Below are 72089 nucleotides of genomic sequence, written 5' to 3'. Positions count from 1 at the left end.
ATGTGTGTGTATGTGTATATATGTTTACAGGTCTGAAACTACGTTTGTTATTTATCATTTTCATTTAAAAACGTTAAACTGATATTGATTTTTGAGTTTCTATATAGAGTGAGCATTAATTTGTGTGGCCGGGTGTTCTCTATTATTGTATATATGCCTGTTCATTATTATGTACGTAAACACAAGTCACTATAATAAAAGATTATCTTATCTTATCTTATCTTATCTTATCTTATCTTATCTTATCTTTCTTTCATCAAAATAATGTTAAATTTACATGAAATTCAAATTGTTTAGATAGCTTAAACCATTGTATATATTCACATTCAGTTGTGATTATAGAGAAAAAACTTTGAAATATCTTTCTTAATAAAAAATGCTATACCACCGGACTTTTTGGATGTTATTTGAGAACGAATTTTAAGAAAGCAATCATAATTGTCAATGGTAATTAGATCAAAATCATCACAATGGGTTTCAAAACAAGAAAAGATATCAACAGACTTTACATGACTGACAAATTCAGTCACAAACATTGTGGCAAGAGTATGAAAGTCCACCACGCCACCCCCCCCCCCCCCCCCCCCCCCCCACCACCACCTATAGGTGCGTGGGGTCGGTCGCATTTCCGGTGCCTGGTGACCGGTCGTATCCTTGGGGTTCAGCTCTACCGCCGGAAGGCTCAGATGGGGTCCACCGCTGTTGGGGTCGCCGATCGCCTCCGCGTCCGCCGCCTCTGCTTACGGCCGACGGTCCACGTGGCATTCTCTGCTCCTGGGAGATATCTACCAATCGATAATTGGATCAATTAAAATAACCATCAGCGGATACTTAAAAAATTTCCATAGATGTGCTTTCTTTAATAATTGATCAAAAGAACTTTGTTCGTGGTGATTTTTTGGAGCCACTTTAGTCAAAGTTTGAGCCAGTGGCTCCAAATGCGATAGGCAGCGGACGCCCTGATTATATAGAGGTCACTACATTCATGTCCTTTCATCTTTTCATATTGTATCAATTAAAAGAGTTGCATAAAGCATACAGCGAGGCTGTGCCGAGCATTTTATCATTTTTAATCAACGGGTTTAAGAATTAAATGCGGAAAGATACGAGTGTTGTATTCTTTTTATCACATGTTATCTTTACCTGTGGAAAAATTTCTTCTTTGTAAACAAAATCAATTCGACCAACGTCTCCTATATCTAAAATGACGTAAACGTCTAAGTTTTATTTCACTAGTATAATACCAAAAATATGTAATGGCTTTATTCCACTCTGACGAAGTCAAACATGTGAAAAATACACATAACGTTTCTAAAACCTTTTTACTTAAAGCTAGAATCACACTGCCCCGGTTGGGCTTGCGGATGAGTTCCGGATAGCACCCGTAACGCATCCGTTGAACTCCTAACTCATTCGTAAGTCATCCGGTGTATCCGTTCAGAAATCGGGGGCATCCGAGGACAAGAGTTCAAAGTTTTGAACATGCTCAAAATTTTGCCACGGATAATATATCCGTAAGGACTTCGAAAAGATCGTAACAGATCTTAAAAGATCGTAACAGTCCGAAAGACAATCGCTGTGGGCAAAAGTACGAGCAGTTACGGTTTTATTCCGGTTCTGATAAGGTTAATTTAGGTTCTGTTACGATTGCATTGGAGATTTATAACGTAACAAATTCGCAAAATCCATTTTTTTCTTACATATCCGGAGCAATCCGGGGATGGGAATTCGGGACTCATCCGCAAGCCCATCCGGGGCAGTGTGATTCTAGCTTAAGATAGATACTTTATGGTGGTACAATTCTGATAACAAAACTAAGCCAAGCATACAAATTTACAAATACGTTTACAGTTCGTTACATGAAAACAGTGGGATTGAAAATTGACGTTTTGTACAGGACTAATCCAGCTACTGAACGTTGGGACTAATGGGAGACTTTGGTCAGTTACCTCCCTTTCGTACTGGTCCTTTCATGCTTTCGTACTGGTCCTTTGGATTACTCTGTTGTTATCGCTATGGTATTTGTAACAATATGATGTAAATGATGCTAAGAGATATTGATCATCATGACTATTGATTTAATAATGCCTTCAACTACATACATGTATTCTATAAACACTCAAGTGTCTAATCTTGACGTTCCAGACATTTAATTTAACAAATATGCAAGACATCTCATACCTTAGAACTGAGATATCTCAAACAAAACTATGGAACAATATTAAGGCAAAAATTGTATGTTGCTTTCGTACTCATGTAAGCCATTATTTTACACAGTGGCATCAACATTTTGACATTTGAAAATGCATCTTGCATTCTTATATGCCCATATCTCTATATCATACTAGTATAGTTACATGTGACCTTCTGCATAAGTCTGCAATATTTATCTTGTTTTTGGACATGCTGCAGTGTGACATGCAACATTCGATGCATTGACTAGAGATGGTACCTAAAAAATTCAAATTCATCTTTATAGGTTTTTTTCAGAGTGAAATGATAGCTAAGTGCACCAATTTTCTAAATATATTTATGGTTTTCCTCTTCTCCATGTCAAAAATAGAAATATTTGATATCTAAAAATTGACTTTCTCAAAATATCTGAAGCAAAATGGACAACTCTTGTATTGACCGTTTTTCAAAGATTTTAGAACTTCCCCAGTTATAGTCTATATGAAAAGCTCCCACAGCTAAATAAATTCAATAGCGTATAAGGTAAGTTTACTCTACTTTCAACATTTTGAAAGAGCCGATACTGAACTTCCTTTTGTCTTTTAATAAAGTCAAATTCCAAGACTAGCCAAGAGTCTAAAACGCTTGAAAAAATTCTGAGTGAAAGAGAATGACATGCTCTTTATTATAAGCTTACCAAAACCATACCAAAAATGTACCTTAAAGAAGTTATTAAAGATTTTATATTGTAAACAAACCCCTACACCATTTTACTATCAATATTTTCCACTCATGAATGCACTCAATTCAGGTGATAATTGTTGATATATTTGTAAATGAGAGGCCCCAACAAAAACCATTTTTTCAAGTTGTGTAAACAGTATAAGTTTTAAATTAATGTTGATATCTGAAATTATCCGATTACTTTGTTTTCAAAAATAAATAAAACACCTTTTAGTTTGTTTAGGGTAGTTGACCGGTAACGAAAATCATCAAATAGAGTAATCTCCATATGCTTTTTCAGCATTTATTCGTTTTTCAAGGAAAGCAAAGGATCGTGCTAGTTGCCTCCAGAGAATGTTTAAATTGAGAATTGCTTAAAATACATTACCTGTCAGCTACGTTAACATGTAGTAATTACAATCACTACCTTAAAACATTGTAATTATATTTGACGACAATGAATTTTTGTGTTACCAATTTAACTTTTTTTGTTATTTCTCATTGTTGGATATATACATTTTACATTTTGATATATAAATGTTGTGTAAACCAATGTATCACCATTGAAAACAATAAATAAACAACTTTGGTTAAAAGATCAAAACTTAATAACGTTTCTTAATGTCGTTAATTTTCTTCAAAGGAATGTATGCATTATTCTATATAATCTTCATGCATTACAAAACTTTCTATCAGGGCCTCACTACAACTTACAAAATAACTGTCTGTGTAAGTCATGAGAAAAGCGTGCATATTGTATATTGAATACAAAGGGATTTAAACAAATGTAGGTCATATTTTGTCTGCCTGATAAGTTGTTTGAAAAAGGACCTATCTGATTTTTCTTTCACTTTTGATCAATGTTTAATGTTGGCTTCAGTTTATTGATCAATTCAGAGTTGCCCCCCTTTGATTTATTTGGGTAAGTACCATCTCTACATTGACAGGTGGTAAACTTACATCGTACATTATACATGCATTTATGTTGTATATTTGCAAACGATAAGAAATAAATTGGTTCCTGCATTGTGTGGATGAAACATTTTAACTTTGGCGAACGCGCTTACGTATTGCGATTTTTTCTACCTTTGCACTTCACATGTCGCTAAGCCGAATACAACATTATGAACATAGCATAACGCAGCATGCAATGTAGCATGCCACGTTCTCGCACCAGAGGGCGTTTCGTGTTCGGGAGCTTCCGCTAAACCACGGAAAAATACGACACTGCGTATCGTGGCTACGTGTCCGGTAACCGGACCTTTAAACCTGTTTGATTTGTCGAGGCGTCCATTAATCAAGTTTGAAAAGTTCGGTGTATCATCAAGCCTGTACACATGTTATTTTATTGCATAAAATAAAGATTCTTGTATGCTATAAGTCTTATACCGTTCTCTAAAAGAAGAATTAAAAGCTATAACAGATCCATCAACTTTTTTTTCATCATTGAAAGCCGCCCTTTAAATTGTAAATCATTTTATATATCTGTATTTCGCGATCTATAAATAGATTTAAAATCATAGTGTAGTGGATGCAATGCCCGTCTTGTAATCTGTATAGTGTGAGTTCGAACCGAGCTGACGACTCGCTTTTTTTTTTAGTTTTTTTTCCGGTTTCTTTTTAGTTCTAAAAAAAGATAAACATGATGGAAAATGAACATAAGGATTAAACATCTGGTAATGAACTACTGAAGGCTTGTCGGCGTTTGTCACATCTAAAAAGAGCAAAGATTTAGTTATTTGGTTCACATTACAGGTATACGTTAACATTAACTTAGGTTTGTAAATGATTAATTAATATTAAATAGGAAACCGTCATTAAAATGTACATGTATAGTCTATTGTCTCAAAAATTGAAAGGTCTTGATGATAAATGGGCTATATATGGAATGGAAATGCTTGTGTCTACATACATTTCTCTCTATACATAAATCAATGGCCTCATAACATTGTATGTTCGAGACCCGCTAGGATCGTCATATGAGGTAGCCGTCCAGATTACCTAGGACTTGTAAGCGACCGCCCGTGCTCGAGATATTGCCTGGCGGGGCACCTGCAGTGTGGTATTCCCCACCACTAGAAAGAAGTTGTCATATGGCATTAAAATAAAAGTTTAGTGATTTTACGGGACAGGGGGAGGGGAGTAATCATTTTGAAACTATTCAAGCTAGGGTCTTTAACTCTGTAAATTTTTCTTTTTACTATTTATCAGTGTGTAAGGAGTCTTGTTATTATTTATTCAACAAATAAAAAATTATGTAAAAGTACAGCGACGGGATATGATTCAAGAATGTTATGGCTTCAGCGGAGTGTTAAAACGTATTTTTCACATTAGTTGAAAAATAACTAGAGTACAATAAGGGAGATACTTCAAAACTAATAAGAGATTAGTTCTTACGCTTTGTACTTCACTTACTTTCTTGAATGCCCTTCAGATGTCGAAAGTTTTAAAAACGGGAAACAAGGACAAAATTCACACATTATTCAAGAGAGTTCTGCTTCTCGTGGTTAGACTTTCTCTCATTACATGTACTTTCTTTAAATTCCCTATATTTGTTGCAAATTAATCGTTCAGACAAAACAGCTAATATGTATGAAGTTTCTAAAACTATTTAAGACGAATTTACGGTTTTTGAGGTAAAATTATCTGACGGGCTGGAATTCGATATCTCCTTCCCGCTTTTCATTGAAGCAGTCTGAAAGACAGTTATATCCCCCACCGCTGCTATGGGTAGTGAAAAGGTTGATAGTATTGAATATCAAGTATATTTTATAACCTTGACCTTGAACATGAATGGTTGACCCATGGGCTTTGCGAATTATCTCAATAAGGTGAACACTTGGCTAAATTGCAAGAAAATCCTTCATGTGGCTTAGCAGAAAAGGAAGGGACAGTTAATTGAACATTTTAGTTGTGACCTTGACCTTGAGCTGGCACTGTTGAATTTTGAATTCTGCACATCGTATTGATAAGGTGAATATTACAGCCAAGTCATATTAAAATCCTTCAAGTTGTTAAGTAGATACAGAGCGAACACAAAACGGAAGGATCAAAACTTGATCTTAGAGTTGCGACCTTGATCTTGAGCTGACAGTGCTGACTCTGAGTTCTGCAGATCGTCTTGAAGACGTGATCAAATTTCATGAAAATCCTTCAAAGGGTTTAAGTAATAATGAGCGGACACGATTGTTACGGACGGACTGACGGACGGAGACCATTCCTATAGCCCGCACAGTCCCCAAACCCCCGGCACCACTCATGGTGGGGGGATTAAAAATGTCAACTAGCAATGGCTGCGTAGCTCTAGTGAGCCGTTTTGGAACCTACAAACAAAATAACTTAAAAGACATCGTGAAGGCGTTATTGCACAAAGCTTCATTCACTTGATAATGTTTCCACTTTTGCACATGTATCTGGGAACTTTAAGTAGACATTTAAGATTAAAGAATCTGGGGTTTCAATTGTCTTTTCCTTGTAATTCATCTTTTCAGAAGGTAAAGTTTGTTCTTGCCAGATTCTAGATTTGATGAAACAAAAAGTTAAGGAAATACGTCATCTTTATATTTTTATATTCATAATTGTTTATTATGCCAACACAAACAGATAGGTAACAAATAAAAGGAAACACATATAAATTCTCTTTGAAAATGACATAGCATAAATCTATTATTATACAGTATGATATAAATGAATAACTTCTTAAAATCTATCTTTTATTTGCAGACTGTTAAAGATATGCATGCTCATTTAAGCAACATTGCAGAACCTTTTTCGCGTACCATATAAAGGTCCATCACATAAAGTTAGATCTCGACGGAAATGTGTGTTGAATTGTCTTTTATAAAATTGAAAGCACTGTCCTCCAAAAATACTTTTCTTTACCGCGAGTAAAGCGTAACAAACGCTTTTCGGTTTTCATCGTAAAATTAGTAAAAACAACTATTTCTCACGTGTTTTCATGATAGTCTGTCAGAATTAAGTTTCAAAGCATTCTTCAGAAACATAGCATTAATTTCCAGATATCTAGCAAAAACAAGAGGGCCATGGCCCTATATATCGCTCAAAAGAGTTTATCTGGCCTACTGACCTAGTTTTTGACCCCACATGACAAGAGTTGAACTTGACCTAAAGATTGTCACAAACATATTGATTAAATTTCATTAAGATTTGGTTATAACTGTGGCCTCTAGAGATTTCACAAGCTTTTCCTTTGATTTGACCGGGTGACCTAGTTTTTGACCCCACATGACCCAGATTCGACCTTGACCTAGAAATGATTAAGACAAACATTCGACCCAGTTTCATAAAGATTGAGTTACAACTGTGGCCTACCGCCTCGGTATCCTAGTGGTAGAGCGTCCGCTTTGAGTGCGGGAGGTCGTGGGTTCAATCCCCGGCCGCGTCATACCAAAGACGTAAAAATGGTACTAGAAGCTTCTTTGCTTGACGTTCAGCATTAAGAGGATAGTGATGGGACTGGTCAGCCCGGTGTCAGTATAATGTGACTGGGTGGGGTAAGGCAGCACTTTAAAGTTAGGCATTGTGCTCCCTACTGCAAGTAGACCCTGTCGTTTATAGTTTTTGACCCCACATGACCTAGATTCAAATTTGACCTAGAAATCATCAAGTCAAACTTTCTGACTATGTTTCATAAATATTGGTACACAACTGTGGCCTTTAGAGTGTTTACAAACTTTTCATTTGATTTGACCAGGTGACCTAGTTTATGATCAAACATGACACAGTTTCGAAACTGACCTAGAGATCATCAAGACTAACATTCTAACAAAGTTTCATAAAGACTGGGTCATAAATGTGGTCTCTAGAGTGTTCACAAGGTTTTCCATTGATCTGACGTACTGACCTATTTTTTGATCTAACATGACCCAGATTCAATCTTGACCTAAAGATAATCAAGGCTAACATTCTGACCAAGTTTCAAAAACATTGGTACACAAATGTTGCTTTTCCTTTGATCTGACCTGGTGATCTAGTTTTTGATCCCACATGATCCAGTTTCAAACTTGACCTAGAGATCATCAAGACTAACATTCTGACCAAGTTTTATAAAGATTGGGTTAAAAATGTGGTCTCTAAAGTGTTAACAAGCGTTTTATTTGATCTTACCTACTGACCTAGGTTTTAACTCCTCATGACCCAATTTCAAACTTGACATAGAGATTATCAAGACTAACATTCTGACAAATTTTCATAAAGATTTGGTCAAAAATGTGGTCTCTAGAGTGTTCACAGGCATTTTCTTTGATCTAGCCTACTGACAGAGTTTTTGACCCCACATAACCCACTTTCAAACTTGACCTAGAGATCATCATGACTAACATTCTGACCAAGTTTCATAAAGATTGGGGCATAAATGTGGCCTCTAGAGTGTTCACAAGGCAAATGTTTACGCAAGACGCACGCCGACGGACGCCGGTCACTCACAATAGCTCACCTTAAGCAGTTTGTGCTATGGTGAGCTAAAAAAAAATTTTTTTTTCGTTGTTGTCGAACGGTCTGGAGCCCAGGGCCATGATTCAATATAATTTCACGTTGTTTTTATTTCATTTGTTTTTCATAGCTTTTTTGTTGTTTCTTGTACTCCTCAACATCTTTAGATTTGGGTAATCTCCAGTTCTGTTGCCGTCTGCTCTGAAGAAGAAAATAACAGGAAGGAGAGTTAATCAGAAAGCGACAACACAAAGTTTAAAAAAATTAACATGTCTTCATACTGAAAAAGGACAAACTTAAAGTCTCCCTCACATTGGCAATAACTCCAGAATAAATAACCGGACATAGAAGTGTCGATAATATGCAAATGTCCACTTCATGCTGATGGTGTATATGAAGATTCATTTCATTGGAGGAATAAAAAAAAATAAATGGGGCATGGTAATACGGAACATAAAGAAACATGTTTTGACGAACTGATTTCTTTATACCTGATATAATTATAAGTGACTTCGGTGTGTTCGTATCACATATAGTCATTAAGCCTCTACCTTTAATTCAGTTATGTTAGGAGCGAAGAACATTAAGTACCGGTACAGAACCCAGAAACACTGTTGAGTGAATAAATTTAATACAGACCCCTAGCTTTATTCTATTTTTTCGAAAGTTAGAAAATGCATGCGGGCTCTTCTAATGCAGTTCATGTTAAGAAACGAAGAACATCAAGAACCGGTACAGAAGCAAGAAACAGTGATTTCAGTTACATGCCTCCAGCTTTATTTCATTTTTTCGAAAGTTAGAAAAAGATTTCATTAAAAAACACTTCCACAGTGACGCCGTTCATATTTCAGAAGATTTTGTTTCACAAAACACTCTTTTGTGAATATAGAAACTTGTGGCGCTAGAACCGAAATGTGATAAAAATAGAAGAAATTAAGCTGTACATTTTTTTTTTCATTAACATTAAGATGTTTCAATGGTTAATCATTTTTATTTTCTCAATACTAGTTAAACATGAGAGCCAAACTGTCACAATATACACCCGTCACAAAAGATTACTTTTGACTTTTTGAGTACTAGTCCTATTCAGCAGACTATTTGTCAGTTTTCTAAATGTTGACGGATTCCAGAGCCACGAGGACTATTCTGTTTGTTATTGAACTTGGCCAATATAACATTATGACTAAGTTTGATTAAGATTGGATATGATAAACGAGGGACACTGCCAATATTGCGATTTTCTTGTTAAAGGGCTATTGTTCCAGAGTGCCTTAGAGTATTATTAGGTTATCGAATTTGTCTGAGATTTTATGCTCATTAACATTGGGGCAAGGTTGGTGAACATTGGATAAAAAGTACCTAAGTAACAGTTTACACTCAGTCTGTCAGATTTTTTTTAGTTTAGTTTAAGTAAACCATCGGCCGTGATACAACAGACACTGGGATAATCCAGCTGACTGTCAAACTTTACCGAGTTATGATACCAAGATACACTGTAACGTTGGATAAAGCGGACAACTTTAGTGATCACATAATACGTCCCGTTTCGAAGCGGGGGTATAAAATGATATTTTGATGTTATTCATCATTCAGTAAGGCCATTTTTAGTGGGGTTTTTTTTTCACCATAATAAAACTAAATGTTTTTAAAAATATTCATTTATAAAGCAATACTTAACAAACACATACTTAACAAATGCAAAATGCTTAGAACGTTCGTTTTTTTTAAGAATTATCTAAAGGCTTTAACATATTTATATAAAACATACACACCTTGTAGATATCAAAACACCAGCACTTTGTGATGAACATTCAGGTACAGTATCCAAATGTCTCCACAGTTCACGTGAGACAAATGCTGACCACAGTGCTCTGAAGAAAAAAAAAATCCTTCAAAATACATATCAGGTACTGCAAAACACCAAAATTCAAAGACACAAAGAAAGTTTGACAGATATTCATGGCAGGTTTCAGATAAGAAAATGTCCTACGGTAGCGAAATGTTAATCAAAATGTGCACACTGAATTTCTACATGTAGTTGTGTATGTTATATATTTTTATTAACACTAAAAAGACAGTGAAAATGTCCTTGTAATGCTAATCTGAAAATGCTGACTATTTTCTCTGAGACACTTTAGTAACATCCTTTGTCCTCACCAAGTTTCTTTCAAATCAAGCAGTTTCTCCCCAAAACTCACTCATTTAGTTCAATACACTCAACAAAATTCCTAATCGGCCATTTTATTTTTGTATTACTATTTTGTCAATAATGCAGGTATTTGCACGAAATTTTACATGCTGGCATTTTAATAGGTACTGCAGCTAATTACTAATTTATGTTTGGTGACTCATGGCCAAAGTAACCGCATTAGGCATTATTGGATATTTTGCACGTGCAGTGCATGCCGTGCAGTGCATGTGCACCAACATGCACGTGTTCGTTTACAATTTTGGCATTACTGACGAAAGTCCAACTAGAAAAACACATATTATGGTGAAACTGACACAAGAGCAATGGGATCGAGCTGTCAGAATGTTGCTAGCTGGGACATATTTACGGCAAGAGTGTTATTGTTTTTACAATTTCATAGAATTATGATGTTATTTGTTTGTAACTGTTACTTTGATGGTTATTTCCATTTGTAATCTTATTTCGTTTTACAAGAACCTTCACTCGTTGGTTATCTACCATCCGCGCTCTTTTTTCGAAATTTAACCAAAGTACAATTCATTGAAATGACCGATTTAAGATTTTGTTGTATAATTCCGACAGCCCGGGCGCGTTGCTCTTGTGTCAATTTAACGATGATATGTGTTTTTCTAGTAGGACTTTCGTCAGTAATGCCAAAAGTGCTCATTAACAGTGCATATTGGTGCACATGCTAAATTGGCCAAAACGCCTAAAGCAGTTACTTTGGCGGTGAGTCGTTAAAAAAAATAATTAGCTGCAGTACCTATTTAAATGTCATGTGAACTTTCATGTAAATACTTGCATTATTAACAAAATAGCAATGCAATAAAAACTGACCGATTAGGAATTTTGTTTAGTGTAGTAGGGATCATAGCACAAATCTAGGCTACTGATTTTGGGTTTTTGAGTCCGATCCCCAGGCGGGGCGTATGTTCTCCGTGACGATTTGATAAATGAACTGTCTGATATCATTCGTCCCCCATTTCTGATTCATGTGGGGAGGTTGGCAGTTACTTTTGGAGAACAGGTTTGTACTGGTACAGAATCCAGGAACTGGTTAGGTTAACTGTCCGCTGTTACTTAACTGAAATACTGCTGAAAAATGGCGTTGCAAACGAACATACACTTAAATATTTTGCACAAATCTATTTCGGAATTTCCTCTGAAACTCTGCAGCCAAGTGGAGGAAGGAGATGGGAGAGGGAAGGAGGTAGGACACGGGTTATCTAGCACTGGATCGGGCTTGCCACTCCGCCCCCCCCCCCCCCCCCCCCCTCCAAACCTCCCCTACTTAAACTCTCCAGAAAATGTAATGAATATTTGTGTTTAATCAGCCCCATATGCCCCATATGACAATAGGTTGTGTGAGGTCAAACGTTTGTTTACATTTGAAATTAACTGAATTATAATAGCTATTTTAAAAATGTACTCACATTTCTCAAAATCTTAGGTATCATGTCTCCTTTGAATAAGCAACTGTAGTCCAACTAATTTGACGCGATCCCAGGAAATATTGTGATTTTTTTTCATATGGGCAATATCCCCATTTAGATTGCCCGTCAGCGTCACAAATATAAAACAATACATGTATGAACGTGTAATTATTTCCACTAGTACTCAGGTGATGACATAATTCTGATCTGTAGGTTATTTATAGCGCGCTATTTATATACCCGATTAAAGGTAGAGTCTCGAAAAATATAGGCCTACTCATTTTACTTGGATTCAAATAGGAATATATGGTGTTTAGTGCGGTTACCGGACGTGTAGTCTTAACACTCTCGCTACAGTTCGTGTGTTTCCGTACAAAGGGTTATCTCCACCTGAACAAGAATTTAGGAATGCACTGAAATTATTTCATAACCCAGCTCCTTGCAATCACATAGTTAAGAAACTTCTAACACTAAGAAGTATACACCATTGACGCTCCAAGAAGGCACGATGTAAGTAACCACAAGTTGGGTATGATGAAGTAGTATGTCAGATTACAGCATGTCCGATAGCTAGATGTTATCTTCGTCAATAAGTATACACCATTGACGGTCCGAGAAGGCAAGATGTACGGAACTACTAGTCAGTATGATGAAGTAGTATATCAGATTACAGCATGTCCGAAAGCGAGACGAATATATGAAGCAGGCAAAATCAAATCAAACTGAATATCAAATAAAGGCATGTACATGTAAGAATGCAAGATGGGATTCCGAATGTCAAAATCAAACAGTCAACTTGTCAAATAGAGACACGTGTACACAAGAAGGCAATATGCAATTTTTGCCTTAATATTGTTCCATACAAAACAGCGATAAAGTCAGAGGATTCCAAGTGATGGGACCAACTTACAATTTTATTATCTTGGACATAATCCAATAAGGGAGACAATTTGAAACACACTAAAGTCCCTCATTCCTTCTTGTAGGATAAAGAACGGTTCAATTGGTGTAAATGATATACTCCATGACATCGCGACTGACGTCATTTAATTATGACTGCCCTAAATTAGGAAAACTATTTGTTTTATCTTATTTATTTATTACTTTTTTATACTGTATGAGATAAAGACAAAGTTTGTCACTGGGGGTAGATGCGGAAGAAAATATTCAGCTCTAGGATATCTGTTTTATGGTAACTATACAGAACCTTGTTTTTATTTACGCTTTTACTCTCTAGTTGGAAATTTGAAGCGCACATACAATTGAAATTGTTTATATGATATAGAAATGCTTATTTTACCTTCATCTATTGTAGACCTCAACTCTGTGTTTAGACACAGAATCCCCGTTTGCATAAATATGGTTTTATTTTTGGATATATACTTTGTTTTACATGGACCGGCCATTTTTCAATTATCAAGAAAGCTACGTCCAAAAATATCATCACATTGACAGTATCTTGAGTCCATATTCTCTAATGAGAAATCATTTTTTCTATTTATTTGAAAAATAACTTATACGTGGTCATTTATTGGGATTAATGGATTGAATTATTTGTTTACACAGAAGTATAAACTTAAAATACAGGCTAAGTTGATTCGGTTTGGATCCAATAATTTTTTAATAGCTTGACTCTTCAAAGAAAAAGTAGAGCTATTGCACTCACCCCGGTGTCGGTGTCGGAGTCGCCGTTGGTTAAATTTTGCTATTGCTTTAAAACTTGCAACACTTGTTCACCATCATAAGCTGACCCTGTACAGCAAGAAACATAGCTCCATCCTGCTTTTTGCAAGATTTACGGCCCCTTTTGGACTTGGAAAATATCAGATTTCTTGGTTAAGTTTTATGTTTAGGTCAACTTTCTTTCTTAAACTATCAAAGCTATTGCTTTGAAACTTGCAACACATGTCCACCATCATAAGCTGACCCAGTACAGCAAGCAACATAACTCCATCCTGCTTTTTGCAAGAATTACTGCCCCTTTTGGACTTAGAAAATCATTTTCTTGGTTGAGATTAAAACTTGCAACAGTTTTTCCCCGTCATAAGCGGACGCTGTACATCAAGAAACATAACTCCAGCCTGCTTTTTGCAAGAATTATTGCCCCTTTTGGACTTAGAAAATCAGTTTTCTTGGTTAAGTTTTATGTTTACATAACTTTATCCTGCTTTTTGCAAGAATGATGGCCCTTCTTAGACTTAGAACAATATTTCTATTATACAAAAAAATCAGATGAGCATCAGCACCCGCAAGGCGGTGCTATTGTTTAACTTAGAATTTTGTGTTAAATTTTTTTATAAAAGTCTAATATCTCTGTTACTATTAAAGCTTTTGACTTGGAACTTAAAATATAGTTATTTACTATCAAAGTCTACACCAGGAGAAACTATCCCCATTACTCTTATTTGAATTTTGACAGCGTTATGTCCCTTTTTAACTTGGAATTTTTTTTTACTGGCAAAGCTCTAATTCTGAGTCAAGCACTGAGAAAAGTTGAGTGTGCTGTCTTACGGACAGCTCTTGTTTAACAAGTTATTATGCCACCCCTTTTCGACTTAAATTTGACCAAAAATGCCTCGTCATCTACTGTGACATTTCTTGTTATATCCCAGGTACAGGTATTAATAATCAAGACAGCTTTTCCACTTTCTTGAAAAATTGTTTCTAAATGTTAGTAACGCTATGTTTGTAAACATGATTTGGTGTCAGCATTAATGTGTTTATATAATTATATCACTGAAAGGCTCTCAGTGAGTCAAGCACTGTTACCATTGAAAACTTAGACTACCTTGTGCAAAATAATGTTTTGCCTAAATGTGAGGGCTAGTCCCGATTGTCTTTGGATAATTGCTAATTGGCAAACACTGGTTGAAAAAAGCATTAAAAATCCAGACGGTCACTTTTTAGCTCATCTGTCGTGTCATTACGGTGAGCTTTTGTGATCACCCTTCGTCTGTCAGTCTGTCCGTCCACAATTTCTTGTGAACATGATAGAGACCACATTTTGCTAACAACTTTGATCAAACTGTACAAAACTTGTATTGGCATGATATCTCGGTTCTTGAAAACTGGCCAGATCCCATCTTGGGTTCTAGAGTTCTTGCCCCATAAAGGGCCAGAATTTGCTATTGTGCCTGCATCAACAATTTCTTGTCTGTACGATAGTGGATTCTTTTATCATTTTATTTTAACCAAATTTGCACACAACTTGTATCACCATAAGATCTTGGTTCGTTTCTTGAACTGGTCAGATCCCATTATGGGTTTCAGAGTTACGGCGCCTGAAAGGGCCAAAATAAGCTATTTTGACCTTGTCTGCACAATAGCAGCATTTTTTATGATTTGATTTTTATCAGACTTGCACACAATTTGTATCAACATAAGATCTTGGTTCCTTTCTTGAACTGGCCAGATTCCTTCAGGGTTTTTTTTCGACCGTTTTTATAGCCGTTATTGGGCTATATTCCCAATGCCAAAAAGTATGTTTTTTTCTCAAAATGAATGCAAAAATTCCCAATCTACATTCTGAGAACAAAAATCATCAAAATTGCACAAACATTGACCAAATTATGGACAATTTTGTAATGGCATTATGTTAAAGAGATTGTACAATGTGAAACAAGACTTTTTGAAGTGTATAATAAAGTGCCTAAACACATCCTTACTATATCCTACGGGACTAAATATTTCCCAGTCTGGAACATTTATGCATCAAAATTCCCAAGGTTGGGGGTATAGGCTATGTTCCCAAAACAGCAAGAAAAAACCCTGTCCAGAGTTATGACCCCTGATAGGGCCAGAATTAGCTATTTTGACCTTGTCTACACAATAGCAGCTTCATTTATGATTTGAATTTAATCAGACTTGCACAAAACTTGTGTCACCATAATATTTTGGTTCCTTTGTTGAACCGGCCTGATGCCATAATGGGTTCCAGAGTTATGGCCCCAGAAAGGTCAAAATTATCTGTTTTGACCTTGTCTGCACAATAGCAGCTTCATTTATGATTTTGTTTAACCAGACTTGCACACAACTTGTATCACCATAAGATCTCGATTCCTTTTTATACGCCCGAAGGGACCTATTATGTTATTGCCTCGGTGTCCGTCTGTCTGTCTGTCTGTTGGTTAGCAATTTCCTTTCCGCTCTGTAACTCTTGAACCTCTTGAAGGATTTCAAAGAAACCTGACACAAATGTTCACCTCATCGAAACGACGTGCAGAGCGCATGTTTCGGATGTCTCACTTCAAGGTCAAGGTAACACTTAGGGGTCCAAGGTCATATGACTTTGTTTTGTGTGTATATTGCTCTGCATTTGCTTTGCTTTGCAGTGCTCTTGTTTTTTTTTGGAAGATCCTTCTTTTGTTCACTAACAATAATTAGTTTTCAACTGTCCGTTCGTTCGTCACAACGTTAACTTTTTGCATGAAGGCACTTACTCGCGAACCACTGCACTCAGGACCTTCAGACTTAAAATGCTGATAGTACTTATTGATTACACGAACCCTACTGGCTTTGCGGTCACCAGGTCAAAGGTCAAGCCGCTGCGGGGGCATTTGTCACCATTAGTGACAGCTCTTGTTTAATTACTTCCCTTTTATTTTACTATAAATAGCTTATTTAGTAACTTTTTAGCTCACCTGTCACATAGTGACAGGGTGAGCTTTTGTGATCACCCTTTGTTCGTCGTCCGTCGTCAGTCCGTGCGTGCGTCAACAATTTCTTGTCTGCATGATAGTGGTTTCATTTATGATTTTATTTTAACCAAACTTGCACACAACTTGTATCACCATAAGATCTTGGTTCCTTTCTTGAACTGGCCAGATTCCATTATTGGTTCCAGAGTTATGGCCCCTGAAAGGGCCAAAATTAGCTATTTTTACCTTGTCTGTACAATAGCAGCTTCATTTATGATTTTATTTTAACCAAACTTGCACACAACTTGTATCACAATAAGATCTTGGTTCCTTTCTTGAACTGGCGAGATTCCTTTGTGGGTTCCAGAGTTATGGCCCCTGAAAGGGCCAGAATTAGCTATTTTGACCTTGTCTGCACAATAGCAGCTTCATTTATGATTTGAATTTAATCAAACTTGAACAAAACTTGTGTCACCATAAGATCTTGGTTCTTTTGTCGAACCGGCCAGATCCCTTAATGGGTTCCAGAGTTATGGCCCCTGAAAGGGCCAAAATTGGCTATTTTGACCTTGTCTGCACAATAGCAGCTTCATTTATGATTTGATTTTATCCAAACTTGCACACAACTTGTATCACCACAAGATCTTGTTTGCTTTCTTGAACTGGCCAGATTCCGTCATGGGTTCCAGAGTTATGGCCCCTTAAAGGTCCAAAATTGGCTATTTTAGTTTTTGCAGCCATATAGAGACTTCATTTATGGTTTTATTTGATACAAACTTCCAAAATATCTTCAACAACAATAAATCTTGGATTCCATGACAATCAGATCCAATCGTAGGTTCCAGAGTTATTTTATATCTGATTACCTCCCCTGATTGTAATCAAAATGGATTTATATCAGTTAGTACTTATAGGACTTATTTGAAATTTCATTATTGTCATTAGTTGGACTGAGCCAATCAGGGTAGATAACTATGGACTGATTTTATGTCAAATTACCTCTCTTTATTTCAAATTAAAATGGATATATATCTCCGTAACTAATGAAGATACTGATCTGAAATTTCATTTATGTCAACAGATTTATTTGGCAGATCCTTCTTTTGTTCACTTACAATAATGTTTTTTTTTTAATTACTTCCCTTTTACGTTACTATAAATAGCTTATTTTTAGTAACTTTTTTATTATTGGCCATAGGGAAAAACGGAGACGACTTTTCTGTGGTACAATATGGATGGTACCTCCAATTTTTAGGTGTATTTTGACATATCTGTACCTTGTAAGAATTTGTTTTTCTTTTTTGTTAAATTTCTTCCCTTTGTCCTTTGGACTTAGATATTTTTTCTGAGGACCTTCTTGTCCTCAAGTGCAATGATAACAGGTGAGCGATATAGGGCCATCATGGCCCTCTTGTTTTATTATTGTCTGTATAGTTAAACCGAGAAGACTTTTCTGTGGTACAACATGGATGGTACCTCCAATTTTAGGTGTATTTTGACATGTGTACCTTGTAAGATTTCTTTTTTCTTTTTGGTTAAATTTCTTCTCTTTGTTGTGCCTGTCCTTTGGACTTACGGCTATATAGAAAACTGATTTCAAAACAATTTTACACAAGACTAGTGTTCCTTGGGTGACCCTCTACTGTATTCCTTCAAATAATTTTGATTCAGCGAAAAACATGGCCCCCAAGAGGTTTTGCTTATTTCCCTATATGCCTCTATAGAACTTTGAAAATTTTTGGTCAGAAAGTGCTGGTCCATTTTCAAAATAATTTTACACAAATGTTTCTTGGGTGACCCTCTACCAAATTCCTTCAAATAATTTTGATTCATTGAAAAAGTGGCGGCCTGGGGGAGGGGCACATTTTCCCATATGGCTCTACAGAAAAATTCTTGTATGAAACTACTGGCCTGATTTGAAAATAATTTTATTTGAAGTAACTTTGAGAAAATTTTAACTATATTTTCACGTAATTCTTTTGATTGATATTGATTATGATTTTTTGACCTTCTTGTCCTTAAGTGCAACAATAACAGGTGAGCGATAAAGGGCCATTATGGTGCTCTTGTTTATAGTTTATGAAATGATGTTTGTTTGACAAAAAAAAAAGACCCATTTTCTTTTCACTTTTCACACTGGGACAAAGTAACTTAAGTTGATAGGTGAAGTGTAAGATACTTTAATTCTTTGTCTGCATGTTTGTGTGGAAAAAAGGACAAACAATGCGATATGTAATAAAAAACGACAGTGCACAAGAATAGTAACTCTGTTATCACTATTTTTGGAGTTATTGCCCTTTGGTATTGTACACTGTTTTTTTTTGTCCAGAGCAATACATGTACATAATAATACATGACATTCTTTTTTTAGGCAATATGTCAGTATGTTGTAACATATCTTTAAGCACAATTTAAATGCACTGTCTTTTGTTCCATGCAGATGTGGATTGGGAACAAGAGGGGGAAGGAGAAGAGGAAAGGGGAGAGCAGTGTGACCAAAAAGAAAAAGTCATACCGGTATACGAGTGGACCAAATGCGTTCAGCTTATTTTTAAGCAAGATGAAAAGAGGTATGTACTAACATGCAACACTTTATACTATACAATATTTTACTTTTGATTTCGGTGAACAGGAGATTTGATTGACCGGGTCAGTGAAGTCTCTGATTCACTGAACTGTAAACTTGGAGAGCGTATGAATCTTTCTTTGAGTTAATTTTCCCTGACATACCAGTAGCCAAAATTGACTTAATGTCCAGTGAAAGGTCAAACACTTAGCAAATTTTTCTATTTTGGACATAATTGCCTATAAATCATTTGTTTCATGATGAATCTCTACGTAACTCATACACATTACTCCCTGCAACAAGTCCTTTACATTGAATTATTGATATTTGACCTTGACCTTCAGGGTGACTTTTTTCAAATTTCCCAATTTTGGACATAACTTTTTCTTTTATTTTATAAATTTCTTCAATATTCATGCATACAATTCATTTGCCACAGGCCCTTCACATTGATGTATAAGCCAGTGTGACCTTTTTCAAGGTAAAGCACTTGGCAAATTTTTTATTTATTTTTTTGCCACCAAGGACATTGTGTTTTAAAAACACATCTTGTTATCTTTTGGATAGTGATATTGTTCATCTCTGTATCTATTTGAATTTCAGTTGGAATCAAATTAAATTCCTAAGTAAATGTTTTCAAATGAAGTCTTATTAGGCTAGAATATGTCCATTTAAAATGCTGAACAATTATTGCCATAGACGGTCACTATGGAAGGCATGTTTAACACATGGCAATATAGGGTCATGATGATCCTTTTTGTTCACTACCCTGAAGGTCAGGTTTTATTTAATAATAAAGATGAGATGATTATATCTTTCACTTCCATTTGCAGGAACAGAAGATAAAGCAGCATTTTTTACAAAGGCAGCAGCCAAATGGCGATTGATGCCTGAGAATGAAAAGCAACCGATTCAGGAGGAGGCAGCCAAGTTACGACAGGATCCGATGAAGGGCATGTCAAGGGAGAAATCAATTCATACGGAGCTGGCGATCATGTCAAAATGTGTAAGTCTTAGTTTTTGTTAAACTTGACTCCATAGCTTGATTAGTAGTGCTCTCCCTTTTCTAATCTGGGGTTATGGGTTCCATCCATGACAGAAGCTCAAGTCTCAGACAAACAGACTTCTGCAAGTACCAAACCTGTCAAACCCTGTATTGTATAATTGAGCCCTACTAAGTTTGTTCTGGCAATGACTCCTGGAGTCAAATTGGCCCTGCCCTGTGGTCAAATGTTTCTACATAGACTAAACTTTAAAAATCATTTACTTTGGAATCACAAGCACAGATTATTACTGTTTCAAGACTTAGTTGGTTTTCTGTGATTAAATCAAAATGAATAGTGAGTGACTTTATCGCCATCATGTCTCTTTTATTATCCCCTGCCAAAGGATTTCAGCGACGGGGATACAGTAATGGTAGGCGCCTTTCTGTGTGTCTGTGCATGCGTCCGTCACACTTTTCTTGTGGAACTACTACATTTCCCATGCGATTTTCATCAAACTTTCACAGAACTGTTATTATCAAGTGCCGCACCACATGTTGCCACACTTTCGTGATTCAGTCATTTTTGGCAGAGTTATTGCCCTTTGTTTAATTTAACTTATTAATGCTTCTGTGAGCAAATTTTCCTACATTTCTTATGCGATTTTTACCGAGCTTTCACAGAACTATTGTTATACTAAGTGCCGCAGTGCATTTTGTCAGGCATTCGCGATTAAGTCATTTTTGGCAGAGTTATTGCCCTTTGTTTAATTTTACTTATTAACACTTATATACATATATGACAGTTGAGACTAAAGATTGTGATGTTCTCAACGACTTTGTTTGGTAAAATACGAAGCGTTGTAACCTTGTTGCATTAACAATATCCTCAGTTTATACAATAATTAGGTAATACATTTTTTAAGCGATTTTCACAATTTTCACTGAACTATTGTTATCATAGCTGTCTGTGACTGCTTCTTGTTATAAATTGAATTGGTTAATTTGTTGTTTTTTCAGTGTGACAGGCTGAGCAGTTTTGGTTTTCATTTCGGTGGAATTGGTGTGGACACGGCTGAGAAGTGTCCACCAGTGGTTGTTGGCTCCCACCTTGGTGTTCAGTTCATGATCAAACCAGAACTGCAAGCACAATACACACGGCACTTCAGTAAGTGTTTTATTTCTTAACCTAGTTCAAATGTCAATTGAAACTCTATCCTGCTTCTAATGGTGTAATTTCTTGGTAAAAGTTTAAAGCTCATAGAGATGTCAATGCAAAATAAATTATCTTTAATTGGTCTCAAATTGATATATTTTAGAAATAATAATCGATATATATATTAAGTTTCCAAAACATATTTTATCAGTTGTTGCTTTATTTTTGTCAAGCCTGCTTGCCAAAGCGGAGATATAGTTGTCCAAATGGCTGTTCAGTGTATGTGCGTGCGTGCGTCCGTCCAGATTTGTTTGTCCAGACCATAATTTTGACATGCATGGAGCAATCTTGTTTATATTTGGCATGAATGTTAACCTGAGTGTCATGCGCAAACTGCAGGTTCCTATCTTAAAGGTCAAGATCACACTTGGAGGTCAAAGGTTAAATTCAATAATGATTGTCCGGAGCATTTCTTCTTCATGCATGGATGGATTTTGATCAAACATTTGTGCCAAGTTGATGTAACTTGGCTAAAATGTTCACAACCGTATGACAGAGTGTCATGTGCAAGAACCAGGACCCTAGGTCTAAGGTCAAGGTCACACTAGAGGTCAAAGGTCAGATACAAGAATGACTGTCCGGAGCATTTCTTTTTCATGCATGGAGGGATTTTGATGTAACTTGGCACAGTTGTTCACCATCATGAGACGGAGTGTCATGTGCAAGAACCTAGAATTACTTCCCCTTGTTGTTACTATAAATAGCTTATATTGTAACTTTTTTATTACTGGTCGTAGGAAAAAATCAAGACCACTTTTTTGTAGTACAATATGCATGTTACATCCAATTTTGAGGTGTATTTTGACCTATCTCTTTTGGTAAGGATTTTTGTGTGGACTTATATTTTTTAAAGATTTACTTCCCTTTGTTGTTACTATAAATAACTTATATTGTAACTTTTTGCAATCATTTTTTATTTGGCATAAATGTTTGGCTCAGTGAGACAGGGTGTTATGTGCAACTCCTAGTCCTTTTGACAGCTGATGGGCTCGACATGTTGCCCGTGGGCATCTAGTTGAATTTATACGCTTCAAAAAGTAAACTGCTTGTAATGCTTTACTAATTGTGGTATTAAACATATAGCAGTCAAAGGTAATTATGGCTGGCTTTTTTCAATGATCTGACATACATGTATTAAAGATCTTGCCACAAACATATTTAAGAAAACTGTACTGGTTGACGTCCTAGAATTTGGACAACCCCAAAAATAACCAAAATACTTCATTCAAAATGTCAATGTATTCTTTCAAAAATTTAAAGACATGTTTTACCACAAAAACCTGTGTGTTTATTTACCACATTGGAAGCAATTTCAAATTAGGATCACAGTTGATTGTTACCTGTCTTCAACTTAAATTTCAACTTGTACTTATTCTACTGTTGTGCTCATCACGTTGCCCCAGGTTAGAAATTAAAAAGCAATACCCTTGTGAACACATGAGTGGTTGAAACCAGTCATACTCAGGTCAGCTCATCCATACATTTCCTTTTTATATATTACTGTATCATAATTCTTTTATTTTTGTTTTATTTTCTAGTCTTCATGTTTGAAATTGGCTTACCATTTCGCAAGTGACATAAGTCGTTTCTGTGACAAAGTCTTTGAATAGTGGAGTACGCTGTCTTACGGACAGCTCTTGTTCTGTATCTTTTGGCACCTCCTTTTGGCACCTCTATTCTTAGTTGTCTTCATCTCCAAAGTACATGTTAACCAAATACTCTTCAGAAGTGTCCAGAACAGAAGTTGTAACAGTTAAAATTTTAAAGTGATCTGATAATTATTACCCAAGATACAGTCATAACCTCAAACTCATCCAAAACTAGGTCCTGCACCAGTACTGGCATTGAAGTTGAACATATTTGTGTCATAAAGAATTACATGTACAATACATGATATCCACTCTGCACCGACAGAATTTGACAATATTTCTGACAAGTACTAAAGTAGTTTCATGCCAACACTTGAGGTCATAAATTTTTTTTAAATGTAATTACAGATTTAGACCATATTGCTCCCAAAGCAATACAAACTCCTCAAGAAAAGAGAGAAGAGATGCGACAGAAAGTGCGCAGGAAGTTCCGAGATTGCTGGGGTTAGTATATAACATTTATTTGCTCATATCATGTTTTTATGCAGGGAGACATATAGTAAATAGGCAATCAGACACCTACAGACAGGCCAATCAGGCTATCCCTGGTGACCCTCTGCAGGCAAAGATCCAATGAAAGCAGAGAACCCCAAAGTTACAGCAAAGCTCCAGACTGGGTTTTATTCATGAATTCATTTATAAACATTTTTGCACCTGCCTCTCCCAAATTTCACACACACATAGAGGGCTATAATTATGTAGTCTTCTTTTTCTCTTGCTTCAATGTCAAGGTCACAAAGGTCAAAGGACAAAACAGGGGTCTTGATTTTTGTTCCTGCGATTTCTTGAAAACAATTACAGCTAGCTCTTTCAAATTTTTCACACACCTAGAGCGGCAATATTCAGTTTAAGTCTTGAGTTCTTCTGTATCCTTGCTAGAATATAAAGATCACACTTACAGTTCAAAGGTCAAAAATAGAAGTGAAAATATTTTTTGTTATTTCTTGAAGACTTTTACAGATAGCTCTCAAATTTAACTAAATTAGTCCATTAGTTTGTTTTTAGATATTAAAAATAGTTTCTTTATGACAAATAACTTAGACAATCACCAGTTACCTACCTGAGGATACTTTGCCGAATGTTGATGATTTCTGTGTCAGGTTTTAGATAGATCCGCTTCGATGGCAGTCATACCTCTTTTATTTTATGTTTATAGAGGAGGCAACTGGATCGAAGAAGGCGGTGCCTTATGGGAAAATAAAAGCTGGAGAGATTTCAGTGGAGTTGAGTGGCATGCAGAGTGGTGTCCCCTTTAAAGACCCAAGTACCTATCCTTTTGGTGTACTGGAGGAAATCTTAAGATGTCCAGTGAAACTGACAGTACAGTATGTACATATAAAGTTCTTAACATAATCTTTCACTGATTTGACTTTTTAGCCACCATTATGACTGATGATTAGCTTATAAAATCACTTCATGTACATGGTGTGTCTGTCATCCGACACACAAACTAAAGTTTCACATTTGCTGTATTTTCCTGCAAAATTTTAACATACAGCAATACATAGCAGTGGCACGACTAAGTTGTCACAATGGCGGTTCGGTGTATGTACCGGTACGTGTATCAGTTCATCCTTGCGAGTGGTCAGGGCCATAACTTCTTCGTGCCTTCAAAATAACTTGGCATAACTGTTCAAAATGATGAGTAGGTGTATAGGTCAAAGGTCACACTTAGCAATTAAAGGTCAAAATAAGGCTTGCCTGGGCCATAACTTCCTTCTGCCTTGGAACATTTCCAAATAAGTTGGCACAAATGTTCACAATGATAAGTAGGCATGCATGTCGCCCGCAAGACCCAGGTTTGTAGGTCAAAGGTCAAGGTCACACTTAGGGGTTAAAAGTAAAAAATTAGGATTGTAGACCTTGTCCGGGCTATAATTTCTTTGTGCCCGGGAACATTTCCAAATAACTTGGCACAGATGTTTACAAGGTTAAGTAGGCGTATTGGTCAAGGTCAGACTTAGACGTTGAATGTCAAAAATGGGGTGGCTGAACATATTGCCATTAGAGCTCTAGTATATTATAATGAATTATTCTATGTTTTGTAAAACACTGCTTTCAAAAATCCTCGTAAGTTTTTTAATAACACACTGAGTTACAGCCTTTGTATAGACTACATCTCACTTTTGCTTACATAGGAACTTCGACCCAAGTGAGAGAAAGAACTGTTACAGATACCAGTACACAACAACTAGTTGAAGAGGACCAACCTCCAGAATTGTCTAGTGAGAAAGGTTAGATTTCATGACTTTACTAAGCATATGCTCCTTAATTTTTATAACATTACTATAAAACTCATTATATTCTATCTTTGATGTCACTTGGTTTAGTTTATACTAGTTTATTTTAGCTAGATTGTAACGAAAGTTGGTAGCTTATAGAGTCACTCTTTTGTCGGCTCCCTGAAAAAACCAGTACTGGTGTCTTATGATGAGTTACGGTTGTGACCCCAGTGGGTCTCGAACCCACATCTCCCAGGTGAGAGGCCGACGCCTTAGCCCCTACACCACCGCTTTTCTTGATGTCACTTTGCCATATAGGTGGGGGTTTTGAGTCACTACCTCAGATAAAAATCTTTGTATGTAGATCCAAAAAATACGATAAGGCACATTTGTGCTTGATACATCTCATGTCTTATTTAAGTGTGCAACATGCTCTATTTTCTACGAAGTTCACCTGATGCTTTAATTAAGAAATAATAAATACTTTACCATGCTTAGTAGTGGATTAGAGCATGGTTAGGAGTTCAGATGCATAGTAATTAGATCACGAGTCCGTTTTTTGCCCTATTTACAGTGTGGTTCTACATTTTAATGAGCATATCTGTTGCAAGGAGTCACAAGATGTAAACAGGTTGGCTTGTAGAATGGCTTCCCTCGGGGAAAAATGGGATTTTCAAAAATACTTCCTTAATATGCAGAATTAAAGATCCCATTTGTTGTCAATAACAGTGAAGATTTCTTCAGTAGAAATAGTGAAAGTTTCTGATAACAATTTATTGCACATATTAAAATAACAACCAGGAAAACACATGTACCTGGTCTAAACATTGGGGAAGTTGTAACAGCCAAAAACTAGTCATCTGTCTTGCGTGATCTAACATAGGAATTGGGCAAGCTAAATTTCTTCTTAGTCTTTATGGGGCAAAAATACGGTTTGTGTTAGAATAATGCATACATATTTCTTATACACACTAAGGCATTTTTTAACCTTCAAGATTGCTATACCCATGGAGCTTCCGGGGGCCTTCGTCCCCCTGGACCCCTGACCAAAGCTTCACCCTGGACCTGACCAGGGGCCTTGCAGCCCCTATGCCCTCAGCTTTTTTTTTCAGGATTTTTTTAAATTTCAAACTTTTAGCCATCTTTCTATTGCATAAAGCACGTAAATACAATGCCTTTAGCAAACATAATTTAATTTGGAGCACTGATATCTATATATCTATAATGAAAATCACAGAGGGGATTATGATACCCCCTGCAAAAGTATGAAGGGGATTTTGTAACACCCAGTCATTTTTCAGTGGAGGGGATTTTGATCAAGGGGATTTTGATATACACTCCTTTATTCATGTTATGTTATTTAATTTAAGCTGCCATTGTACAAGGGGTGTTGGACATTATTGACACAAAAGAAAGCATGGAAGATGCACAGAATGAAACCACACTTGGTAAGTTGCTACTTTAAGTTCACCTACAGGCTTTCAGCTCGACTTGTTGAAGAAAAAGTAGAGCTATTGCACTTGCCCCAGTGTCTGCGTCGGGGCCGCCCTTGGTTAAAGTTTTTGATAAAGTCAAATATCTCTGTTGCTATCAAAGCTATTGACTTGAAACTTAAAATAGTTATTTATAGCTACTACACCAGGAGAAACAATCCCCATAACTCTGATTTAAATTTTGACAGAATTATGCCCCTTTTTAACATAGAATTTTTGGTTAAAGTTGTTGATAAAGTCAAATATCTCTGTTACTATCAAAGCTATTGACTTGAATCTTAAAATACTTATTTACCATAAAGGTCTACACCAGGAGAAACAATCCTCATAAATCTGATTTGAATTTTGACAGAATTATGCCCCTTTTTTAAATTACAATGTTTTGTTAAATTTTTTGATAAAGTCAAATATCTCAGTTACTATCAAAGCTTTTGACTTGAAAATTAAACTACTTATTTACCATCAAAGTCTGCAACAGGAGAAACAATCCCCATAACTCTGATTTTAATTTTGACAGAATTATGCCCCTTTTTAACTTAGAATTCTTTGGTTATTATAGTTACTATTAAAGTTTTTGACTTGAAACTTAAAATAGTTATTTACTATCAGAGTCTACAACCCAGGAGACACAATTCTTAGAACTCTGTTTTATTTTGACAGAATTATGCCCCTTTTTAACTTAGAATTCTTTGGTTATTATAGTTACTATTAAAGTTTTTGACTTGAAACTTAAAATAGTTATTTACTATCAGAGTCTACACCAGGAGACACAATTCTTAGAACTCTGTTCGTATTTTGACAGAGTTATGTCCCTTTTTAACTTGAAAGTTTTTTTTACTGGCAAAGCTCTAATTCTGAGTCAAGCACTGAGAAAGGTCGAGCGTGCTGTGTTACGGACAGCTCTTGCTAAGACAGGTAATAACTTATTTCTTTGGAACACAGAAATACAAATGTTAATTTATTAATGCAAACTTTGTCTTACAAATTTTAAAAAGTAAAGAATACAAAATATGAATACTGTTTTTAGCTTATTATTTCCCATACATTTTTGTCTGAAAATAATTCTATTATCATTTCCACATATAGATTTATGTCTTAGGACCGATATGTCTGCTGTTTTACGTGATCCTTCACATCCCTGACATGAAAAGCCTGAGGAGAACTATGTCTGTGAATGAATGCATGGACTCTGTAGTAAATTACTCCGCTACTACAAGCAAATAGTGTGGCATAAATTACAAATAGGATGCAATAGAAAAGGGTTATTATATATAGATATGCAAGAAAAAATATATACCCTGAGTTTTTAGTATGGCAGGTATTATTAGTAAATCATAGTCCTTTTACCATACAGCTGTTAAATATTTGCAGAACCTGAGAATAGAGTAACAGAAGTGATGGTGGAAGCACTCCAAAGACAAAAAAACAGTAAGTAAAAACAAGTTTTATCATCATGACCATTCAACCAGTGTTTGGTGATTTAATTAATTATATACATGTGTGAAATATACATGAGTGAATTAAAGTGTTTGGAAATCATCACTTATAAAGCATGATATTTCAGGGCTGCCCTGGGCCCCAGAAAGTTGAAGCAACTATTTGAGAGAAACTGTCATATTGAAGCTGAATTGCTAAAATTTGGCCTCATTTTAATCAGATTCCTTTAGCCACTTTCAAATATCTCTAGCCACTTTGAATTTGTAACATTGAACATCTGCCAGCAATATGGTCTTTTTTGGACTTAAAAAATACATAAGTTTTCTTACTGGTCAACTTATTGTATTTCAACTACTTGTAAAAACACAAAGACCATGTGTCTCACGCAAGGTCACAGAGGTCAGAGGTAAATAAAATGAATGAAATAAATATCTTATCTGGGCAATTAGTCAGTTACTTTCCTTGCACAATTAGATTCAGAAATAACCTAGCACAAATGTTCATCATCATGAAATGATGTGTCACGCACAAAATCCCCCTGTGTTCAGACATTGATTTTATGGGGGAGACGTGTAATTTTAGCTCCTCTGATATTTAGGGGGGAAAATGAGTTATTGTCATCACATGGTTGGCATCTGTGTGGGCGTTGGCGTTGCCTGGTTAAGTTTTATGTTTAGGTCAGCCTTTTTCTAAACTATCAAAGCTATTGCTTTAAAACTTTAAAAATTTATGTTTGGTACACAGGTAAAAATTAATAAAGTGCAGGTCAATTTTTAATTTTCACGGTCCAATAATTTTTGACAAAGTTATGGCCCTTTTTATTTTTCGTACACAGGTATATAACCGTAAAATGCCTGTCAAATGAAGTTCAATTTCGAGTTTTGTCAAATAATTTTGACGGACTTATAGCCCCTTTTCAACTAAAAATTTTAAAATTTGACAAAAATTTCACTCAATAACTTATTTGGGGGGTATTTGTCATCTACTGTGACATCAGGTTATTGTGAACTCATAACAGCAGTGTGAAGTGTCTGTGTGGCGGCAGTAAAAAGTGGCTTTAGCATTTAGTTTTGAAAATTGAGTTCCGCTTAAGCCAGTGCTTGGGGGGCGTGAGCAGTGTTGCAATTTCCATTACTGTTCATGAACAGACTCAGTCAACCAAGTCTGCAATTTTTATGTTCTCCGTATTAATAATAAGTTCACATATCTGTAAATACTATATATATACACACAATTGAAACTTCACATGTCTTCTGGGGTCTTTATTTAAAGTCACTGGCCAAGGCCCATAACTCAGACCTGCATGTTAGCAGAGTTATGCCCCGTATTATACTTTTAAAAAATCAGGTTAAAGGTTGTGTGCAAGGTCATATCTCTGTTACTACTACAGGTATTAAATTGAAACTTCACACACGTCTTTTGGGTCATTATGTTAGGTCACTGGCTAAGGCCCATAACTATATGACCTGCATTTTAGCAAACATTCTGTTCTTAGAAAAAATCAGGTTAAGTTTGTGGACAAGTTTATATCTCTGTAACTACTACTGATAATTCAATTGAAACTTCACACATGTATCTGGCGTCATTATTAAGGTCATCTTCCGAAAATGTATACTATCAAAACTATGGAATAGTCAAACGCGCTGTGCTACTAACAGCTCTTGTTATTTTGAAAACTATATTTATTGTTGTTCATCTTCTTCAGTTGCAACTAATGTTATGACGGCCACTGGTAAACAGTTAAGGAAAAGAAGTGCGGCCAAGAGACAAGGTAACTTTAAACTCAAAATTTTTGCTCAGATAACAAGAACTGACAGTCTGTCACTTTCTCATCTGCCAGACTGTCAGTTGGTCTGACTGTCTGTACATGGAATCACCCAACTGTGTGTTCAATACAGTGTGTCTGGTCTGTCAGTCGGTCTGGTGTGGTCTGTCTAGTCTGGTCTATCTGTCCAGCCAGTCAGTCTGTCTATCTTGTCTATGTATCTAGTTTATGTCTATCTAGTGTGTCTGTTATGTCCTGTCTGTCTGTCTTTTGTCTGTCTTTAAAATGTTCTTCTTCTTTAGATGCAAAATTCATAGAATTATTACCTCCTGTCTAATAGCTACATCGTTCAGACATGCGTCATAATGTCCAAATCAATGTTTACTTGTTAAGGGCCACATTTTCATTTGATTTTCATGGATCTTCGTCCGATATGACTCAGAGAAAAATGATGTTTGCTTCTTAATTTTTAGCTCATCTGAGCACAAAGTGCTCAAAGGTGAACTGTTGTGATCTTCTTTTGTCAGTCGTCAGTCTGTCCTCTGTCTGTCTGTTCATATTTACCTTGTGAACTCTCTAGAGGCCACAGTTAAAGTCCAATCTTCATGAAACTTGGTGAGAATGTTTGTCTTGATAAACTCTCAGCCAGGTTTGAAAATGGGTCATGTGGAGTCAAAAACCAGGTCAAATTACAGAAAAACCTTGTGATCACTCTAGAGGACACATTTAAAGTTCAATCAACTTAAAAATTACTCAGAACATTTATATTGATGATTTCTAGGTCTAGTTCGAATCTGGGATCAAAAAGTTGGTCACAAGCTTGAATCATAGAAAATCCTTGTGAACACACTAGAGTCTGCATGTAAAGGGGAGAAAATCAAAATCCCCTTGATCAAAATCCCCTTCACTGAAAAATGACAGGGTGTTACAAAATCTCCTTCATACTTTTGCAGGGGATATCATAATCCCCTCTGTGATTTTTACTTATTTCATCAAGTTCAAATACAACCCAGTATATACAACTTAAAACTATTGCATAAAGCACGTAAATACAATGCCTTTAGCAAACATAATATAATTTGGAGCACTGATATCTATATGTCTATAATGTTAATCACAGAGGGGATTATAATACCCTCTGCAAATGTGTGAAGGGGATTTTGTAACACCCAGTCATTTTTCAGAGGAGGGGATTTTGATACACACTTCATTTGAAGTCCAATCAAGTTGAAAATTACTCAGAATATTTATCTTGATGATTTCTAGGTCAAGTTTGAATCTTGGTCATCTAGATTAAAAAATCTGCTCAAAAGCTGAAATTATAGTTGAGTCACTTGAGCGACTTAGGGCCAAAATGGCCCCCACTTGTTATAGTTAAAGTGAGTAAGTTTATTTCTATTTCAATTGATTTAACTAAAAACCTATCACAGTTGTGCTGAGATCATTGATTTACTATTTCAGGCAAGCCCCAGGAAGGTTCAAGTGAAGTAAAGTCTAAACGCCAACGTCGTGTCCAAAATCAACTTGAACAATTGGAGAAAAAGCACAGAATAGAGAAAAAATAGATCTTGTGTTAGGCAAAAAAAAATAGGACTTGTTTCTAGTCACCCAACAGACCATAATTTTTGTTGCCGTGGTGGAGGGATTATAGGAATGGTCTGCGTCCATCCGTCCTTCCGTCCGTAACAAAATCGTGTCCGGTCCATATCTCCTAAACCCCTTGAAGGATTTTCATGAAACTTGGGTCAAATGATCACCTCATCAAGACGATGTGCAGAACCCATGAGTCAGCCTTGTCGGTTCAAGGTCAGGGTCACAACTCAAGGTCAAAGGTTTGAGCCTGCCATTTTCTGTCCACTCTATATCTCATAAACCCCTTGAAGGAATTTTATAAAACTTGGGTCAAATGATCACCTCATCAAGACGATGTGCAGAACCCATGAGTCAGCCATGCCGGCTCAAGGTCAAGGTCACAACTTAGGGACAAAGGTTTTGAGCCTTCCATTTTGTGTCCGCTCTATATCTTCTAAACTCCTTGAAGGATTTTCATGAAACTTGGGTCCAATGATCACCTCATCAAGACGATGTGCAGAACCCATGGGTCAGCCTTGTCGGCTCAAAGTCAAGGTCACAACTCAAGGTCAAAGGTTTGAGCTTTCCATTTTGTGTCCGTTCTATATCTCCTAAACCCCTTGAAGGAATTTTATCAAACTTTGGTCAAATGATCACCTTATCAAGACGATATGCAGAACCCATGAGTCAGTCATTCCAGCTCAAGGTCAAGGTCTCCTAAACCCCTTGAAGGGTTTTCATCAAACTTGGGTCAAATGATCACCTCATCAAGAACTCATGAGTCAGCCATTTCAGCTCAAGGTCAAGGTCACAACTGAAGGTCAAAGGTTTCAGCTCTGTATCTCCTAAACCCCTTCAAGGATTTTCATGAAACTTGGGTCAAATGATCATCTCATCAAGACGTTTTGCAGAATTCATGAGTCAGCCATGTCAGTTCAAGGTCAAGGTCACAGCTAAAATCAAAGGTTTACCCTTTCACTATCCATAGCAGTGGCGGGGGATTTAGTCTTTCAGACTGCCTTGTTAGCAGTTTAGAAATTGACTGTCTTGAATTATTCAAAGGAAGTGTCAGTATTATGTCCAAACAGTGAAACAAATCGTGTTTCATTATCAGCTTGCTCATTATTGACTTTATGGACAATAGTTCCTGTATTTCACCATGACAGACATAATTGGCAATAGATTTCAATGTAAAAATAAAATAAAATAAAAAATTTTTTTTTTTAAATCTGACCTACAGACCATGATAATTTTACGTGACCAGAAACAAGTCTAATTTTTTTAGGCATTGCGTTAAGTATCAGTCTGATTCAATAATAATAAAATAATGATTTGTTTTAATCACTAGTCAACTTTTATTAGTATTGTGAAGTTACGGGGATTTTGTTTTTACTTAAATAAATAATGTTTTATGTACTAGTAAAGTATTTTTGCTAATCAAACTACAGATAGGTAGATTTGTTATAATTTCCTACCAGTTTAACTGGAAGGGACTAAAATGTCTGGTGTATGGTAACATTCTTTTAAAGTAAAATTATACAAAGTTCTATCACTAAACCATCAATAAAGATTATTGTTCTGTAAGTAAATTCTAAGTGTTACTGGACCTTTAAGCTTTATTTTATGTATGAACTGTGATTAGCAAAGGTACAATGTATTTTCCTTTTTGCATGTGTAAATAGCTTAGAATAAGATCTGTCAGGCTTGATCTGGGATGTGGACATGGTCATGGAGGGAATATATGTCTATGCATTTTAGTAGTATCAGTATTGGTTACACCTTACTCCATGGGGTTGGATACCATCTGTGTTCAGGTGGGCATATTTGATCAATTTAGGAAGTTATATAATGTCATAAGTCTTTGTGATAGATATGTCTCTTATAGTTCTACTTAAAAAACGACCATTTGCTTGTGTTTATTGTCATATTTATGTATTTTATTAATGAGGCATAGGGATTATATACTACAATCATAGGTTATTGGCTAATTGTACGTAAAACAATATATACACATTACTCCTTGTCGCAATACCTTTACATTGATATATAGACATGTGACCTTGACCTTAAAGATGGTTTTTTTATGCCCCGGTAGGGAGTCATATAGTGATTGCACTGTCCAGCCGTTAGTCAGTTAATTCGTCTATTACAAAAACTTGTCCGCTCAGTAACTTCTGAATGGATTAATAGATTGAATTTATTTTTGGTACACAGGTATATATATTTTTGACATAGACTCAGGCTATTGTGCAATATCTTCATCCACAATTGGAGTCATTAAACACTCCAGAGACAGCTCCAATTTCCTCAGATGTGCCCAGTTTCACAACCCAGCATCAAAATAGTTTAGCACGCTGTCTCATGTGACAGCTCTTGTTTACATTCCAATAATTTTTAGTTCAGTTTCGACTTTGGTCCAATAATTTTTGACAGAGTTATGACCCCTTTTCAACTAAAAATTTAAAAATTTGACGAACATGCCTTTTCCACCCAGTAACTTATTCGGGGGCATTTGTCATCTACTGTGACATTTATTGTTGGTACAAAGGTATGTAACCATAAAATGCAGGTCAAGTTCAATTTTGGCTTTGGTCCAATATTTTTTGACAGACTTATGGGCAGTTTTTGACAAAAATGCCTTTTCCACTCAATAACTTATTCTGCGGCATTTTTCATCTACTGTGACATTTCTTGTTCTAAGTCAAATACTTAGCATTTTTTCCATTTTTTTAACATAATTGCTTAAGTGATTTGTTTGTACTTGGATCTTTTAAAAACTTGCATAATATCACTCCTTGTCACAATACCTTTACATTGATATGTACACATATTACCTTGACCTTCAAAGTGACTTTTTTCAATGTCAGATACTTGGCAAATTTTCCAGTTTTTGAACATAATTGCTAGTAAATGATTCGTTTTTGAAACTAACATATTACTCCTTGTCACAGTACCTTCACATGTGACATTGACCTTCGAGATGACCATTTCAATGTCAGACATGTAGCAGATTTCCCAGTTTTGGACATAACTTTTCCATTTTATGAATTTTTTTCATATTCGCACATACCATTTGTACATTGATTTACAAACATTTTCCATGACTTTCAATGTGACCGCTTTCAAGGTCAACCATTTTTTTAGCTGTCCAGAGCACAAAGTGCTCAAGTAGAGCTATTGTGACCAGTCATTGTCCGGCGTCAGTCATGCGTCATGCATCAACATTTGCCTTGTGAACACTCTAGAGGCCACATTTCGAGGGTTCAACACAATAAGGGCGTATCTACATATCTTTGTGAAACTTGGTCAGAATGTTAGTCTTGATGATCTTTAGGTCGAAACAGGGTCATGTTGGATTAAAAACTAGGTTAGCTGGTCAAATTAAAGGAAAAGCTTGTGAACCCTCTAGAGGTCACAGTTGTGACCCAATATTAATGAAACTTAGTCAGAAAGTTTGGCTTGGTGATTTCTAGGTCAAGTGTGAGTCTGGGTCATGTGGGATCAAAAACTAGGTCACCTGGCCGAATGAAAGGAAAAGCATATAAACATTTCATTTGTGACTCAATCGTTACGAAACTGGGTCAGAATGTTTGTCTTAATCATTTCTAGGTCAAGTTTGAATCTGGGTCATGTGGGTTCAAAAACTAGGTCACTAGGCCAGATCAAAGGAAAACCTTTTCAACACTCTAGAGACCACAATTTAAGTTTGAAACTCATGAGAATTAGTCAGAATGTTTGTTTTGATAATCTATAGGTCAGGTTCGAATCTGGGTCATATGGGGTCAAAAACTAGGTCACTGTTCAAATCAAAGGAATAGCTTGTAAACACTCTAGAGGTCACAGTTGTAACCAAATCTTTATGAAATTAAGTCAAAATGTTTGTCTTGATGATATTTAGGCCAAGTTCAACTCTTGATCACGTGGGGTCAAAAACTAGGTCAGTAGGCCAGATCAACTCTGGTGAGCAATATATAGGGCCATCATGGCCCGCTTGTTTACTACAGGGGCATTGGTGTCAAAACACATCTTGTTCTTTTTTAAATCCTGCTATTTTCTGTTCATGTATATTGATTTTTGAGTAAATCTGATGTTCACCATGACGTACTGACTTACATCCAGGATCTGAAGCTACATCGATGAAATTTGGACCACATGTACAGTTTTGCATGACGATTTAAACTTTGACCTCGGCTAATCTTGAACTTGACATACTTCCTTGTTTTGAAAACTTTTATCAACGAAATTTGCAAATGTTTGAATTTATATAGTAAAACATGTTTGTACTTGTAAACTTGAGTGTTCAAGTGGAATTTTAGTTCAGATGTTTTTGACTTTAATAAATGTGGTACATACTATGATCATATGTGATTTTTTGTTCAGTCGTAATGTCAAGATATTTCAGGTCTTGTTAATACAATAAATGTATTAAAGAAACTGCTGTTTTGATTTGTATTCACCTTTGAATGGAACGGGTTTATGTAAACTGTTAGTCACAAAACGATTTATCTTTGTCCCCAGTACATAAGCTGTTAGATGCTACTGCTCAAAGAAGTTGTAAATGTTATACAAAGCTACTGATCAATGACAGTACACTAGTCGGTGGAGTGAAATTTGTTTACTGTTCATTTAAAGTACGCTTGCATAAGTTTGTCTCGAACTGCAATGCCTATACGGACATTCACTAAATGTCACCCTGTTTAATGTCTAACACTGGAAGCCATTTCCTGAAACCGAGTATCAGAAAGATGACTCCTGTATACCCTGTTCAAACATTGGTTGGGGGGGTCTTTTTTCCATTCTCTGTGTCAAGTAAAATTGTGTCGGTTACATATCGTCAACTACTCGGAGGATTTCAAAATAACTGCAATATTCACCGGGCAAGACATGTCCATGTTCAGAGCGAAGGGGCTAGGTACATCCGTTCAAGGTCAAAGCGCATACTAACAGAAAATAAATATATAATAAAGACATGGTGGCCCTGAATCTTTCGCCTGAGTAACTCTCCCAAAATGACAGACACATGCTGCATCTGTAGCATAGAATTTTTTTTCTATGATCTGACCTAGTGATCTTTTTCACCCATCTGACCTATATTCAAATTTTAACTAGGGTTCATCTAAACAAACATTTTGGCATATTTTCATGAAGATCCAATGAAAAATGTAGCCTCAATATTGTAAACACAAGGTTTTTCTATGATTTGACCGTATAGGCATGTCTTGGCTTAAAGGTTTTAGTGTTTGCGTAATGGGCATCTCTTGGTCTAAAAGTCGGTAAATGTGCGCGTACTTAGGACCGCTGCATTCGGAAAACATCTGGGGGGAGGGGATTTTAATAAGGATCAAACATGTGTATCTACTCCATTTCCAAATAACTTTCTGGGCTGACGTAATATATTTTGGTGCCCGAGTGTCCCTAAGCCTTTTTATGCCCCCGAAGGGAGGCATATAGTTTTTGAACCGTCTGTCAGTCTGTCCGCAATTTTCGTGTCCGGTCCATATCTTTGTCATCCATGGATAGATTTTCAAATAACTTGGCATGAATGTGTACCACAGTAAGACGACGTGTCGCGCGCAAGACCCAGGTCCGTAGCTCAAAGGTCAATGTCACACTTAGACGTTAAAGGTCATTTTTCATGATAGTGCATTCGTGTCCGGTCCATATCTTTGTCATCCATGGATGGATTTTCCAAAAACTTGGCATGAATGTGTACCACAGTAAGACGACGTGTCGCGCGCAAGACCCAGGTCCGTAGCTCAAAGGTCAAGGTCACACTTAGACGTTAAAGGCCATTTTTCATGATAGTGCATTCGTGTCTGATCCATATCTTTGTCATTACTTTTGGGAAAAAAAATCGTGGGGCAATTTCTACAAGAACATATTGATTTTTTCAAGAACGACAATTTTTAACAAAAAATTATAATTTAAAGCTAGAAACATCAAAATAAAAGAGCAAATCTAGGTAGCATTTTGATAAAATGCTCGAGTGTGTAGGGGTGTTGAAATTTACAGTATCGCAGCGCTCTTTGGCTATATCACAATTTTCAAAAGCGTTTGTAATCCTTTATATATCAGGTATCATAACTTTTGTTTGGCCCGATAGATTTGGATTAAACTTAGGGCAGGTAACAGACCTTTGTCAACTCTACCGTAAAATGTTACATTTTCTCGGCCGGGCAAAGAACTATAAAATACATATTTTTATAGCTCTTTGGGCCGGGACAATTTCGAGAACCGCTACTAGCGGTAAGGTTTGACCTCTATAGACTCCGAAAACTAACCCGATCGGGATTTCTCGACGTCGCTGGCGATGTTTCGGGGTGTTTTATGTTAGGTATTGACCCGACCCCTAACCCTGCACCACGAAAGAAATTGGCCCGCGAAAAAAAAGTTGAAAATTCTTAGGTGCCAAAATATTGAGAGATTTCAAAGTTTCAGATTTCCCGGGCATCTTTTTTAGCTTCCCCAAATATGGACATAAAATCTTCGGGAAGGTCTTAAGTTAAGTATTTTATATGCCTGAGTAGGGTACCCTTTGTACTTAAAAAGATGTAATATATAGATATTATTATTTAAATCAGGGGAGGTAATCTGATATAAAAAGAACACAGTTATCTATCTTTATTTTCAGATTTAACATGACATAAATATACTTTTTTGTGGAATGTGTCCCCTACCCCCTCACAAGTCCTTTAACTTTTGTTTTACTCGATGGATACTGTTGAAACTTAATATATGAGCCATAAGGGAAAATGTGGCACTTTTGCAGTAAGGTTAGTTTCGTAAAACTCAGTGTACGGTACTGGGGGACATATTCCACGTAAATAATTACCACCCCCCCCCCCCACCCCGCCCCGGCCGCGATAAGGTCGGGTTATGGTCCCTACCGATTGACTTTGACCCGACCCATAACCCAGCCCGCAAAAATATTTTTGCCCGCGAAAAACGAAACCTCAAAATTATGGTTAGCTATAATCCTACCTAAGTTTCATTTTTTCACTTTTCTCTGGTCAATTTTTATAGCTTTGCTAAATATGGGTATAAATAATTAGTTAAGGTCTCAAAAGTTGCGCATCCATCAGGACTCAATGGCCCATGGGGTAGCCGACCTCATATCTCAAGGTCAAGGTCAGGATCAAACATCTTTATATGGGGTTGGGGTCCTGAAATGTGTAATATGTCCCCCAATTTGCCCCTGTTGTTATATCTTTGCCATTTATAGCTCGATTTTGCTAGGGTTGGTCTTGTTGGAAAGGGCTAGACAATATATATCGATTAAAACCATATTTAGAAAGATCGGTTGAATTCTTAGGTCAGGGGAGCCGACCAAAGGGATCAAAACCCTGTTTGTATTTGAGGAGCAAAATATGAAAAATAGCTTAACTTTAAACCTTAACATTTATTGTGGAATGAGTCCCCTGCCCCTTCCCAGGTCCCATAACTTTTGTTCTACTCGATCGAAATTGTTGAAACTTAAATAGTTATAGCCCCTGATAAGGACTACCAAAAAATGTTGCATTTTCGCGACTTAGTGTACGGTAGACATTAGGGGACAAATTTCACGTAAATAATGAACCCTCCCGGGATTATGCGGGCGGGACTGGTCGGGTTATGGTCCCTTATCATTGACCTTGACACGACCCATAACTCAGCCCCCTCCACCCCCCCCCCCCCCCCCCCCCCCCCCCCAAAAAAAAATAGTCTGCGAACAATAAAAGTTCTCAAAATTAGGGGTAGCTATAAACCTACCTAAGTTTCATTTTTTTTCACTTTTCTCAGGTTAACATTTCTAGCTTCGCCAAATATGACTATAGAAAACTGGTTTAGGTCTCAAAAGTTGCGCATCCATCAGGGATCAAGGCCCCAGAGAGTAGCCGGCCTCTGAGGTCAAGGTCCAGGTCCGGAGCGAACATTTTTATATGGGGTTGGGGCCCAGAAACGTTGATTATGTCCCCCCCCACAAAAAAAAAATGAAAAAATGATGATGTAAGAAATTTTCCATTTATGGCTCGATATAGCTCAGGTTGGTCTTGTTCGAAAGGGCTTGACAATATCTATCAATTAAAACCATATTTAGGAAGATTGGTTGGCTGCTTACGTCAGGGAAGCCTGCCAAAAGGCTCAAACCCCTGGTTCTGAAGGCCAAAGTATGAAAAATAGCTTAACTTTTAACCCTAACATTTTCTTAATGCATAAATATTTTCCTTAGCAATTAACATGTGCGTAAAGGTCTATTCTAGTACTATTTTTTAAAGGTATCACACAGCCTTAAGGGTGTGCTCCTTGGGTCGGACCGGCTCTAACTTCGGTACCGTTTCGCAGTCCCTGATTTAGCGGTAAAACCTCCATTTTTGGACAGAAAATATATCAACTAAGAGCTAGGAAAGCCTGAAACTGTAGCTAGACTTCACCTCTATCGAATACAATTATTTCGAACAAAACCTGTCCGTCCGTATGTGACCTACATAGAGCACAAGTACTGTAGAACACTAAATTATTGCGTTTCTTACTGTTTTTTGGTCAAATTTCATTAATTTCAATACGCTCTAAATAATTATCGAAGAGAGATATTGACATGAAATAACTTTTATAATATAGTCTAGACCTTTGCATGAAGGAATAAAATAGTCGGGGCTCTTATCAGACAACGGCGCCGGCGGAAACGTATGCCTATATATGGGTACTTTTGCCTTCTGAAAAAGCCCGTAAACTGTTTGGTTTTTTATTTCTGGACACTTAAATACATGTTATAACGTTTAAAATGCTTTATTCGTGTAGCCTATTATAGTAGCTAAAGATTCATGTATCATAAAGGGGTTATATATTCTTCTGTCTGTGCGTATCAAAGGTCAAAAGTCATTCGGGGGTATATTTTCTTAGCTTTTGCTTGTTTTTTGTTAACTTCTGCAGGCTGTATATAAATAGAGATATTAATATCAAATAACCTATGATTTATAGCTTAGGCCTTCGGGGAAAGGACCAAAAAAATTAGTTCGGATCCGCCGATCGGTCCGTCTGAAAATTAGGCCCGAACTTGGCACCTTCTTAACGCACTTAGAGCTATTGTGGTGACTATATAAAGATGAAGGGGCGACAATGTTGGGAGAGCTCTAACTTCACAACCGGTTGTGCTAGAGCTATGGTTGAGGTACTGTTGGACAGGGCTGAGTCCCAGCTACAAGTTTGTGGTCGACTCTGGGTCCGACCCGGTCGGTCGGCGTCAGAGGTCATGGGTCAAAGTCGCCAAAAATCCCTCAACTGGCTCGACCTAGTTAGACCCAAAAACCTTTTAGCGCACCCTAATACATATTAGTGACCCCTCAGGAGCCATCCTGGTTGGACCCAAGAGTCGGCTCAGAGGTTCGAACTTGGTCTCATCAGAGGCATACAATATAAGGAATGAAGGGTCATGTTTGGGGGTCTGTTTCTTACCAACCAGATGAACTACAGGCATGGTAGAGGAACCATTGGACAGAGTAGGGTCCGCACAAGACTGGCTCGAACCCGGCCGTTCCAACAAAGAAGTCATAGATCAAAGTACTAGTACTTTTGTCTTAGTGTTTGTTATTGATCAAAGGGGCATAACACTGCCCACAATTGAGGTAGGGACTCGAACTCAAAGAGTATCTAGTAGCCAGATACCCCCCTATCCATACACGTATAGAAGTCTATCCCTTATATTGGTCTATAGGGGTAGACAACCAATGTTGGTAACTAAAATATCGCTCATTTCTAAGTATTTTCTATTGATTTAAGGCCCATAACTAAACTAAGTGTTGACCTAAGGGATTTGAAATTTAAGTATATTGTATCCCTATACCCCCTCTACAGTAACATGTATCAACCATTAGTCTAGGTGAACTACTTTGGTCTAGGGAGGTAGACAACCAATGTCTACTGGCCAAAAATCGTCCCCGGGGACGATTTGTCCGCTGTTCTTTATTGATTTAAGGGGCATAACTTAGCTAAGAGTTGACCCAAGAGTTTGAAATTTAAGTATGCTGTACCCCTATACCACTTCTACAGTTACATATATCAACCATTAGTCTAGGTAGACCACATTGGTCTATACAGGTAGACAACCAATGTCTGTTGGGTAAAAACTTTTCTGTGAAATTTGGTACATACCATTTATTAAAGTCTATGTGTGACCTCATTACTTAAGCTAGGAGAGTGGTTAGGGTCTTAAACTGTTGGTATGACATAGCCCTACATAGATATGTATTTATATCTAACATATATGTTTAAATTGTGAGTGCATATATGGTAATTCAATGAAAAACAGCCAAAAACGGTTTTTTTAGGTAAAGGTTAAGGTCATCATAGGTGACCATGACTCAGAACCGATACAAGTCTTATTTTTGAGGTTAGGGTCTGGTCATTACAGTAAAGGGTTTCACATATCTTAAAATGGTAATTTGAGTGACATACAGACCCCCTAAACTTGAGGATCAAAGTATATGAATTTTATGAAAATGCCTGTCCCTGCCCCAAGAAAATGGTTATTTATTTTGTTTTAGACAATATATATTTGTTTTAAATGCATTTTCTGTCTCAGGAATGATTATTCTACGATTGCTGTATAAAAAAAAACAGAACTTTTTTTTTTTCAAAAATGAACTTTAGGGTACCCCCTTAACACATTTTCAGACAAATTTTTGGGGTGTCTAAAAGGGGGTCATATTATACATTCTTTTCTTCGTCTTAATGAGCAGATCACGAAAACGTATAATACTTACGGTGTATCTTCATTTTTGACCCCGCCAACCCCGTGACCTACTTTCAAACTTACTCCAAAACGGCACTTTGACCAAATTTGACCGCTTATTAATATCATAAACACATTAATATAAGTATTAAAATATATAGTTCCTGAAAGGTTACCTCCCAGACTACAACCTACTTTTAATTCGATGTAAATAAAATAATAAATGAATAAAATATTAAGGGTCAAAAATGACATTTTTTTTTCGAACTTGGAAATTTTTCAACTTGATTTTTTGCTAAATAAGGGGGTCATGCTATATACCATTTTGTTTGTCTTATTGAGTAGATTACGAAAATGTGTAATATTTGGGGGTCGAACTTTATTTTTTACAACACCCGCCCTCCACCCCAGTGACCTACATTTGAGAAATGTAAAAATAGCCGTTATGACCAACTTTGACCCTGTAGGGTTACTACTTGCGTCCAAACAAGGGCAAAACGTGATACATATTCTGAAAGGGGGGACCTCTGGCTACAACATACTTTTTATTCCATGAAAATAAAATAATAAATAAATAAAGTATTAAGAGTCAAAAATGACCAAAAACAAGTGAAAACAGCATTTTTTTCCATTTTTAAGGGGCGATAATATAATGATGAGTTATCAGGCCCGATATGTTGTAGCCCTAACCTAGGTTTCCCACCTGGGTAAGTTTGATCCCTGAGGGGGCAATAAAGAAAAAGATACTAGGATTGGATAAAATATTGTGGAATATGTCCCCAAATATCATTTTCCCTAAATTGGAGTTATTGAACTTTGATACCAAACATGGTCATATACTATCATGGGACACCTAAATAGACACACTGGTGAAAACTTCACCCTTTCAATCAATAAAAAATGGTGGCCATTTAATAAAAAATGTCGAGTTACTGTGCCGTTTTTTATTATGTAACATTCAGGGGAGGTAACTATGTTGGATTGTAGAGGTTATCGCACCTTACCCCAAGAACCATAAACTTTTTTGAAAAGGGCGGATAACTTAGTTTCTAAGGCCAATAACCAAAGTCAGGGACATATTTGACACTTTTCAGGGACAAATTCCACACCCAACTATTTAACAGGGACAAATTCCACAAAAAAAGTATAACCCTAACCCTAATTAAGTTTCAAACCAATCTAATCAGTAATTATCAAGCCCATTCTTATAAATTTAATCATTCATAGAGTACCAAATACTAGTATGACATAACAATCTTTTATTAAAAACAACAGATACACTGAAACTTCATCAACAATTGTTAACAAGCAAATTAGATTAATTGTTATCCACCACTGAAATGTATTTCACTCAACATGTTCTTCATGGTCTAGTGTCTGTAATAAGGTTTACTAATAACCAATTGTGTGAAAAGTTTCAAGGTCTGGTTATATCTATATTTTCACAACAGACCTGAGAAATGACATTGCTGTGGGAAAAACTTTGTGATTAAAAGTTTGAATACAAAGAAAAAGTATTAAAATTGAAATCTGCAAGTTCTTATCAAATAACTTATTACTGATTTGAACTTTTTCTTCATTTTTTAAAACTTAAAACAAAAAATTAAACTCGAAACAGGAACAATAATTCCAGAAAAACAAATCACATGGTTACCTGCCTTATTGTAATAAGGTACCCGTTTGATATTTAACAAGGATTCCAAGTTTCAATGGATATATTTAATAGTTTTTAGAAATGTTGACAAACAAAATATTTAACCAAAAAACCTATAGGTTTTCTAAAACATATATAGTACGTCTGAAAGTAACATGTTAATCATCACTGCTGCCACCACCGTACTCCATATCTTCATCTTGGTCATCATCCTTTTCTGCCTCGTCATCTTCTTCTTCTTCTTCCTCATCATCTTCATCCTCCTCCTCCTCCTCCTCATCGTCTTTATTCTCAGACATATTGTAAGATATTTCTGATATGTACTCAGCTACCTCTTCCTTGAAGTCAGAGTAGGTGATTTCATCTACTTTTGTCATACCAACCATAGAGGAAAACTCAGAGTGTTCTTCAAATTGAATATCTATGAAAGGTTGGTAAGATAATGACAGTACTTTTAACATCATTTCTGTATGCAGACCCTCTTTAACAAGAAACGCACATTCTACTTTTGAAGCTGTTTGTATCATTTCCAACAATGAATTATGCTGAAAGTGATACCACCCAATAGTTGAATGCATTTCCTGTTTGAGCATTTCCTGCTCTTCCAATGCTCTTTTTACCATACTATAATACTGCACTGCCTGCTGCTGAACTCGATGTGGAACTGCATCACTTGTTGCATGCAGCTGCAGTCCTGTCCATATAGCTGCATCAGTATCTTTCACATCATTAAAGTGAAGTTTTACTGGTAGGCCTGTCTGATGTCCCCCTAGTTCATTATATTCAACCAGATGACCTTTGATTTTCTTGTTGGTCTGTTTCAGCTGTTTGGACAACCTAGTTGCCACTGCCTGACCTCCTAAATGATAAAAGAATATTTGTAAATGAGAGCATACTGGTTCAGAACCGGTATCCGAAAACATGTTACAGACATTTCATTGATTACTAGCAATTTCAAATCAACTTTTAAGATACACTTAACAAACAAGAGTTGTCATAAGAACAACATAGCTCGCCTGGTGAAGATGTTGATGGTATCAAAGTATTTTAAGTTTCCAGTAAATACATGTACCTTTGATATTTTTCAAAATATTGGATTTTATGAAAAAAAAAACCCAAACATTTCTCAGTTAAAAAGGGGGAAAATCTGTTCAAAGAGTTATGAAGATTGATTTCCCTGGTGGAGATGCTGAATTATGTTTCTTCGATAGTAATTCAAGATACAGCATTTAAAAAATTAAAATAAAAAATTCTAAGTTAAAAATGGGCGATAAATCTGTCAAATAATCAAAACAGAGTTATGTGGGTTGCTCTCCCTGGTATCTCTTGATAGTATTCAAGATATTGGACTTAATGAAGATTTATACATAAAGTGTTAAAGTTGAAAAAGGGGAGATAATTCTGTCAAAAATAAAAACTTAGTTACTGAGAGAGTGATTTTAACATATAATGTTTATGCCAGACAACGACTATGCCAAACGACAATTATGACACGGGGGTATAGCATAAGCTCTTCCTGGCCAGCTTAAAATGCAATAATGCTGCTGTGATAACAGCATGGGGATGTATAATAGTTAAAATTTCACATACTAGCATATTTTTTCATCAGGTCGAGGAGAAAGTGTTCACTCTGCTACTAGTCTTACTGAATTTTGAAAGATAATCTGCATGTTTGTTCTTGGCCGCCTCAACAATGTGTTTTTTCATAGGCAGCATCACCATAAAAAACCACATCATGTTAAGCCTTTTTTAGTCTTTTATTCTTTATTTGTAGGGCGCAAGAAAATTAAAAACAACACATCAGACAAAACTAAGCTATCACATAAAAGTGTGAAATGTACCCCCCCATGCACACTACTGAGTTACATTGCAATTTGACACACAAGGACAGGGGATAAAATGTGGCACAGTATGTATATAACTGTATTTACAGTATAGTAACAAAAAAACAAAGTCCCATAACTATGCAAATTTTTTATCTAAAAGAATAACATGCACCATGCACAACTAGTTTGTACTGATCACTTGTGTGAAGTTTCATTAAATTGTGTCAAGGGTTTGGTAGATTTGGCACGCACAAGATTGCATATCAGATGTATGTACATAGTATGTAACAAAAAACAAAGTCCCATAACTCTGCAAATTTTTTGTCCTGAAAGAACCTAACATGCCCCATGCACAACTACTGTTGTTACTGATTACTTGTGTGAAGTTTCATTAAATTGTGTCAAGGGGAAGAGGAGAGATGGTGCGCACAAGATTGTGTCTATGTATATAGTATAGTAACAAAAAAACAAAGTCCCATAACTCTGCAAATTTTTTTTCTAAAAGAACCTAACATGCCCCATGCACAACTACTGTTGGTACTGATCACTTGTGTGAAGTTTCATTAAATTCTGTCAAGGGGATAAGGAGAGATGGTGCGCACGGACAGACAGACAGACAGACAACCTGAAACCAGTATACCCCCCTTACAACTTTGTTGTCGGGGGGGGGGTACAATTAAAGTTTCGCAATACTAAAAAGCATCAGAAGAGCACCATGTGCAATAGACATTATCCTAATAACTGGTAACTTAATTTCTTGGCTATCATGACTGGAAATTATTAACTAGTAGAAAGGATAACCATAACCAATCTACAGGAATATCACATTTCACAGTCAGCTGATCAAGAATGATATACCTATAATGCCAATATAGATTGTCATCTCTGTCCATCTTATGAATTTTTGTTGACTCTTACATAATTTAAAGTATTCATATTTCATACTTTGATCAGATTTTAAATTGGTGTAATGTTTAAAATTACCTATTCTAACAAAACACAAAACTTAAACCGAAAGTTTCTAAATCCAACAAGCATTTTCGTTGAAAAGATAACCCCTGCCAATGATAGCTTGTTTGTAAATGAAGGCCTTTATGTTGAATGTGCAACCGTATATTGGTTCATATTTATTTTAAGTTTCATGAAATTCAACCAACTAGTTACTAAGAAATGGCTGCAGACATGGAAGTTTCATTAAATCAAGGGCAATAACTCTAAAGAATTCGACCAATGAAAAAAAAAAAAAAAAAAAAGACAGGCATCATCACCATATATTGGTTCATATTTATTTAAAGTTTCATGAAATTCTACCAAATAGTTACTGAGAAATGGCTGCAGACATGGATTTTTCATTAAATCAAGGGCAATAACTCTATGGAAAATGGATCATAGATGTCGGGGGCATAAAAATGATGGGCATCATCGCAGTATGTTGGTGCATATTTATTTTATGTTTCATGAAATTCTACCTGCTAGTTACTGAGAAATGGCAGCGGACGGAGGGAAGGACATTTTCATTAAATCAAGGGCAATAACTTGGAGAAAAATTGACCAATCCAATAAAAACAAGAGCTGTCACCAGAGCTCCAGATAAGCTGCCTATTTGCGTATTTATGCAATTAAAATTGCAGAAAACCCAATTGAATTCATATAGTTTGCGAAATGAAACGCAAGTAAAATTCCTAATACCCAATTCATAAAAAAAAAGCTTGCGTATCGCATTTTCCTTATTACTAGAACGGGTACGAAACTTTAACGCTAGATTTGACTGACTGATTATTCAGTCGGCTGATCGGTGTTATTTGGATACTTTGTAAGCAATTTTACGCCGATAAAATGTAAAAGAGTTGAAGAATAAACATTGTTGCAGCACAAACTAATTAGTGGGATATCTTGCTGTTCAACAATGACAGCTATCTGTTTGTGACGATGTAGTGTCACCAATACTGGATGATATCTTTTGGGAGAATGCATATTGTGGTGACCAGGTGATCGGGATATTGTGGATGAACTGATCTCCGACTTCATTAAAAGTGAAAAAGAAAACAACAGTATGGAACATTCATTACAATTTTAAATACATTTTTGTATTAAACATTGAAGGGCGCCATTAAAGTACTTAGCTACTTAGTCAATCCTGTTCAATGATATATACCATGTATACTGAAAGCAAAAAATACTCAATTGTTAGTGCGAGACTGGTAAAATACCCAATTGGTTTTAGCAAATACCCAATTACTTCTGAAAAGGCTGGGTAAGATATTATTTTTACCCAATTCAAATTTCGAATACCCAATTCAGACAAAAAGTGATGGGTAAATACCCATTTGCACCAAAAGCTTATCTGGAGCTCTGTGTCACTAATGGTAACAAATGCCCCTGCAGCGCCTTGACCTTTGAATACCCCCTCCCCATTTCATCAGCAGAAGATAACTAGGCGCCAAATTATACCCCTGCTTCCACCATCATGGACTAATTCATATTGAAACAAGAGCACCGCCAAGCGGGGCAATATACGCCCGAAGGGTTACATCAGAGGATGGGAGTAAAATTTCAAGAACTTGACTGTTGAAGCCTAAAGGACAGGAACAACAAAAAGAAAAACTTCCAAAAATAAAAATTCTAAGTCCAAAAAAAAATTCTTACCATGTAAAGTTATGTCAAAATACATCTAAAAATTGGATGTACCATCCATGTTGTACCATAGAAAAGTGGTCTCAGTTTTTCCCTACTGCCAATAATAAAAAAGTTTCAAAATAAGCTATTTATAGTAACAAAAAAAGGGAAGTAATTCACAAAAAATTTTGTGGGAGAACAAAAAGGGATCTGCCAAATAAAAATAAGAGCACTGCAATGCCTAGCAATATACACAAAGCAAAGTCATATATGACCTTTGACCCCTAAGTGTGACCTTGACCTTGAAGCGAGTCATCCAAAACATGAGCTCTGCACGTCGCCTCAGTGTGGTGAACATTTGTGCCAAGTTTCTTTGAAATCCTTCAAGCAGTTCAAGAGTTACAGAGCGGACACAGCAAAGTCATATATGACCTTTCACTCCTAAGTGTGACCTTGACCTTGAAGCTAGTCATCCAAAACAAGCGCTCTGCATGTCGTCTCAGTATGGTGAACATATGTGCCAAGTTTCTTTGAAATCCTTCAAGCAGTTCAAGAGTTACAGAGCAGACACGAAACACACTCATATGACCTTTGACCCCTAAGTGTAACCTTGACCTTGAAATGAGACATCCAAAACATGCGCTCTGCACGTCATCTCAGTGTGGTGAACATTTGTGCCAAGTTTCTTTGAAATCCTTCAAGCAGTTCAAGAGTTACAGAGCGGACACAGCAAAGTCATATATGACCTTTCACTCCTAAGTGTGACCTTGACCTTGAAGCTAGTCATCCAAAACAAGCGCTCTGCATGTCGTCTCAGTATGGTGAACATATGTGCCAAGTTTCTTTGAAATCCTTCAAGCAGTTCAAGAGTTACAGAGCAGACACGAAACACACTCATATGACCTTTGACCCCTAAGTGTAACCTTGACCTTGAAATGAGACATCCAAAACATGCGCTCTGCACGTCATCTCAGTATGGTGAACATTTGTGTCAAGTTTCTTTGAAATCCTTCAAGGGGTTCAAGAGTTACAGAGAGGACACGAAATTGCTAACGGACGGACGGACAGACGGACACTGAGACCATAACATAATACGTCCCTTCGGGCGTGTAATAAAAAGTACCAATGGAGACAATGTTCAGTATATACAAGGGTCATCTAACATATAATATAATGGTGAATGTTTACACATAAAATCCACACACACGTCTCATGCTTTGAATTTTGTCTCCATGGAAACAATGTTCTTGCTAAGATACCTTTAATATGGTACCACATAAAAATTTGACTCATTTTTACCTTTGTCCTCTAAGTGACCTTGACCTTGGTGCTAGGGACCCGGCGTCATATGCGCGACACACTGACTCCTGATGGTGAACTTTAGTCAATAGTGCATAGTTTTTTTTCAGAACCCCCTTTATGCACAAGAAGTTATGGCCCGGACATAATAAATGGACCCTATTTTTGACCTTTAACATCTAAGTGTGACCCTGACCCTGGAACCTACACATTGTCGCATGATGGAGAACATTTGTGCCAAGTTATTTCCGAATCTCTTCATGTATTAAGAAGTTATTACCCGGACACAAAGAATAGACCTTTGAACTCTGTGACCTTGGAACTAGGGACCTGGGTTTTGTGTGTGACTCATGATGGCGAACATTTGTGCCATGTTATTTCCAAATCACTTCATGCAAGACAAAGCTATGGAGCGGACATGACCGGACAGACACATTAACTTCGTTTAGCGAGGGTATGAAAAGTGGGATAATTCAGGAGAAATGCTTCATAGATTTATGAGACTAGATGGTAGGACACTCTGTACTCACCCTAATACCAAGGATAAAGTTTCAACCTATTATCTGCAGTAGTATTGGAGATATTAACTTCCACACAAAACTTGAACCAAAGCATTACACCAATAGCGGCACTTGGGTGAGTAGGATAGCTCTCCTTATTATTCGAATAGTGGAGCTAAAAAGTGTGTTTTACCTTCTATGCTTTTGTCTTTCATTACCAGATCTCATAGAGCTGAAAGCCAATCTGAAAGTAAAGAGTGAAAATATAATGTGGACAATACAGAAGATTCTATACATGGGAAATTATCATTCCTTCTATATTTTTTTAAAGAGATTTCACAGAGCAGCATATTCATTCCTTCAATGCAGGTAGGTCACAGTCAACTCTTTGTTTGTTCAAGAAATAGCCCATTTAAATCATTCGAAGTCCAAATTAGGTCACGGTCAAGATCAAGCTGAGGTTGGGTGATATGAGTGGATAGGAATGGTCATAGGCAACAACTGTATAAGTATCCAAGTGTTCTAGTAAGCGGTGTTGGTGCTAGACGAAACAGTAAAATCTACTTAACCTTGTACAGATGGAATCACAGACGGACAGGACGATCACTATATACCTCCCGCAGCATAAGAAACATAGTGCCCGTGTGCAGATTCGCTATTTTTTTTTTTTACAGTCAGAATACCTTACCCATACCTCAACTCTGTTGAGCATTTTGTTTGGCTGAATAAGGCAAGCAATTAGATGGCGTGACGTCCAAAACATGCATGAATTGCAGCATGTAGTAAACGCTTGTAAGACCATTAATAATTTCTATGCAAAGTGTTTAGCTGTAGTGTGTGTGCGCGGTGAGATGGCTACACTCATTATTAAATCAATAAAATGTTGCATTAATTGAATCAAAAGTTAACCAGAGCTATCACTAAAGGTGATGAATGTACCCCCCGCATGCACTGACACAGTACATTGCAATTTGACGCACACAGGATTGCATAATTATGTGGACTGTATGTATATAGACTGTTTGTATACAGTATAGTAACAAACAAGGAGCTGCATTCAATAAATGCTTGATGTCCCCGGTGGCATCCTTGTTGATACAAAGCAGCCTAAGTCCAAAACGAGGTCAAGTTCAAGGTCAAGGTCAAACTGAGGTCAGGTGATGTCTGAAGATGAGGAATGGTCACAGGATACATCTGCATTAGTATCAAGTCTCTAGTTAAGGGTATTGATGATAGACGAAACGTGTCCACTTTTATTAACCTCGTACGGATGGATGAACAGACGCACGGACGGACAGGACAATCACTATATGCCTCCCGCATCAGTAGATGTCGGGGGCATAAAAACAAAGTCTCATAACTATGCAGAATATTTATCTAAAAGAACGTAACATGCATCATGCACAACTAGGGTTGGTACTGATCACTTGTGTGAAGTTTCATTAAATTCTGTGCAAGGGTTCGTAAGATTAGGCGCACACAAGATTGCATATGCAGACTGTATGTACATAGTATGTTAACAAGAAACAAAGTCCCATAACTCTGCAATTTTTGTTGTTGAAAGAACCCAACATGCCCCATGCACAACTACTGTTGTTACTGATCACTTGTGTGAAGTTTCATTAAACTGTGTCAAGGGGATGAGGAGAGATGGTGCGCACAAGATTGTGTCTATGTATATAGTAACAAAAAACAAAGTCCTGTAACTCTGCAATTTTTTTTTTTGAAAGAACCTAACATGCCCCATGCACAACTACTTTTGGTACTGATCGTTTAATTGTGTCAGGGGGGATGAGGAGAGATGGTGCGCACAAGACTGTGTCTACGGACAGACAAGCTGAAACCAGTATACTCTCCCCCCCCCCCACTAACAACTTTGTTGTCGGGGGGGGATACAAAAATATGATGAAACATTATGGTTGCTATACAGTTGTTTTACATTAATAAACCTTATTCTGTCATTTCAAAGTGTTTCTTTTTAACCCGTATCACAGCGAAATGTTTGCGATTTTTTGTACAATAGGGTTATGTTAAAAATTATCTAATTTTGCAAGAGTGCATGAAACAAATTTCTTGGAATTTTACCACATTATTACAAATACCCACATGCAGCAATCCTGCAAATTTCATGTAAATTATGCATTTTATTCTGAAGATATCTGCATATACATGCAAAAGGGCTTTGGAAATTCCGTTAAGTGCATCAATGCAGACAGCGTGAATGTCAGTCAGTACAGAGTAAAAGATTTAAGTTACCTTTGGACATTCATATCATCAAGTGCAACACAGTACTGTTCTTCCGGGGTTAAGTCAAAGGGTCCTGAAGGAAAAAAACACATTTGGCTGTATTAAATGAGACAAAAAGTCATGATCAAACAGTATGTTGGCACTGTTCACAATAATATTACTTTTGTACAACACATGTACATGTATATCAATGAAATTCCAATGTTATAAAGTAAGTACGATAAATGAAGAAATCCGCTAAATTAAGAATTCCGCTGACAATCCAATAATCACTGTCAGTTAAAGAGATACATGTACTAATGCGGATCCACATGCAACTTTGAACTTGAAAGAAGGAAATAGAAGGTGCATTTAAATCTATGACAAAAGCGACATCTTTTAAGACAGCTTTTTCCAGTAATCCTTATCTTATGTTATCTTAATTAACCAATATGGATTTTCCTTGAACATTACCTGCTATTTATAATATTTTCACATACAACTTATTGTGCCGAGTTTCCATACGAATATCTTTTAAGCAGGTTTTAACAGCTATTTCTTTCACATAACTCATAGAACCCATATTCAGGCATTATGCGACAAAAACCAGTGATAGTGACATCATGTATTTATTGCATAATAATGACACGAAAACAAGACAAAAATACAATGTCTTTTGAAGTATTAAGAGTTAGTTTTACGACATAGGACTACATCAAAGGTCTATGTTTCACATTTGAGTTACTTTGTAACATGTTCATTGTTGCTATGGAGACAGATTTTGGGCATATAGTCACAAAAATGATAGTTTTCTGTTGTTGTTTTTTTTATTTATTTATATTTTTTTTTATAAAAACTGCTGTTTCCAAAATATGTTGCAAAAAATTGAAATTTTTAAGTAAAGAAATGAAACTGAAAAATATATCTTAAACATGACAGTATTTTGATTATCCAGAATAATGAAATAGGCCTAAATAAGATTGTAATGAAGTTAACATAGGTGACGTTGTATAACGTTTTAATGATGTTCATTACGTCACAAACATAAACTGGTTATACCTGGTTGGCCAAAACCTGTATAACTTTGTGAATAATTGAGATTTCTTACTCAAATTTTCATGATTTATTGATGGTAAGGCAGTGTGTGCTCAATTTTCTTGTATGCATATATTTGTAATTATATTTAAATGTGTGCCTATTTACTTGATTCTATATCAATTTTTTTTCTAAATTCATTACGGTAATAAGTAATAAAAGCTTTACCATTATCTGACCCCGTTGAAGACTGTCTTGAGCATACGTCTTTTTCATCTTCCAACCATTTTCGGACAACTTCATCATCAACTCCTTTAGGATATATAAAATAAAAACATTTAAAAATTAAACTTACTTATTACTACTGAAATATGCAGGATAAGAAACACTTTTTCTCTGTCAGACTGATAAGACATAGTAACAGTAACCCATTCAATGAATTAATTTGTGCAGGCATCAAATTTTCATGTATTCATGCACAATAACAGATGATGAAGATCCTAAGAAAAATGCAGCTTCTGTTGCATACACAAGGATTTTATACAAGTTGACCTAGCAACCAACTTTTTTTACCCCAGATGACCCATATTCAAACTTGACCTAGAATTCATCTTGACATTCTGACCAATTTTCATGACGATCCCAAAAAGAGTTGTGGTCGCTACCAAGGCATGAACCCACGAACCGCCATCAGTGAGAGGTTTCTGAGATCACAAGTCTACGACTATTTCCCCTACATCACAGACCTGGGCGAAGATTTCAAAGAACATGTTTTAAATGTGTGAATGAACATAATATACTAGTACTAGCACCTACCAGTGTAAGATTCTAGCTGTTTGTTCAGGGCCTCTACACTCTTCTTTTCCATATCAATAGCTCTCTCTAGTTTCTCAGGCAAGCTTTTCACTGAAATATCATTCTCATGTTGTTATACTTAATTTTGCTATAATTAACCTACACAAAAGAAAAACAAAATACATGTACATTGAACCGTGAATGTACTTTGCCTTTTGGAACATTCCTTGAAGGTGTGCTATAAATTAAGACATTACAACTTAAGTTTAGTGTATCATACATCAAATGTTCGAATCCGAAATTTCTTTTTCTTTAATTCAATCTTTTTTTGTACCATTAAACAGGCAGGAAAAAAATGCCAGTAAATGAAAAGATTTTTTAAACAATATTTTATTGTATCGAAATTACAGATTTCAATAAATTATTAACTAAAAGAAAAAGATCCCTAAAGTATAGTTTAAACATAATTTATTTTAGCTCGGTTGTGAGGAAAGCTTGTAGCTTATCAAGTCACTCTTGAGTCTGCTTGCTGGAAAAACCATTACTGGTGTCTTTTGATCAGCACCTGTTGGGGTTCAAACCCTCACCCTGAGCAGTAAACAACATCCCCTATACCACTGCTCCCCTTAATTAAATAATCATTTTTTATCAAAAGAAGTTAAATCATATTTAACATTTAATCTCCTGAAATAGGCAGGTGTGGGAATCAAACCAACGCTGAAAAAATGACATCCAGTGTAACAGTTCAAATTTACACCCATAATTATATTATCCATTGAGCTAGTATTGCATTATCTGTCATGACTGTCCAATATATTGAACATGTTTACTTGTTTGCTCAATAATTTGTCAGAGGATATCCAAAATCCTTCTCCTCTAAAGGACTTAGGTGATATTTGATCCGTCAGACTATGTTGTTTTGCAATACTAACTTGTGGCTTTTGTTGCCAATTTTTTTTTGTCATTTTGTTGTTAAGTTCTTGTGATATTTCAAATGGTCTTAAGAAAGTATTATGTTTCAGATTCTTAAATAATGCTCACCAAGTTTATTACGTATCCGTCTTCCATAGTGCAGGAGGCAATCTACAAGAAGGTCAATACGATTTTCAGGGGTCATCTCTTTTGTTATTTTTGAAAACTTGCCTAGATATGACCATAACCGTTCCATACACTCCCCATCAGTTAACCCTAGGCCGTTCACTCTCCTGGGGCTATAAAGCACCTGAAAAGCAAACAAGAAATGTGGCAATAAAAATCCTCTTCATCCATAAGCAGGCATAGGGCTTCCACTACTGTCCTTCATCTGCTTCTGTCTTGTGCTTTGTGCTTAGCTTTCATAAATTTCCCTGACGTTTCAAGTGTGTTCGGCTCTCAAAATTTATTGTATCTTTTACAGTGTCAGACATCTTTTATACTTTTTTATAATGTTTGGGCATACTTCTGAGTTTAGTGAAGATTATACTAAACAAGAGCACTGCCCACTGGTGCTGGACACTTGATTTTCTCGTACTTGATAGTAAAGTGGAAGCAGTTTGAGAAATTTATATTAAAGTTGAAAATGGGCAATAATTCCATCAAAATCCTTGACAGAGTTACCTCCTCTTATCTACAGAATGCGGTCATCACTGTGATCAAGAATGTTGAGTTTAAAGTTAATAACAACTCTTACAGATCTGGAAAATTTGACCTAAAGTGAAAATTCTTAAGTTGAAAAGTATATTGAGTTTCAAATAAATATCTTTGATAGTTATTGAGAATTTTAATTCATTTTGCCTTGTTGTAATGGATTACCCTTTTGATAGTTAACAAGTATTGAATGTTTAAAAAAACCCTTAAAAACAGGGTCAGGTTATGGCAAACATATGAGCCGCACCACAAGAAAACCAACATAGTGCGTTTACATCTGCGCAGTCTGGTCAGGATTCATGCTGTTCGCTTTCAAACCCTATTGGAATTAGAGAAACTGTTAGCAAACAGCATGGATCCTGACCAGACTGTACGGATGCACATACTGGTCCGGATCCATGCTGGTCGCAAACGCACTATGTTGGTTTTTTCTTGGGGCGCCTCATATTTTTTAATGTGACCCAAACAAAATCCGAAGTACAAGTATTCCAACCTATACATGCATTTTCTAGAAAAAGGTTTTATGAACATTACCTGACATTCCATTTTGTGGCCGTATGCATGAAACACTGGTATGGCAAATTCCACTTGCTGTATGATATCTGTGCGGCCATGAATCTGAATTATACAAGAGGGTCATGAAGGCACTTATAGTAATGCAGTTAAATACATTTTTACAGGAGCGCCACCAAACTGTACATAATACGTCTGAGGCATTTTTTTTGTTTTCAGCTAGACATGTCTGTGAATCCCCCTAGCACACCAGAAGGGTCAATGTTGATCATCACTGCTAGTTTGAAGAAAATCTGTGTTATAATGAATATAGAGTTGAGATGACAAAATTTCTCTATCAAAAATAATCAAGGGCTATAATTCAGGAAAAAAGGTCACAATTTCAAGTCTGTCTTATAATGAATGAGGAGTTGAGGTGACAAAGTCCAAGCACTGGACTGATGGGACACCACTCCCATAATACAATCCTATTTACATTGGGCATATACAATGGGTGTATAAAGTTTGTTGCTATATGATTTGACACCTGGGGCTGATTTGACACTACCCCATTAGGTTATGCTATAGTCCGTGCATTGTATTTGCAGTTTTTTTTTTAATTTTTTACTTTTTTCATATATTTAGCTCAGTGCCTTGCAGTTTCAGAGAAAAAGATTTCTGCAGTTCTTACTATACAAGTCTATGTAAAACCATTTGATATGATATAAAGATCAAAGAATGGACTGAACTCAATTAGGAAATAAAATCATTTCAAATTAACAAGTATTGGACTGACTGACATTAAACTTACTAGTAAGTGACGCTTCAGACTGCATGCTATATCATACATTATACAGATTTTGTCATCACTTCCACATTCTTCCATCAATTTCTGCAGTAGGAAGATGGAGTAGCATAATCTGAAAAAGTGCACAAATGGAATTGCCAGTTAAAGTTACATTGCTCCCAACTGACTTGGTTAAAATTTCTTGGTGCTAAAACGTATCACATCAGTCGTTTCGTAAAGAAACAAAGAGCAAATAACCTTTTTGTAGTAGAACGTGATTAACAAACAAAACAAGATCTGGTTTAAAACCATACCCAAGCTGAAGTTTAATTGCCAGTAGAACATACTGAGACCTACTGAGACAGAGTCCACAGTAATAGATCACATAAACTTACAAAATGGTTGTCATTAAATAATGTTACCTAATAAAAGTAAAGATTAATTTCTGGCCTTTTTTGAAGAAAATATCAAATTGTATCCACAAACGTCAAGATGTTGCCTCATTTTAATAATAGTTTTGTCACCACTCTGATTATAATAGTGTTGCATACTTTGTCAACAGTAGCAATATGCTGAGTAAGCCCTGCAGGGTAACCGGTTGTGTTCATTTAAAAAATTAAATACTCAGTAAAACAGCTGGTGTGTACCTTTCGCCATGCTTCAAACTAAAGAAGTACTTCGGATATTCGTGTCTACATGCACTTCCAAACACAGCTGTCTCCGAAAGTTTCTTATTCTTGTTCTTGGCACGGATATTACTACCAGCTTGAAATTCAGAGCATCCCTAGAATAATATATGAACATTTCAGTAAACATTTAGATATAATTACATGTAATTGCAAATCTATGATCTGAAATGCTGAAAATATTCAGGTTTCACATTGGCAATGTCAAATAACCAAATACAATCTTTCAATCAGTAAACAAAAGAGTCAGTTGACCCTTAATCGCTCACCTGTTTAACTGCTTTTCTAGTTAATGTGAAAGTTTCTTGCTACATAACTCTATGTAAATCAATGTGATCCAAGGGCGGGTCAGTATGACCATTGGGTCATGATTTGAACAAACTAGGTAGAGGTCCTGTATGTGATGGTACCTACCAAACATAAAAGCTGGGTTGCCTGCAACTAAGACAAGCCAAATTCCCTGACTTTTCCTTACCAAATTAAGTTTTTCACCAACCAAAACTATTGAAATTTATCAAGCAGTCTTCCACACAGTCTGTTCATTATTGCCGATATAAATAATTTTATCAATAAAAAGGACTGGCCCTCACCTTTAGGTTAAACAATTATTTTGCATAAAAATTAGTACATTTTTGTATTTTGGCATATTATTTACATCAAAACATAATATTTTGTATTTAAATGTGTTTTAAAAAGCAAGATCAAGGAAGATCAATATAATGGAGTTGGTGCTGGGACTCGAACCCACGGACACATGAAACAGTCATCAACACAAAATTATAGCCAGTGTTGTTAACCACTGCTTTACAGAGGCATGTGTAATCACACGGGTAAATTTAGGATTATAAACGTATCAAGCTCTTCAACGGAGGAAGAACACTTTTTGTATCTATACCGTCACTGTCAGTATAGAAATTGGATTGTGAAAAAAGCAAAAACATATTTTTTCTGATGTTTTTCTAATGTGCCAATTTCTTAGTTTCAAAGCCCTCTTAACAAATACAACAAATATTTCCATGTTTATCAAATTTTCTTTTTTTGTAACCTGATTATGATGTGAGAACTAGTCCCTTAAAATAGGCATAAAAACAGAACTGCATGTAGAAGAGTTTGAATTTATTGGTGTATCACATTCTTCCCAAAAATAGCGCCTTGACCTATGGTGATTTGTTGGGGTTTGGGTCCTCCCCCCACGATAAAATTTTGAAATCTATTATTGAAAATGGTGAAATCAGATGCCTTTAAAGTATTACTTTAACAATAATTTTCCCAGACTTTTCACTGATTTTTGTGAAATTTCATTTATCACTGACCAATTTTCAAAATTCCCTGACAATTCACTAACACTGAAAATAGTTCTTTCAATTATTTAAGGTCCCTGGCAACCCTGAAAAGCTCTGGGTTGTGTGATTTCAGAGGATTACACTATGTAAAACCATGTGAGCCCGGGCCGAGGCAAATATGGCCCTACCATGATTTGAATAAACTTGAAAGATTTCCACTAGGTGACGGTACAAACTTAATATCAAAGCTCTGCGCTGACTGTGTGGTAGCAAAGAAGATTTGGTTAAAACCTGTCCAGTGGTTTATGAGGAGATGCCGTTTGAAGAAATTTTTGACACACACAGACAAAACGTGATCACGAAAGCTCAACTTGTGCCATGTGAGCTAAAACCATTGGCTACATCGCTGATAAGTCAATTTTGTTTCCAAAGTTCAAAACTATATTTATACATACCGAGTCAATTTTCTTTTTATCAGCATTGTAACTTTGTACAAAGTCATCAACTTCTGGCTGGTTTAAGAACACCTTGCTGTGTTTACGTTCAGTCCACTGTGTTCCTGATGATGCCTTGCGAACCAACTGGAAATCTGCATCAAAGCTGTATATTTTCGTAGTAGACTGAAAAAATACAACAAAACAAACCATTAAAGAAATCCAACATATGAAAAATATTTGCACCAACGAAATCATGTATGAATCTAGAGGGTGCAGACTGGGATTCCAGACATAACAAAAATTAAACAAGAGCTGTCAATAGGACAGCTTGCTCCACTGTTCTCAGTGCTTGCCAATAAAACTAACCTTTTGTCATCATAAACTTTAACCAATTATAGCAAAATTTCTAAGCATAAAAGAGGAATAATTCTGTGATAATAAAGGTCAGTTGCCTCGGCCAGTGACCTTACATAATGACCTCAATGACATGTGTGACGTTTCACTTCAGTTGAATATCTTTAGTAGTATTGGAAATATGAACTAGCAAACAAAAGTTTAACAAGAATTTTCTTCATATAAAAAAGGGGCATTTCTCTGCTAAAATGCAAAGTTATGGGAATAGGCGTGTGACCTAACATAAAGACCCCGAAGAGGTGTGAAATTTCAATGGAATATCTTTAGCAGTTCTTCGAATAGTCAAGCTAAAGAAGTATGTTTGTTTTTCCACTGAAAAATTTAAGCCTAACAATAGTTAATGACTCCTAGAATTTGTTTCTGCAACTGGAATCAACAGTGAAACCTCTAAGCTGACAAGGTCGGTGAATCTGTACCTGTTACAATAGCTGCTTGTAAAACATGTATTTTCTGAGGCAACATTTTGTGATTGGGAGAAGGATCAACCTGAAATTGTATCTCTAAGTGTGTAATTGACCTTGGTCCTATGAACCTGGGTCTTGCCCACAACACATCGTCTCCTGTGATTTTAATGAAACTTCTCACAGTTGTCAATAAACATATGGCCTATAATATGGTGAAATAAAATGTATAGGTCCATGTGCTTATTTTCTAGATATCTGGCTATGATTAAAGTGAACCGCCTATTTCAAGCTAATTTTAAGACATTATTTTGAATTATTTAACATGTTTTAATATCATATTTTAACTTCAGAAAGATAGCAACAGTGCCATTTCAATACATTTACTCACAGGTTGCCCTTAACTCATAAACTGATTTTCGTTTCCGTACGCCAAATCCAGGCAATATTCTACATTTTCCGGTTAAATGACGTTATGCCATCACTTCCAGTTTATATTAAGAACTACCTTAATGCATGAAAAAGTAATGGCTTGGACAAGAAAAATGGATCATATTCTTGACATCTAAATGTGACCTTGAACTTGGTGCTAATTCACTGTCTCATGATGGTGAGAATAAATATTACATGTCAATTTGTCAATAAGTATACCTCAAAACAAGCTGGACACTCTGTTCCATCATCAAGATTTTCAGCAACACTACTGGCATGCTCCGTCTTATACAGAAAATGGCGAAACTCAGATACAGACTCCAATATCAAAATCCTGTACAAGTTTTGAACCTGAAAATGAAATTTATAGGCCTAATCATTATTTTTAAAACCCAATTATAACAAGCAACTTCCATCAATTGATATCCCCTGCCCAACAGAGTGAAGTTTTGGCAAAAATTCATTGTTTATCATGGCATTTCTATATTGACTTGGATGGACAAATCATGCTATAATCCATACATTTGTGTATCTTGTGAGGAAATACTGGTGTTCAAAGTTTTGGTATCTTCACACGAAAATGACTAAAACAAGAACAGTCATTGAAGATGACAAATACCCACAAAACTGCACATTGGTACAACAGCATGCAATTTTTTATGTCATGCACTTCCCATAATAATGTGAACTTTGACGAGAATGCAGTGAAAACTGTAGAAGTAGTTCGCTCCACAAGGAAATTACAAAGTCTAAGTTGACCATCTTGCATCAAATCTAGAATTCTTTTAAGTCAGATACTGAACCTTAACATGTCAATCAATTCTGTGAAGTCTGAAGAAATGCAGCAAAAACTGTAGAAGCTGTTTGCTCCACAAGGAAATTATAAAATCTAAGATGGCCATCAGTCGGCCATCTTGCATCCTACCAAAAATGTTTTCATGTCATGCACTGCCCCTCAACATTTCAATCACTTCTGTGAAGTCTGAAGAAAATCCAGCAAAAACTGTAGAAGTAGTTCGCTCAACAAGGAAATTGCAAAATCTAAGATGCCCGCCTTTCGGCCATCCTCCATTTGATCAAAAAAAAATTCATGTCATGCTATGTCCCTGAACATATTGATCACTTTTGTGAAGTTTGAAGAAAATCGAGCAAAAACTGTAGAAGTATTTTTGTGAAAAAAATCTTAAGTTCAAGGGGATATTACTCTGGAATGCATTGATGAATACACATCAAAATATATCTTGCACATCTTTACTTGGTGGTGATAACATGTGCCAAGTTTGAATTCAATGCATTGGAAAATGAAATGGAAAATGAAAGAGTAGTTCGCACCACAAACTGCACATGTCAAACCAGACAGACCAACCGACCGACCAACATGGCGATTCCAGTAGACCCCCCACACACTTCGTTTGAGGGTATAAAGACTGTTCCAACCTTCTCCCTTTTAACTTTTTTTTTACACATTGCTCCTTTTCAGACCAACTGTGCCTTTGTTTTAGACCCAATTCTTCGATTTATCACGAAGTTCGCCATAATTTAGCTAGCTTTGTGTTGTTAAACAGCAACTAGTTTTGGATATAAACATGAATGTGTAATTATACTAACAACAAACCTGAGAATGAACATATCCTTGCGAGTGTTTTGAACAGCTGACTTTCACTGCCTCACAAAAACTTTTCACAGAAACATGGCTCTCAAGTAGTAGGGCATTTAACCAGCACAACAAATCAAAATGTATGGCTACCCTGGGGAATTTTGTAGAAGCTGGCCATAGCCGGTACCTCACCAGAGTTACAGCTTCTCTTTCACATTTACAAAATTCTACTGTTCTGTTGTGTTGTCTTCCTGCAAATAAAATAAACAAAGTATGGAAGCTTAATACACATGGGAAAAATTCTTAACCAAACACTTAAGAACCATGCAGAAAATTCTTGGTACAATTACCTCCCTTTGTAAATAACATTATTCTAAATAGTTTGATAGTGTATTTTCAACAAAAGTGACATTAAATAAAGGTGGGCAATCTTATATAATATATTGATTGTCTCGAGTTTATCAAAATAATTTGAATATAATACAAATTTTATCATTTACTATTAGTTGTAGGAAAATTTTACAAAATATATTTTATTTTTATTCCTGTTTTTTTCACCTTCCTAAAAGGGGTTTTCAATATTGGTTTAAAATTTTAAAAACCAAGATCGAACTGAAAATTCAAGTAGAAAATTGGCGAGGGAATTTAGTACACTCTCTAGCGCATGATCAAAAGAGGTTGTACATATACCATGAATTTAAACAAGACTCGCGTTTAATAAATGCAAATATGCCACCAGTGGCATGCTTGTCAAGAAATAGCCCATTTGATTCATTCTAAGTCCAAATTAGGTCAAGGTCATAGGCAGGCAACAACTATATAAGCATCTCAGTGTTCTAGTAAACCGTACCGGTACCAGACAAAAGCATAAAATCTACTTAACCTCGAACAGATAGACGGATGAACACGACAATCACTATATGCCTCTTGCATCAGTAGATACCAGGGGCATCTAAATTATTTGAATTTGGGAATCATATTAGATTACCAACCTTCAAATAAGGGTATCATGAATGATAATAATAAGCTCTACTTTCAGATGCACATCTTTCCAAAGTAATCACACTATGTGTGCCAATAATTGTGTTTCAATCTGAGTCTATCCTGTACATGTATGTATTGTGCTGTATGATTGCTTGTAAATTAGGCCATTAATAATTTTAGATTCTCATCCTTGTCTGCTCCCACATGATTCACCACAGCTTCCATAAATTTGATGAAAGTGAACTTATTAAAAAAACAAAATCTGCAAAATTAGTTGTTAGGAAGTTTTCAAGACAACTGGATGAGATTTTAATCATTTATTTACATTGGCCTTAGAAATAGACACTAAAGTAAACTAGAATGTGTCTGTAGGACATCGGGTATGCCACAATTGGTACATTATCAAAAATAAGGGGCAATAATTAAAATGTTTGCAGTCATAAGGGGGTAAAGCCTCGAAAAACATTTTATATATGAGTATATGAGTTTTATGAGCATCACAAAAAATCAACTATTTTGGCTATTTCAAGGGCCATAACTCTGTGATAAGTGCTACAATCTCAAGAATAATACCAGGTGTGCAAGTTCATAACATGATAAAGACTAATTCATGGTTACATCAATTTCTATCAAATAACTTTTGAGCTAAGGCAAGGTGTAATGTGCATTATTGACTTATTTCAGGGGCCACAACTCTGTAAATAGGTGGGGAAGCCAGACAAAATATAGAAGGTGCACAAGTTCATGTCATGATAAAAATATGCACAAGGTTTCATCAATCTATATCGAATATTTTTAGCTACATGCGACACAGGGCGAAAACTTGCACTTTTGGCTATTTCAAGGGCCATAACTCTGGAAATAGGAGGCAGAGCCTGAGCAAAAATAGGAAGTACACAAGTTCAAGTCATGATAAAGACTCATGCAAGGTTTCATTAATTTTTATCAAATACTTTTTAAGCTAGTTGCGTCACAAGGTGAAAATATGCATTTTGTAATATTTCAGGGGCAATCAATCTGGAAATAGGGAGTGTAGCCAAATTAAAATAGAAGGGGCACAAGATCATGTCATGATAAAGACATGTGCAAGGCTTTATAAAGTAAATATCCAATAGTTTTTGAGCTTGGCGTGTCATGAATTATTTTCGGACAGACGGATGGACGCACAGACAGACCAAATCTATATGCCCCCCACTGAGTTGTGGGGGTGGGGGGGGGGGGTGGAGAGGGGGAGAAAAAGATTGCAGCCAACTACACATATTGTCATTGAAAAGCACTAACCTTTACCATCTATGACAATTAATGGCTTCAAATACATTGAATCACAACGATGAAAGTAATTGTGCCAAACTGGTGTCTCCTCAGAGTAGCTAATGAAAGATACGTTCTGGAATAAATTCAAGATTGGTAATTTAACAATTTAATAACAATTTAAAAGTGAAGAACACATTGTGATAAAAATTCATCAAAATAAATTATTCAAAAAAAATTTTGAGTGATTTTGTGAAGAACTGTTCAGATGTCAATACATGTATTAAAGATCCGAGCCATCACGAACCACAGAAGATTTTTAATTTTTTACAGTCATGTTTTAAATGGTAATGTTTAACTTTTTTTTTAAACACAAGTGACCAACAGGACTGACTATGGTATTAAAGATTAGAAGCAGGTATAGTCTTGTATAACGATATTTACCTTCCATATCTCAAACATGTGCAAATGTGGATGTCCATGTCGCAAATGTAGACAGTCTTTACACAAAGACTGCCACTGCACACAGTCAACACATCTGAACATTTCAGCACACTCTTTCTGGCATTGTCCACACTGATTTTTCATCAAAACTTGCTCTTCTAGGAAAGCCTGAAGTATTGGCTTCCTTAATTCGTCCCAATCTTCTAGTCGGCCAACCTTCCTTCTGTCATACTGTGTAGGTAAATCTAAAATAAATATTAAACAACAGATGTCAAAGAAGATGACGAATGCCCCCAAATAAGCCGTTTTTGAAAGTAATTGAGCGAACAAGGCATTTTTTGTTGAACTGACCCAAGTCAAAAAGGGTTACTGTATCTCATAGTGTAGTAATAGGTGATAATTACCTGTGAAAACAACTTTGATTTAATCAGCTCAATGATATTAATCTGTTGAAACAATTAACAGTTATGTTTTTTTTTTCATTTTATATAAACATCTTGATATGAAATGACTATCAAAATAAGTAAAATACTGAATAAAATAGATAAGGGATATTAATAATATGGATAAGATATGGTTCTTAACTTCGTCTTTGAGGTAAGAATATGATAATCCACTATATATCATATATGTGGTACATAAGGTGTCCAAAGTGGTACATAAAGTGCTGGTACATAAAGTGCCACATTCACTAGGAACACAGTTTTCAGCAATTGTTTATTTTTATTTCTTTACAAATGGCATTCATTTTCAAAGGGGGACAACTTTTTCAAAATATTTTAAGTACAGGACAGTACGGCAGAACACGTAATGGTCAGGAAATGTATTGGTAACGATGTTGTTCGTTTATCAAAAATTTCTGTGTTTTGGTGATATACGCCTACAGTGTAGCCTACAGTAAACCTTAACCTTTTTTAAAATTTATATCACCAAAGTCATTTTTAGTTTCTTCCACTCTAAATTTTTATCACTACTGGTATATTCTTTCTCTTTTTGATTTTTGACGCGCAAAACGTCTACTGGGGATACGTTCCCGCAAAGGGTTTGACGTGAACGGAAGATAGATAGACCACACTGGCCACGTGACATTTTCTTACCTCCCAAACTTTCTTGTGCACATGGTCCCGGAATGCTTTGTCCTGTAGTGTCCGTACTTGAAGTGTGTCCCTGCTCTATCTTTGCTCTACCTCGCCATGGTCGCGAAACTATGTTTTTTCTCTTTTTTCCTCTTTGGTATTCGACATTCACATTATAAATTTTACGTTTCTTAGTAAAAACCATTGTTGTTGTTGTTGTTGCTGTTGTTGTTGTTGTGTTTAACCCAAATTCCAAGGGCCTTAATCCAAAGTCTGGACATCCTATTCTACGGCATTCCACGGCCCTCTCTGCGGCTCTATTTTATGGTGGCATATTTCTGCCAACCACATATCCACTTATTTATCTCGAAAATTCTCGTAAAAAATGTCACTTACGGTTTTCAGTTGTTACCTGGGAAGTTACAAAACTGCTTGTTATTCACTTAAGTATTTCAACAGTACAAAACTGCCTGTTAGTGCCCACTACTGCCATCCACATAGGCTATTCACTTGCGTTAACTAGATACTGTATCTTGATTTTTGTCAGTTAGTCAGTTATGATTGGCAATATCCCGTAATCATTCCCTATCATTACGGAACAAATGAAAATACATTTATAAAGGGGCCAAAGAGCTATAAAAATAATATATTTTAGGAAGTGGCTATTCCTACGGTCCCGTAAGAATAGCCTCACAGGCTATTCCTACGGCTCTCCCGTAAGAGTAGTGAAATAGCCCGCAGGTGGCTATTCCTACGGCTCTAAAAACAGTATTGTATGTCCATCTTGAACTGCATTGTACGGAATTAATTTAACTGGTATATTTTCGAACAAATTGTTTACTTTTCAGTAACACATCAAGAGAGAACTTTGCATGTCAATTTCCAAGAAAAAATAGTTATATATAAGGTGGTTTTGAAACGAAAAACGTATACGGGTGTTGATTTCACCCGATTCTACTGTATACGCAAATTTTAAGTGACAGGCAAAATCAAGATATAAAATTTAAAGTGATGATTTTTTAAAGAATCATTTTATATAATAAGGTTTTATTCACGAAAAATGTTTGAGAGTGATGATTTGGACAGAATTTATATGCGAAGAAATCTCAAGTGAAAGGCAAAATAAAATCTAAAGTGTTGAATACTTTTTAAAATCCTTTTAAGCTTTTATTAAGAATATATTTCTACGTGTGCATGCCAATTTTCAAGAAAAAAATACTTATACTAAAGTCTAAGTATTAATTAGAAACGAAAAGTATATACGGGTGTTGATTTTGCCAGATGGTTATCGACATGCAAAATTAAGTCATAAAGTCATAAAGATTACAGGGAGCACTTTGGTAAAAATTATTATCATTTCATTTTAAACCACAGTTTGTGGTTCCCATATCTTGCCATCTAAATTAATTGCCTTATTTTTTCAGTTCACTTGGAGATAATCGTCTTTAAGATATGTAAGTGCTATTTTGCATTGTTTTAAAGAAAAGGAAGTAATATTCAAATCACTGAACTTAGCGCAAATATCGGTTAAAAACCAATAATTACCGGTATGTTGTTAGTACCAGGTAAATAAATGGTTTATAGCGGTGGAAGAACAATTCATCAGATAATAGTTTGTACTGTTTTTCAAGGAATTTGTTTAATTTTTAAGAGTTTTACTTCAGTTTAGACCACAATTACTGCCTGTGCTTGTGAACATGTAGAAAATATTATAAGTCTTCTTATAAAACAATGCATTAGATAAGGAGTTTCACATTCTAAGTACATTTTCATATGTTTTTATTCAAAAGGGTGGTGATCAAATATTCATGCATTAAGGCTCTCATTGCCGGACAGTTACATATTGTGTGAAAATGCTTAACATAACATTGACAGGAAAATGTGTCATTTGATGGTTTTTCTAGCCTTTCTGGTACTAGAGGAAGAATCCAAGGGCTTGCCAGGCACGTAGGAAGCATTTTAGAGAGGGGGCGGGAGGCGGCGCACATTTTGAAAGTTTTTTTTAAATGGTTGTTAAAACCTCAAAAACAACTACAAAACTGCTGGACACAGCTAAAATTGACTCGTTGTCAAAAAATTGTTAAGAGAATTAACTTAATTGGTCAAATTATTGGGAGGGGTCGCTCTGGGTGTGAAACTGAAAAGTAAACAATTTGTTCGAAAATATACCAGTTGAATTAATTCAGTACAATGCAATTTTATTTATTGATTCATTTAAGTCTCATTCACATGCATACAAACATATATAAAACATAAAAACAATTTTTAAAAAGCATATGACTATTCTTGACATAGAATTATCTGAGACTGTCTTATCAAACATTAAATGACAACCGCAATACAAGGTGGACATACAAACTGTCTTTAGAGCTGTAGGAATAGCTACCTGAGGGCTATTTCACTATTCTTACGGGAGAGCCGTAGGAATAGCCTGTGAGGCTATTCTTACGGGACCGTAGGAATAGCCACTTCCTATATTTTATTACTTCTTTGAAGGGGCATAACAATTATGCAAATTTATAATTCCAAATCCTATCTATAGATAGGCATAAACCATTAGGGGTGATGGTAGATGATAAGGTGGATACACCCTGGCCCATTCATTCTGTCTAAGGGTGAGAAAAGCCAGACCGAGACTCGAACCCGAGGCCTAGGAATACGGGTCCGTCTGAGCTACCCGACCGCCTACACGTTTTCTCCCCGTTTCAATATTCAAGTTCTATACCGTGAGATAGGCCTATTTCACCATCATTATGAAATTCGAGGATTTCAGCAGGTACTTTATAAATCAAGCAATCACAGACGTCGGAGACTAACCAGTGTAATGCCGTCACGGCCCCATGTTGGGCGCCAAATGTCACAGGATAAGGAAAACGTGCAGCCAGATCTGGACTCGAACGAATATTAACTGGATATCATGAAAACTTTCACAGTAACCACTTAATTATATATAGTTATGTCAATAATTGGATGGCAGAAGTGGGCACTAACAGGCAGTTTTGTTCTGTTAACTTAATTATCTGGATAATACGCAATTTTGCCTCTTGCCAGATAATAACTGGATATGTCACATTTGTATAGAAAACTGTCTACATAAAAAAGTGGATATGTGGTTGGCAGAAATATGCCACCATACTATTTACAGCCCTTGATATGATTTTAAGAAACAAAAATATTTTTTTTGAAAACCCCGCACATCATGAAAAATTACGGCGATGAAAAATGACCAAGATTCGAACCTTGCTCTCTGACCTACCATGCCAGTGCTCTAAATTACTCATTGAGACAAGTAAAACCGCAATATAAAGTCGGCACCAAATACAGTAGACCTACGTACCGTTCAACTGCGCGCATAATGGAAGGATGCCGTATGATATACAAACCTTGTATTTTGTTAGTGCTACTAGCGCTAACAGCTATACTGTGGCATACAAAATCTGTCTTTTGTTAGTGCTACTAGCAGCCTAACAATACTAACAATTTTCTACTAGTAGCAGCTAATAAAGTACAATCGGGTGTTTCAGAATGTATCATTTTGCATTCTATCGAAATCGGCATGTTCCTATCGCATTCTGTGTAAAAATGGCGGTGTAAGAATCTAATGTTTTGAAAAGAGAAATTGAAATAAGCGAAAAGGAGTAAATTTAGCGGGTTGTATTTAGCAAACTGTAGTTTTCTTATATAAAAGTTAACACCCCCTTTTCTTTTTGTTTTTCTAAAGTAGCCATATAGTTCTTTATGGGAATATAAGTCTCTGAAAATCTGATATGCTAGAAAATGTTGAAACCCCGTTTTAAAGTGAGTGAGTTTTATATGAAATAAAAAACAGCCGGATTTAGTGGTGTTAAGCCTAGAAACGTAGTAATCCGTATCGATCCGTACCTGAGCCGTACCTTAAAATAGTAATCCGTATCAGTCCGTACCAATCCGTAAGGCTCACGTACGGATCGATACGGATTACTACGTTTGTATCCGTAGCTAGACGTAGCTATCCGCGCCGTATGTGTGACAGGGGTATAAAGGAAATGCGCAGAAAACCGTCACAGGTCTGCAATAAGCAGCGTTTTTGCTTCTATGTTTCTAAAATAGGTAGTGTCTGCTTGAAGTTTACATTTTTAGTTCCACTGCCTATACTTACTTCTAAATGCCAAATAGCTAATCATTATTGCCAAATGATAAATGCTAATGCATATTCTCTATGATCTGTATCTCTTTAAAGACCTGCCCCACGACTATTCAAATTCTATTGTGTGTATGCAAATCATGATTACAATAGGTAACAGTTAACGGCCACGCGCCATACTTTAGCACGAAAAACCACAGGTATTTTATATAGAATTTTATATAAAATAGACTATTTTTGACAGGCGCGATAATCAGCATTTTCCTGCTTTATTGGTGACAATTTAAGGTTAAAATGTAGGACTGGAGCAGGTCTTTAAGTAATGAATGTAACTTGAAAAGATATAAATAAATGTTTTATTTGTCTGATTTGAACCAATTGCTTGTTTTACGGTAATTGGAATATTGGGCCTTACATTTTATCGTAAAATGTTTTAAAAAAAGTTTTAAACAAGGACAAAGTTATGGAACGAAAGCCAAACACCATTCAAAACATGCATTTGGCCTTTGATATGTTCATCTCTTTATTTGAATAAGGACTTAGCATAATTAAGTGTTTCACTTTACACAATTAACGACCTGCATTTATAATTTGACATTTACCGCTTGATAGTCAATATTTGACATAAAACATTTATTGAATTATTAATATAAGGCAACATAATACTTTGACAATTGCTGAATGCATGAATAAAATGTACAATAAAATTAAATAAGATATCTGTTCCAAATAACAAAAGAGCAGTGATATTCATACTCCATATTCGTAAACATTTTCTGCGAAATTCTAAAATGAAATCATTTGCTGCTGTGTAGATAAGATGCGTTGCATTTCTGAGTTTATATATAGAGAGAAAAGGTTGAAGTTTTTACTTAATCATCTCAGTTCCCTGACGTAAACATATAAGAACGGTGACGTAATTATACGGTAACGTTATTGTTATTAATAAATGGCATTTCAATGGTGCAACTAGATGAGAAAAGTTCTTGGATATTTTCAAAAATGTTGAATTAATAGCAAAATTGATCATTTCGACAATTTGTTCGAAAATATTGTTACTTTTTTTTTTAAATTTTCAACTCTAAAATTCTCGTTCAAGCCAGGTGCGTATGATTAAAGCCATGAACATTTTCTGGATTTCGGACGTTTTGGTGTTAATGCTTCTTTGTCAGAAAAGTTTTGCATTTACTTATACCAGCAAAGATGGTGTCAAATTGAGCTATAACTTTAGATTCAAACAATCGTGCCGTGGTGAAAAGGATAGAATTAGCATATTGCCAGGAATTGCACTTCCGGAATGTGTAAAAGAATGCGGTATGCGTCTGAATTGCAGAGCTCTAAATTATAAAAGACGGTACAACGCTTGCTATCTTTATTCGTCGGAAGAAAAAGAAGACGACAGAAGTAAAGAAAGTTGCGTTGAGGTCAAGGCATCAGATATTAAAATTATAGAGGTAATTTTTTAGTATTTTAGGGTACATGTATAAGAATAATATAAACAAACATAATAGCATTTTAACAGACTGAATTTCAAAGCTCAATGTGTACGTCTATACGTCTGTACGTTATGGCAACCTTTCTATGAGCCGCGCCGTGGGAAAACCAACATAGTGGCTTTGAGACCAGCATAGATCCAGACCAGCCTGCGCATCCGCGCAGTCTGGTCAGGATCCGTGCTGTTCACTTTCAAAGCCTATTGCAATTAGAGAAACCGTTAGCGAACAGCATGGATTCTGACCAGACTGCGCGGATGCGCATGCTGGTCTGGATCAATGCTGGTCGCAAATGCACTATGTTGGTTTTCTCATGGCGCGGCTCATATATTGTACCAAGAAAAAGCGTCTAGTGAGAACACGTAAGATTTAAGATTGAGCTTTTGCGGACATGT

At 36.1% G+C, this 72089-nt stretch overlaps 3 protein-coding genes and 1 long non-coding RNA gene across 4 annotated transcripts; 1 reads left to right on the top strand and 3 right to left on the bottom strand.

Annotated features, from left to right (window-relative positions):
* Window positions 1-6447: 6447 nt before the first annotated feature.
* LOC123558973 (uncharacterized) lies at window positions 6448-12160 on the bottom strand. Its single transcript, XR_006687855.2, has 3 exons — window positions 11971-12160; window positions 10119-10217; window positions 6448-8547 (listed from the first exon to the last, which is right to left on the bottom strand). It is a non-coding gene; the product is annotated as an uncharacterized LOC123558973 (long non-coding RNA).
* A 6868-nt stretch (window positions 12161-19028) lies between these two features.
* Window positions 19029-28163, top strand: LOC123527518 (uncharacterized). Its single transcript, XM_053545462.1, has 8 exons — window positions 19029-19177; window positions 20007-20179; window positions 21176-21323; window positions 23369-23464; window positions 24177-24345; window positions 25159-25254; window positions 26613-26690; window positions 28107-28163. Exons 1-6 carry the CDS (start codon window positions 19042-19044, stop codon window positions 25217-25219), a joined length of 783 nt encoding a protein of 260 aa, XP_053401437.1. The 5' UTR covers window positions 19029-19041; the 3' UTR covers window positions 25220-25254; window positions 26613-26690; window positions 28107-28163.
* A 15866-nt stretch (window positions 28164-44029) lies between these two features.
* LOC128558004 (glutamic acid-rich protein-like) lies at window positions 44030-44794 on the bottom strand. The gene has a single exon (XM_053546727.1). It carries the CDS (start codon window positions 44792-44794, stop codon window positions 44030-44032), a length of 765 nt encoding a protein of 254 aa, XP_053402702.1.
* A 5456-nt stretch (window positions 44795-50250) lies between these two features.
* LOC123527517 (uncharacterized) lies at window positions 50251-66738 on the bottom strand. The gene is made up of 14 exons (XM_053545461.1): window positions 66100-66738; window positions 65003-65247; window positions 64589-64694; window positions 62342-62574; window positions 60946-61077; window positions 59498-59662; window positions 57721-57857; window positions 57098-57206; window positions 56329-56412; window positions 55210-55390; window positions 54190-54279; window positions 53602-53685; window positions 52369-52432; window positions 50251-50356 (listed from the first exon to the last, which is right to left on the bottom strand). Exons 1-14 carry the CDS (start codon window positions 66281-66283, stop codon window positions 50302-50304), a joined length of 1869 nt encoding a protein of 622 aa, XP_053401436.1. The 5' UTR covers window positions 66284-66738; the 3' UTR covers window positions 50251-50301.
* Between the last annotated feature and the right edge of the window lie 5351 nt (window positions 66739-72089).

The sequence above is a fragment of the Mercenaria mercenaria genome, chromosome 6 (genome assembly GCF_021730395.1).
Source record: "Mercenaria mercenaria strain notata chromosome 6, MADL_Memer_1, whole genome shotgun sequence".
NCBI classification, from domain to species: Eukaryota; Metazoa; Mollusca; class Bivalvia; order Venerida; family Veneridae; genus Mercenaria; species Mercenaria mercenaria.
The sequence above is the reverse complement of the archived record's forward strand: the minus strand, read 5'-3'. Positions and strand labels throughout refer to the sequence as shown.

Excerpts from the sequence above, each read along its gene's own strand:
- LOC123527518 (XM_053545462.1), top strand. The coding sequence starts at position 19,042 with ATGCAGATGTGGATTGGGAACAAGAGGGGGAAGGAGAAGAGGAAAGGG. Across the intron at positions 20,180-21,175 it reads TGGCGATCATGTCAAAATGT|TGTGACAGGCTGAGCAGTTT; the intron begins GTAAGTCTTAGT and ends TTGTTTTTTCAG. Across the intron at positions 24,346-25,158 it reads CCAGTGAAACTGACAGTACA|GAACTTCGACCCAAGTGAGA; the intron begins GTATGTACATAT and ends TTGCTTACATAG.
- LOC128558004 (XM_053546727.1), bottom strand. The coding sequence starts at position 44,794 with ATGTTTTCGGATACCGGTTCTGAACCAGTATGCTCTCATTTACAAATA.
- LOC123527517 (XM_053545461.1), bottom strand. The coding sequence starts at position 66,283 with ATGGTTTTTACTAAGAAACGTAAAATTTATAATGTGAATGTCGAATAC. Across the intron at positions 62,575-64,588 it reads AATTGTCATAGATGGTAAAG|GAAGACAACACAACAGAACA; the intron begins GTTAGTGCTTTT and ends TTTTATTTGCAG. Across the intron at positions 59,663-60,945 it reads AGTGTCCAGCTTGTTTTGAG|TCTACTACGAAAATATACAG; the intron begins GTATACTTATTG and ends GTATTTTTTCAG.